This window comes from Antedon mediterranea, chromosome 4 (assembly GCF_964355755.1).
Source record: "Antedon mediterranea chromosome 4, ecAntMedi1.1, whole genome shotgun sequence".
Classification (NCBI taxonomy): Eukaryota; Metazoa; Echinodermata; class Crinoidea; order Comatulida; family Antedonidae; genus Antedon; species Antedon mediterranea.
Window position 1 is genome coordinate 20000787 of NC_092673.1, and position 72089 is coordinate 20072875.

Consider the following 72089-nt stretch of genomic DNA (forward strand, 5'->3'; position numbering starts at 1 on the left):
GATCTTTTTTTTTTTTTTTTTTGGTTATCCGCACTTGGCGGATAACCCCTTGTTATTGTCAGGATCTTTTTTATTTTTTTTATTTTTTTTCTCTTTTTTTTTCTATTTTCTTCTTTCTTTCCACGATTTTTGTTCGCAGCGTATCTCTAATTCTAGTCAACATAAGATTCTATAACTTTGTCATAAGATTGCCCTGTAGCTGTAGATGTGCAAGAAACTTTTTTTTATGAATTTGGAGTCGCGCAGCGTAAGTTACGCGCGATTTTATGATATTCAATGATTGATCATAGATTGAAAACCAAAAGTCATTTTCTCATGAAACTTCGTGAAAATTTAAGTTATATCATGCGCAAACATTCTATGGATTAAAAATGGCATGTTTGAAATAAAGTTACGCGCGCACGCGCGTTTAAAATTTCAAATTGCGAAATATCCATTTCTAATCAACTTTCTACGCGTTTCAGGGCATTTTGAGCATTTCAAAAATTCCCAGGCGTGCGCATTTTTTTTACGCGCGCGTGCGCACGTAGCGCAAAAACATCTTTTTTTTGCTTGATTTTTGTTTTTTCATCCTTTTCTAGTAAATTTACCAACTTTCAATCAATTTCGACTTAAAATCACGTCATACAAGCACGTAGAATTGAACAATTTGCGCGCGTTTTTAAAGAAAAAGTTCAAAAATTTGTCAAAATTATGCCTTTTTTAAAACAGTCATAGATTGTAAACTACGAGGTGAACTTTTTTTAAATTACACATTCTGGAAGTTGATGAGTTGTAGATATCGAATCATGCATCGATATGGCTAACAGGACATAGTGACGTCATCGTATGGCCACTCGAATATAAAATATAGGATTTTTGTCTCTTTTGTCATAGCTCATCACATTTAATAGAGCGCATCTCCACTTATCCAAATTCCATTTCTCCCCATTTTTTTATATTGTCTATGCCAATCAATTATCTTTTGCATGATATACCGTTTTTAAAATTGTGATGACGTCATCATGTCCAAAAGCGTCAATAACTTGGGCCACTTATTTTCACATATTCTTCACTGTATGTAGTACGTATACAATATATAGTGTATACTGTGTATACTTAGGCGTGACGTAAAATAGAGAGCGCACTAACATTTTTTCAATGGCATAATGGTTTTCTCTGCACAATATTCTAACGTATGACGTGCACGTGGCGTTTGCTCTGCGGATAACCTAACTCGTCCGTAGTGACGAGTTCAAATCTAGTTTTTTTTTTTCTTTATTCTTCTTTCTTTCCACGATTTTTGTTCGCAGCGTATCTCTAATTCTAGCTAACATCAGATTCTATAACTTTGTCATAAGATTGCCCTGTTGCTGTAGATGTGCAAGAAACTTTTTTTTATGAATTTCGAGTCGCGCAGCGTAAGTTACGCGCGATTTTATGAATTTCAATGATTGATCATAAATTAAAAACCAAAAGTCATTTTATATTGAAACTTGGTGAAAATTTAAATTATATCATGCGCAAACTTTCTATGGATTAAAAATGGCATGTTTCTAATAAAGTAACGCGCGCACGCGCGTTTAAAATTTCAAAATGCGCAAAATTCATTTCTAATCAACTTTCTACGCGTTTCATGTCATTTTGAGCATTTCAAAAATTCCCACGCGTGCGCAATATTTTTACGCGCGCGTGCGCACGTAGCGCAAAAACATCTTTTTTTTGCTAGATTTTTGTTTTTTCAGCCTTCTTTAGTAATTTTACCAACTTTCAATCAATTTCGACTTAAAATCACGTCACACGAGCACGTAGAATTGGATAATTTGCGCGTGTTTTTGATGAAAAACTTCAAAAAATCGTCAAAATTAGACCTTTTTTTAAACAGTCATAAATTCTAAACTACGTGGTGAACTTTTTTAAAATTACATATTCTGGAAGTAGATGAGTTGTTTTTCTCGAATCATGCATTGATATGGCTAACTGGACATTGTGACGTCATCGTATGGCCACCCGAATAAAAAATATAGGATTTTTTTCTCTTTCGTCATAGCTCGTCAATTTATTAGAGCGCATCTCTACTTATCCTTATTCCATTTCACTCAATTTTTTTATATTGTCTAGATCAATCAATTATCTTTCGCATGATTCACCATTTTTAAAGTTGTGATGACGTCATCATGTTCAAATGCGTCAATAACTTTGGTCACTTATTTTCACCTATTCTGCACTGTATGTAGTACGTATACAGTATATAGTGTATACCGTACACACTTAGACGCGACACAAAATAGAGGGCTCACTAACATTTTTTCAATGGCATAATCGTTTTCTCTGCACAATATTCTAACGTATGACGTGCACGTGGCGTTTGCTCTGCGGATAACCTAACTCGTCCGTAGTGACGAGTTCAAATCTAGTTTTTTTTTTTCTTTATTCTTCTTTCTTTCCACGATTTTTGTTCGCAGCGTATCTCTAATTCTAGCTAACATCAGATTCTATAACTTTGTCATAAGATTGCCCTGTTGCTGTAGATGTGCAAGAAACTTTTTTTTATGAATTTCGAGTCGCGCAGCGTAAGTTACGCGCGATTTTATGAATTTCAATGATTGATCATAAATTAAAAACCAAAAGTCATTTTATATTGAAACTTGGTGAAAATTTAAATTATATCATGCGCAAACTTTCTATGGATTAAAAATGGCATGTTTCTAATAAAGTAACGCGCGCACGCGCGTTTAAAATTTCAAAATGCGCAAAATTCATTTCTAATCAACTTTCTACGCGTTTCATGTCATTTTGAGCATTTCAAAAATTCCCACGCGTGCGCAATATTTTTACGCGCGCGTGCGCACGTAGCGCAAAAACATCTTTTTTTTGCTAGATTTTTGTTTTTTCAGCCTTCTTTAGTAATTTTACCAACTTTCAATCAATTTCGACTTAAAATCACGTCACACGAGCACGTAGAATTGGATAATTTGCGCGTGTTTTTGATGAAAAACTTCAAAAAATCGTCAAAATTAGACCTTTTTTTAAACAGTCATAAATTCTAAACTACGTGGTGAACTTTTTTAAAATTACATATTCTGGAAGTAGATGAGTTGTTTTTCTCGAATCATGCATTGATATGGCTAACTGGACATTGTGACGTCATCGTATGGCCACCCGAATAAAAAATATAGGATTTTTTTCTCTTTCGTCATAGCTCGTCAATTTATTAGAGCGCATCTCTACTTATCCTTATTCCATTTCACTCAATTTTTTTATATTGTCTAGATCAATCAATTATCTTTCGCATGATTCACCATTTTTAAAGTTGTGATGACGTCATCATGTTCAAATGCGTCAATAACTTTGGTCACTTATTTTCACCTATTCTGCACTGTATGTAGTACGTATACAGTATATAGTGTATACCGTACACACTTAGACGCGACACAAAATAGAGGGCTCACTAACATTTTTTCAATGGCATAATCGTTTTTCTGCGCGCAATATTCTAACTTAGGTGTCATGCGCATGGGTTTTGCGATGCGGATAACCTAACTCGTCCGTAGTGACGAGTTCAAATCTAGTTGGTTATCCGCAACTAGTAAGTTGCGGATAACCCTTGTGATTGTAAATATCTTTTTTTAGTTGCGGATAACCCTTGTGATTGTAAATATCTTTTTTTTCATCTTCTTTGTTATTCTTCTTTCTTTCCCGGATTTTTGTGCGTCGCATATCTCTCATCCTTGTCAACATAAGATTGTATAACTTTGTCAAAAGATTGACCTGCAGCTGTAGATGTGCAAGAAACTTTGTTATATGACGTTAGAGTTGCGTTGCGTAAGTTACGCGCGATTTTATGAATTTCAATGATTCGTCATAGATTATAAACCAAAAGTCGTTTTGTATTGACACTTGATGAAAATTTAAGTCATATCAAGGGCAAACTTTCTATTGATTAAAAATGACATGTTTCACAAGAAGTTACGCGCGCACGCGCATTTAAAATTTCAAAATGCGCAAAATTAATTTCTAATCAACTTTCTACGCTGATCATGACATTTTTAGCATGTCAAAAATTCCCACGCGCGCGAAAAAAATTACGCGTAAGGTGCGCACGGAGCATGAAAATCATGTGTTTTTTTCTTGAATTATGATTTTACAGCCTTTCTTAGTCATTTTAAAAAAGATTTACAACATTTCAAATTAAAATGACGTCATACGAACACGTTGATTTAGACAATTTGCGTGCCTTTTAGTTGCAAAAGTGACAAAATATTGTCAAAATTATGCCTACTTTGAATCTATTATAGCTCCTCAGGATCAACCGTTACCCCCAATTTTTTTAATTTAATATGTAAGCAGATATGTTGTAGATATGAATTCATGCAGAATCTTTACCCCTCGGATGTTATGACGTCATCGTATGGCCACACGAATGTAAAATATTGAATTTTTGACTGTTTCGCTATTGCTCATTACATTAAATAGAGCGCATATCGCTTATACGTATTCCATTTCCTAAGATATTTTAATACTGTCTAGGTCAACAACTATCTTTCGCATGAGTTAAAAATATTTTAATTTTTATGACGTCATCATGTCTAAAAATGTAAATAACGTGGGTCACCTATTTTCATCTTTACAGTAAATTTCAATCTGTTATAGCTCGTCAGAATAAAAAGTGATCATCATGATTAAAACGTTTTCTGGAAGCTATTGGATTGTAGATACGAAATCATGTAAACATTTTGCCAATCAGATGTTGTGATGTCATCATATGGCCAGTTAAATTCAAAAAGTCATATTTTCATCTCTTGCGTAAAAGTTCATTGCGTTTAAACGAGAGCGCATCTCTCTTTTACGTGCCCAAAATTCTTCAAATTTGTATTAATGTAATTAATTAGATAATTATCTTCTAAAATTGTTATTTTTGTATGTCAATTTCATGATGTCATCGTGTTAATAATTGGATTTAAAAGATGGGTCTCGTAATTCCGTCTATGCTACACTGTATATAACATATACAGTGTATTCTGTAAATACTGTAATATGATGTATGCTACAAAATAGGTACAATTCAGCACTGTAAAAATATTTATTTCATGTCAAAGGATGGCATAATAATTGTCGAGGTTCATATAGTTAAGTATGTGCATGGATGCGTTTGAATTGCGCGGATAACCCGAACTCGTCAAAGTGACGAGTTCAAATCTAGTTGGTTATCCGCACTTGGCGGATAACCCCTTGTTATTGTCAGGATCTTTTTTTTTTTTTTTTTTTTTTTTTTTTTCTATGTTCTTCTTTCTTTCCACGAATTTTGTCCGCAGCATATCTCTATCTTCTGGCTAACATAATATTGTGTAACTTTGTCATAAGATTGACCTACAGCTGCAGATGTGCAGCCAAGCTTTTGGACGATGTCGGAGATGCGCAGCGTAAGTTACGCGCGATTTTATGAATTTCAATGATTGATCATAGATTAAAAACTAAAAGTAATTTTGTATTGAAACTTGGTGAAAATGTAAGTCATATCATGCGCAAACTTTCTATGGATTAAAAATGGCATGTTTCACATAAAGTTACGAGCGCACGCGCGTTTAAAATTTCAAAATGCGTAAAATCAATTTCTAATCAACTTTCTACGCGTTTCAGGTCATTTTGAGCATTTCAAAAATTCCCATGCGTGCGCAATTTTTTTACGCGCGCGTGCGCACTTAGCGCAAAAACATCTTTTTTTTGCTTGATTTTTGTTTTTTCAGCTTTTTCTAGTAAATTTACCAATTTTCAATCAATTTCGACTTAAAATCACGTCATACGAGCACGTAGAATTGAACAATTTGCGCGCGTTTTTGATGAAAAATTTCAAAAATTCGTCAAAATTATGCCTTTTTTAAAACAGTCATAGATTCTAAACTCTGTGGTGAACTTTTTTAAAATTTCAGATTCTGGAAGTAGATGAGTTGTAGATAACAAATCATGCATCGATATGGCTAACCGGACATTGTGACGTCATCGTATGGCCACTCGAATATAAAATATAGGATTTTTGTCTCTTTCGCATAGCTCATCACATTTAATAGAGCGCATCTCCACTTATCCGTATTCCATTTCCCCCCATTTTGTTATATTGACTAGGCCAATCAATTATCTTTCGCATAATCTAGGATTTTTTAAATTGTGATGACGTCATCATGTCCAAAAGCGTCAATAACTTTGGTCCCTTATTTTCACCTATTCTGCACTGTATGTAGTACGTATACAGAATATAGTGTATACCGTATACACTTTGATGTGACGCAAAATTGAGAGCGCACTAACATTATTTCAATGGCGTAATCGTATTTCTGCGCACAATATTCTAACGTATGACGTGCACGTGGCTTTTGCGCTGCGGATAACCTAACTCGTCCGTAGTGACGAGTTCAAGTCTAGTTGGTTATCCGCACTTGGCGGATAACCTCTTGTTATTGTCAGGATCTTTTTTTTTTTTCTTTTTTTTTTTTTTCTATCTTATTCTTCTTTCTTTCCCGGAATTTTGTTCGCAGCGTATCTCTAATTCTGGCGAATATAAGATTGTGTAACTTTGTCATAAGATTGACCTCTAGCTGTAGATGTGCAGGACGTTTCGTTTTTTAACTTTAGAGTCGCGCAGCGTAAGTTACGCGCGATTTTATGAATTTCAATGATTGATCATAGATTAAAAACCAAAAGTCATTTTGTATTGAAACTTGGTGAAAATTTAAGTCATATCATGCGGAAACTTTCTATGGATTAAAAATGGCATGTTTAACATAAAGTTACGCGCGCACGCGCGTTCAAAATTTCAAAATGCGCAAAATTCATTTCTAATCAACTTTCTACGCGTTTCATGTCATTTTGAGCATTTCAAAAATTCCCACGCGTGCGCACTTTTTTTACGCGCGCGTGCGCACGTAGCGCAAAAACATCTTTTTTTTGCTTGATTTTTGCTTTTCCAGCCTTTTCTAGTAAAATTACCAATTTTCAATCAATTTCGACTTAAAATCACGTCATACGAGCACGTAAAATTGAACAATTTGCGCGCGTTTTTGAAGAAAAAGTGCAAAAATTCGTCAAAATTATGCCTTTTTTAAAACAGTCATAGATTGTAAACTACGAGGTGAACTTTTTTTAAATTACACATTCTGGAAGTTGATGAGTTGTAGATATCGAATCATGCATCGCTATGGCTAACCGGACATTGTGACGTCATCGTTTGGCCACTCGAATATGAAATATAGGATTTTTGTCTCTTTCGTCTTAGCTCGTCACATTTAATAGAGCGCATCTCAACTTATCCGTATTCCAATTTCCCCCATTTTTTTATATTGTTTAATTCAATCAATTATCTTTCGCATGATTCACCATTTTTAAAATTGTGATGACGTCATCATTTTCAAAAGCGTCAATAACTTTGGTCACTTATTTTCACCTATTCTGCACTGTATGTAGAACGTATACAATATATAGTGTTATACCGTATATACTTAGACGTGACGCAAAATAGAGAGCGCACTAACATTTTTTCAATTCTAACGTATGACGTGCACGTGGCTTTTGCGCTGCGGATAACCTAACTCGTCCGTAGTGACGAGTTCAAATCTAGTATTTATTTGTTTCCTTCCACCCTTCTCCCCCATTTTTTGTGCGCAGCGTATCTCTAATTCTGGCCAACATATGATTGTATAACTTTGTCAAAAGATTGCCCTGTAGCTGTAGATGTGCAAGAAACTTTTTTTTTCAAATTTCGAGTCGCGCAGCGTAAGTTACGCGCGATTTTGTGAATTTCAATGATTGATCATAGAATAAAAACTAAAGGTCGTTTTGTATTGAAACTTGGTGAACATTTAAGTCATATAATGCGCAAACTTTCTATAGATTAAAAATGGCATGTTTCCTAAAAAGTTACGCGCGCACGCGTATTTAAAATTTCAAAATGCGAAAAATCAATATCTAATCAACTTTCTACGCGTTTCATGTCATTTTGAGCATTTCAAAAATTCCCACGCGTGCGCAATATTTTTACGCGCACGTGCGCACGTAGCGCAAAAACATCATTTTTTTGATTGATTTTTGTTTTTCCTGTCTTTTTTAGAAAATTTACCAACTTTCAAACAATTTCGACTTAAAATCACGTCATACGAGCAGGTAGAATTAAACAATTTACGCGCATTTTTGATGAAAAAGTTCAAAAATTTGTCAAATTTATGTCTTTTTTTAAACAGTCATAGATTCTAAACTACGTGGTGAACTTTTTTATAATTACATATTCTGGTAGTAGATGAGTTGCAGATATCAAATAATGCATCAATATGGCTAACCGGACATTCTGACGTCATCGTATGGCCACTCGAATATAAAATATAGGATTTTTGTCTCTTTCCTCGTAGCTCGTCACATTTAATATAGCGCATCTCCACTTATTTGTATTCCATTTCCCCCCATTTTCTTATGTTGTCTAGGTCTATCAATTACCTTTCGCACGATTGACCATTTTCAAAATTGTAATGACGTCATCATGTTCAAAAGCGTCAATAACTTTGGTCACTTATTTTCACCTTTTCTGCACTGTATGTAGTACGTATACAGTATATAGTGTATACCGTATATACTCAGACGTGACGAAAAATAGAGAGCACATTGAAATTGTTTCAATGACTTAATCGTTTTTCTGCGCGCAATATTTTAATGTATGACGTGCAAGTGGCCTTTGCGCTGCGGATAACCTAACTCGTCCGTAGTGACGAGTTCAAATCTAGTTGGTTATCCGCACTTGGCGGATAACCTCTTGTTATTGTCAGGATCTTTTTTTTTTTTTTTTTTTTTTTCTATGTTATTCTTCTTTCTTTCCCTGAATTTTGTTGGCAGCGTATCTCTAATTCTGGCAAACAGAAGATTGTGTAACTTTTTCATAAGATTGACCTGTAGCTGTAGATGTGCAGGACGTTTCGTTTTTTGACTTTAGAGTCGCGCAGCGTAAGTTACGCGCGATTTTGTGAATTTTGCGTATTTAACATAGATCAAAAACGAAAAAGCAATTTTAATTGAAACTTGGCAAAAGTGTATTTTATATCATGCGCTAACTTTCTATGGATTTAAAATTGCAGTTTTCCAAAAAGTTACGCGCGCACGCGCGTTTAAAATTTCAAATTGCGAAAATTCAATTTCTAATCAACTTTCTACGCGTTTCAGGTCATTTTGAGCATTTCAAAAATTCCCACGCGTGCGCAATTTTTTTACGCGCGCGTGCGCACGTAGCGCAAAAACATCTTTTTTTTGCTTGATTTCTGTTTTTCCTGTCTTTTTGTAGTAAATTTACCAACTTTTAAACAATTTCGACTTAAAATCACGTCATACGAGCATGTAGAATTGAACAATTTGCGCGCGTTTTTGATGAAAAAGTTCAAAAATTCGTGAAAATTATGCCTTTTTTAAAACAGTCATAGATTGTAAACTACGAGGAGAACTTTTTTTAAATTAGATATTCTGGAAGTTAATGAGTTGTAGATATCGAATCATGTATGAATATGGCTATCCGGACATTGTGACGTCATCGTATGGCCACTGAAATATAAAATATAGGATTTTTGTCTCTTTCGCATAGCTCATCACATTTAATAGAGCGCATCTCCACTTATCCGTATTGCATTTCCCCCATTTTGTTATATTGTCTAGGCCAATCAATTATCTTTCGCATAATCTACCATTTTTTAAATTGTGATGACGTCATCATGTCCAAAAGCGTCAATAACTTTGGTCACTTATTTTCACCTATTCTGAACTGTATATAGTACGTATACAGTATATAGTGCATACTGTATATACTCAGACGTGACACAAAATAGAGAGCGCACTAACATTTTTTCAATGGCTTAATCGTTTTTCTCTGAGCAATATTCTAACGCATGATGTGCACGTGGCGTTTGCGCTACGGATAAGCAAACTCGTTCGTAGTGACGTGTTCAAATTTATTTATTTATTTATTTTTTTTTTTTTTATATTCTTCTTTCTTTCCACGAATTTGTTCGCAGTGTATCTGCATTGTATAACTTTGTCAAAAGATTGACCTGTAGCTGTAGATGTGCAATAAACTTCGTTATATGATGTTAGAGTCACGCAGAGCAAGTTACGCGCGATTATATAGAATTTTATGGTTGCTCATAAATTTTCAACACAAATTTATTTTTCAATAAAACTTTACGAGAGTGTATTTTATAATATTTATCAAATTTTGACATGATAAAAATTTCTAATTAATTCGCGTACATTTCAGGTCATTTTGCGCATTTTAAAATTTTCTAAATTATTTGCGTTTTGCGAACGCATTTGTGCGTACAGCTCGTACAAAGCGTAGAAAAATGTGTTTTGTAATTGATTTTTGTTGGTCATAGTCGTTTAATAGTAGATTTCACTCATTTTCATGAACTTTTATTGTAAATTAACGATGCACATGCACGTTGAACTTTAGAAATCCTGTGCTAAAGAATGACTAATATAATGCAAATTTGTGAAAAAATATACCTATTTTTATTCAGTTATAGCTCCTCAGTATGGCAGGTTACCCTATTTTTTGTTAATGTATTATAGAAGCTAATGAGTTGTAGATATCAATTCATGTACAATTTGTACCTAAAGGATGTTCTGACGTCACCATATGGCCACTCGAATTTTTAAAATAGATTTTTTTCTCTTTTGTATTATTTGATCCCATTTAATAAAGCGGATCGCGCTAGATTTTAATATGTTCTTGACAAATCAATTATCTTTCACATGAGTTAACAAAGTGACCACGTGATTAAAACTTATGGAAATTGTTGAATTGTAGATATGAATTCATATACAAATTTTGTTTATATGATGTTGTGACGTCCTCATATGGCAGTTGTTCAACAAAAAGTCAGATGTTTATCTCTTTCGTAAAAAATCATCGCGTTTAAAATAGAGCGCATCTCAGTTTCACGTTCCGAAATTTTTAAAATTTGTATGTGTATATTATAATGTAATTATTTAGATAATTAAATTATATAACATATATAGTGTATTCTGTAATATGCTGTCAACACTGTAAACATATTTATGTCTTACTCATAGGATGGCATAAAAATTGCCGGCGTGCTCAAAATTCTTCAACTTCTAAGAATGTATTTACTTAGATAATTATTCTCTAAAATTGTTACCTTCATGTATAATAAAAATAAAATATAGGTCTCGTAATTTTTTCTGTGCTTTACTGTATATAAGTATATACTAGACGTATGACACAAAATAGGCACAATTCAATAAATAAACCGCGCCTTTCACTTTTATCTGCCTTAATTTCCTCAAAATGCCAACATTTTGTTGCTCATAAAAATGTTCCTATCGGATGCTGTGAGGTCATGCTATGGGGTCATGCTATAAGGTGCTATGGCCAGTAATTGGAAAGGTAGGATTTTTATTTGTTTTTTGTCATAGTTCATCACTTCAACATATTACGCATCTCAGTTGTACGTGCCAAATTTCCTTTTAAAATAAAACGTATTATGTTATCGTTGAGATGAATTATTTTCCGAAAATGGACATACTTTTATGTTTCATTTTGATGACATCAAACAATATTGTTCCCGTAATTTCATTTCTATACACCATAATATACTACAGTACAACCAGTTACATGTGTGAATAATAATAATTACAATTTCTTGTCTCCTCTGCTCTGTGATTTGATCTAATGGATTAATGATATTTATCTCAGTTACCGGTGAAAATTGCTCCAATAGATATAATATTTCTGATGAAACTAATATTATCACACCATAACTGTTAAAAATAATCTTTTATTTTAAACAAATTGAAGAAATCACACAAATCTGTATAAAATGTGTACCGGTATTTATAAAAGCTTTCATTGGTTATTGCAAATGGTACAAAATTGTCAACATATAGTAGGCTGTTCATACTATACAGTAGTTCATCAACATTTTGGTGATCAGTAATTTTACTTAGTACATTATTTAAATGATAATTTGTTAGTTGAGGATTCATTAAACGCATATTTATTGATCTATTTATAGAAGATTCTTATTTTTTAACAGTCATTAACATGATTAATAATTTAATCATTTGCCGCGTTTAGACAATTGTTATGAAAGAATGACTGCATTAGTGGATGCCTAAAACTCCGGATCCCATTATAATTGAAGAGATGAAACCATTCCATTGAACACCTAAAAACCAAAACAAAATAAATTAATTATTCTTGCAAATGAGTAGATTACTGTATTAGTAAATTCATGTGGACCTGTATTGATAGAAAAAAAAATGAAATTATGTATAGAATGAAGTATTGGTAATCGTATAAAATAAAACGTATTTTCTTCTTCTGTAAACTTTTTATTTTTAACATTACTTGAATACCGGTAGATATTGAAAGATTTTTATCTGCACAGATTGCAACATTGCATATTCAAATCCAGAACAATATTTATAATAATATAACTCACATAAAAACAAGATTAAAATGTGTTTACTCACCAGATATTGTTTCTCCTATACAGGAGAATGACATGGGTTGAAATTACAGATTATTCGCTGCCCCTCTTGCATCGATAATAAATTGATTATTTTTCCAATTGAGTAAATTACTGTATTAGTAATTTCATGTGGACCTGGATAGAAAAAAAAAAGAATTATACAACTGAAATTATGTATAGACCTAATGAAGTATTGGTAATCGTATAAAACAAAACGTATTTTCTTCTTCTGTGAAACTTTTTATTTTCAACATTACTTGAATACTGGTAGATATTGAACGATTATTATGTACAGAGATTGCAACATTGCATATTCAAATTCAGAACAATATCTATAATAATATAACTCACATAAAAACAAGATTGAAATGTGTTTAGACACCAGATATTGTTTCTCCTATATAGGAGAATGACATGGGTTGAAGTTACAGATTACTCGCTGCCTCTTGTGCTTAGAGGGTCATAATGATTTTCAGCTTGTTTTTACCAAATTGTTTTTTTTTTATTTGTATCCAGTTCTATTTTCATTTCCTAAAAAGTTTTTACAGAAATATAATTCAAATACTTAAAAACCATTGATGCAATTAAAATTTAATTTGAATGGCTTCATGATAGCTATAATAAATTGGAATTACTTCAGCCTGTACTGAATCAAGACCTTTGCTATAAACATGATCAATCAATGTATTGTTTTCAGTTGTAGAACATGTAACATGTTGTTTGTACTCATTCTCTGCCATTAAATTATTCACTCTGGAAGATTGTTTGAAAAGATTTTCATTAAAATCACCCATTACAATACATTTTGTGCTCATTTTATGTAACTCTTCCAAATGTTTTCTCAAATTTTGACAGAATTGATTAATATCATAACTTGGGGGTCGATAAATTACTGACACGGCAACAGAAATCGGACTTGTTATTAAAAATGAAACTGCTTCTATATCATTATTACATATGTTTAATCTGCTTGAAGACGTATTCTTTGCATACACTGCAACGCCACCATGAGCCTGATGTTTTATTTTGGAACTGAGATCATTTGTATTAGAATACGAATCATACCTTGCTTGGTGATACAATTTATACGGCTCAATGCGTACGTCAAAAAAATCATCATCCTTGTTTAACCATGTTTCAGTTAGACATATGACATTAGAATTCATAAACAAATCATTACACTGAAGATCAACAAAATGTTGTTTAAGCCCTTGGATGTTATGTAACATTATTGAAAATCTAGAAGCCGAATCATGACCTTGTTTATCACATTGTACGTATGAATCCATATTATTTAAGCACTTCTTTATGTTTGGATCACAATAAATCAGACTAGGTTTAAAATTTTCAATAGTAAGTCCAGTTATTGAAGAAACACGACTGAGGCCTACATATGCTTGACCATGCGTAAAAGTATCTTTAAGGCAAACCACTGCTTTATCCATTGTCATTCCTTGCACTTTATGAACTGTGCATGCATATGCTAATTTGAGAGGAAATTGTTTTCGACTGTATTTTTTCCCCATAGATTCTTTAAACATTTCAATTGCCTGAATACCAATGTCATTATTGTCAAATTTTACTTTAATAGATACTGGTTCGGTGTTATGATCAGGTTTGACTATTTCATCAACATGTCCCATACATCCATTCGTTAAGCCTTTTTTAACATCTACATTTTTAATCAACATCACTCTGGCATTAATTGCAATCCACAAATAATTTAGTAAACTAGTTTGACGTGAATTCCGAGGTTTGTCACAATTTTTGCTCTTTTTCTTGCTATTTACTACACTATCTTCTGCTTTAATGCATACAATGTCTGTACAGGTTTTGTGCAACATTTTTTTATTCCATTCATCAACTTGTTTGTTGCGTGGGTAAATATGAACAGCATCTTCACATTCTTCACCTGTTTCACGTGATTTTAGAACTAATAAATCGTTATCAGACAAACAATCATGTTTTTCTTTTGTACGCAATTTGTTTAACAATAAAGCAAATTGTTTATCTTCTTTTTGCCTCATGATTTGATCTAAGTGTACTTGCTTAAAGTTATCTATCCACAGTGAGCTTTCCAATGTGTCTTTATATAACGAACTGCCCATCACCGGGGGTAACTGATAAAAATCACCAACAGCAATTACTGAAATGTTACCAAATGGACTATCGTTGCGTACTTGTTTTATTTGCCTTAATCTTCCGTGGATATACCAAAGTAACCTTTGATTTACCATTGATATTTCATCTATAATAACAATTTGCAACTGGCCCAATTTATTACGAAGTGCACTTATTTTTTCTTCTCCAAGTGGTTGATACGGAAGTAAAATATTAATCGGGATAGACAAAGCGCTATGAATTGTTTGGCCTTTAATATTATATGCTGCGATTCCTGTAGGAGCTAATTTCAATATTGACAAATCATCGGGATTTTCCATAATCTTTCCAAGAATACGTGTCGCTTCATTATAAATACAATTTACCAAATGACTTTTTCCTGTACCAGCGCCTCCAGTTATGAAAGTGTAAAATGCTTCAGGTTTTTTACCATTAACTTTGTCTAAACACCATTGTCTTGTCTTATAATATATATGTTGTTGTTTTACATTTAAAGATCGAATCATTTTGTTCAATTCTGGTCTTGGAATATTAGATGAATTAGACTCTACTTTAGATGTAGGATTTTTTTGAATTCCAAAATCTGGAATGAAAAATTCATCTTCTTCATCATCAACCTCTACATTTGGCTTTGGGTTGTCTAACCTTTCTTTTTCGCTTTCTGGACATAATAGGCTCCATGCATCTTCTTGTGGTCCAAATTTTGATAAACATTCCTGTGCTTCTTCAACATCATCAGCACTTTTTTCATATTGTTCCCTGTTTCCATGAACTATTGACTTTACCGTTTTTAATTGACAGCCACATAATTTCACACATCCTTCCTCATGAAAATGTTCGTACGTTTCAAAATTTGGAGGTTTTAACTGTTCATCTTTTCGAAATGGTAAAAATAACTGAAGTATACTCAAAAAATATTTCTCAGGTGCTGTATCCATTGGAAATCGAGGGTATCTTACTATAGCATTACAAGTTCGTGTTCTTTTTTGGATGAATCCCAACTGTTTTTTTAACTGAAATACATTCTTTTTTTGTTTGTTTCCTTTCATTTCTGATGAACTCAATATTCTATATTCTGAACAAAATTTTGCAAGGCACATTTTATTAAATTCAGAACTATTAGGTCGAGCTTTATATTTGTCGATCTTATTTGGCAACCATGCACTTACATCATCATCTGCTTTGTTTTTAATTACACTTAGTGGTAAACTCATTCTGACAGGATTAGGTCCTACTGGGATAAATTCAACTTTCCTTGAACATTCTTTTAATCTTAAACTACAAACACGATAAATACTTTCTTGTGCAGACACTTCTCGGTTATTCATATAAACATTACCAAGTTTTCGCAAACTTTGCCTAGCATCTTCATTGCCTTCTTTTACTTCTGATGCTGCATGAGATAACAGTAAGCCCATTTCTCGTTCAGATTTAGACATATATCCTATAACGTAAATAATACATGCATATACATTTGTAATATACTGAATATCCATATTAGCATTCCATGCTCTCAATAAGGAAGGATTATATTGATTTACCCACACATCTTGAGGGTTTCTTTTTATAACAATTTTTTCCTCAGTAGCTACACAATTATTTGCTTTCTCAAATGCACTCTGTGTAATACCTAAACTTTGGAAAAGTTCTATTGCATTTTGATATGTTTCTTCATTAGTCACAGCATTTTTTACCGAGGTTAATAGCTCCGTTGCTTGTTTATTGTCATCATTATCATCACTATCTTTATCCACAATTGTAGGTCTCATAACAAATGTATTTCCAGAAGGTTGTCTGGGGAAGTGAAATCTGCAGTTTGTTCCCTTTTTTTTACATGATTTAGAATGTCTTTTACTGTGAATTTGCACACTTTTAACAATTTCATTCAGCTCAGGATCTACAGTTTCACATGGTACAGCACAAGAAATATATTTATCGACAAAATTAATAACGTCGTTATCTTTATCTGTACCAAAAATAGGAGCATTTTCAACCCATACTAACATATGAACATGTGGACTTCCTCTCATTTGAAATTCAATTCGGTAAAAATAATCTATGACTTTACCAATCGGCTGTGCTTCAGACAAAATTACATTTTTCAAAAAAGTATGAAAGCGCTTGTCAAACATTCTGGCAACAGTCACTGGATTTGATTTTAACAAATTACATTTATCTGCCCATTCCAATTCTTCAATGTTTCTTTGGTCTCCTGTCTGACTTAACAATGTCGTCATTATTTCTTTCCAACGGAAGTCTGCACTAGAGAATGAAAGAAAGAATGTTGGCTTTCCAATCTGTCTAACCATTGCTATTACATCTTTCTGTGTAGCTTGCCAGTACGGTGGAGTTCCACGAATTTGTTTTAAAAATTTATAACCCCTATCAGATTTTAAAATTTCCTCAATTTTGGTAACATTTTTTAAATCGGACACAGTAACTTTACTAAAGTCATCCTTTTTACTTGACCCTTTTCGCAATGCAATGGAAATACTTGATAAAATTTGTTGAAGTTCATATAAAGATTGAGCATAAAAAATGAATTCTGTATTTTGTGCAAACCTGTTATCTATATGCATTAATCTATTATGAAAATAACGTCCGAGTGTTATTTTAACATCTCTTGTATCATGAAATGTTGGTTGGCCTGTTGGAAATAACACTGGAAATGATTTTGCTTCATTACTTTTATTACTTAATAATGCAATAGGGCTATTATTTTCACACGGTGCACAACAAATTATGTCATTAAAATATTCATCAACCAGATTTTGTCGCCTGTCAACAGGTTGGAGACTTGTATCAAAGATAGCACCACACAATCGGTCTTCTACTTCTTCCTCTTCTTCTTCATTGTTTTCTACACATGTGTGATTTTCATGTACATTATTATTTGCATTTTCGATGTTTTCTTCAGATAAATAATTATGCCATTCTTCATTAATAGCTATATCAAAATAGCACTTGTTATGGTCTTGTAAATATCTAAGAGCTTGAATAACATTAGCAGTGTTAACAAATTTATATTTGTAATAACCTTTGTAAGACAACTTTCGCTTCAATTTTACGGATATTAATTGATCATCAACCTCTGGTCTAGGGAGCATTTTTACAGTTTCTATAGTATTTGATGGTACACATACGACTGGTCCATGTATTCCATGCTGTCCACCTTTCGGTAAATTCATTAATTTCATAAAAGGAATGTTTAATCCAATCAAATGCTGCTCTAAATTATTTAAACACCTGAGCTCAGGAGGAATATCGTGTAGTTGTAAATTGTTTGAATTGGCTTCTGCAGGAACATTCCCGTTTAACAATTTCCTGTGGCATGTGAAACAAATCCATAAATGACACCTTGGTGACTCGACAAATTGACAAGGTTTATTACATTCATTATTGCAAATATGCAAATACTTTTCATTTATACAAGCCTTATTTTTGTATTTAGCTTTGATGCACTTCATAACTTGATCTTTGAATAACAATTTAAAGCATACACAACAAACATATTCAGGACCATGAGAAACTGTTTTCCTGAAGTTTTCTAAAACAAACGCAAAATTAGTGTTTTTTCTTTGGATTTTTTCCCGATTCTTCATGTTTTTGTTCATAATTTTTTTTCGGAACCCTTCATCGCCATGATACTTTTCTGTAAATTTTTCCTTACACCTTTGACGGAATTTTAAATTACCTTGATATTTCTCAGCCAATTTTAGTTTACAATTTTGTCTAAATTTCAAATTACTCCGATACTTTTCTGCCAATTTTTCTTTGCATTTTTGTCTAAATTTCAAATTACTCCGATACTTTTCTGCCAATTTGTTTTTGCATTTGTGTCTAAATTTCAAATTACTCCGATACTTCTCAGCCAATTTTTCTTTACAGTTTTGTCTAAATTTCAAATTACTCCGATACTTCTCAGCCAATTTTTCTTTACAGTTTTGTCTAAATTTCAAATTACTCCGATACTTCTCTGCCAATTTTTGGGTAACGTTTTCTCTGAATTTTGAATTATTACAATACTTCTCTGCTAATTTTTGCTTCAAGTTTTGTCGAAATGTTGGATCATTGTGATACTTTTCTTTATTTCTTTGATTATTTTTTTGCATAGTTTTACGCCTAAAGATTGTGTCATTGTTGTATTTATTCTTCTTTATTTCTTTCAAATTTTGCGCAAATTTTTCATTAAATTTATAATTTAACAAATTGTTGAATTTTTTGGTTGTTCGGTAATCAAAATCAATGTTGTAGTTATGTTTAGCTTTATTTCGTACATTAACATTATATTCAGGTTCACATCTATACTTTTTGTGTTGTCTTTCTCTGTTTTCTTTCCTTTTTTGGAATTTATAATTATCATCACCATATCTTATTTTGTGTGCCTCTTTTGCTTTACGTTTCTTTTTCTCTCTGTATACAGAATCACTTTGATATTTGTTTCCGATTTCATTTGTTTCTTCTGATTTATTTTTTTCTTCTTTTTCCCGTTTAATTCTCTGTCGATTCTTTTCTCTTTCTTTTTTAATTCTATAAGATTGTTTTCGTTTTCCGCTCAATATTTTTACTTTGCTTTCTGAACAAGGTCTTTCACCAGTTTTACTCTGTTTGTGTTTTGGTTCTATATCTTCAAATGTGTCACAAGTTTCATTTCCCGTTTGCTTTCGTTTCTTTGTTGTAGAATTCTTTACAGAAAAATTCGCCTCTGTATTTGACAGTTTATTGTGCGATGTCACATTCATATCAACTTGTCCTGTTGTTTCCTGAACATTATTTTGACTGACATTAACAGATTCCACTACATTAAAATGCACATTCATGGTGTACAAAATATATATACCATTGTCAGTTGTAACATCATCTATTCCTCCCGGCTTTTTAGCAGAAAACAATTGCCACGTCAAAAGTTGATCATTAAATGAATAAATATCTGTATTAAGCAAGTTTGCCATTGCACTTATTTCAGTATTGGATGCCCACGTTCCATTATCCATTACTCTTTTTTTTAACACATATTCCTTAACTGATCTATATTCGTGACTAAATGTATTAATAAACAAGTCACCAGTCTCCAATAAATGATTAGTAATTGCTCTTCTTAAAAGAAAATGATTATCTTCAGTACCAGAAATAATGTATGAAATTGCACGATAAAAACAATTACCATCACCTGTAATATTCGTAATTTGAAGAGGATGTCCAATCTGACTAGCTCTGTTAATACCACAATTCATATCGGTATGTTCACAATGAATGCCTACTTCATTACACATGTTTTTCTTTTGTGCTTCTGAGATAGGAATAAATTTAAAATTCTTGTCAGGTCTTTCTCCATACTGAACATTAACAATTTCAATATCACTATCACTTTGCCATCCATTACTTGATGAAACATGACCTTCTTTATTATGTTTTTTGCCTTTAACGTTAGAATCAATATTCTTGTCTGGTAATCTTGTACTACATTTATACTGATAAGACGTACTAGGTTCATCAACATCGACGTTTCCCAAGTTTCTTTGTTCACAATTATCATCGAGCACAGAAGCGGAACATAACATCATAGACTTATTTTCAATATTTACACCAGTCAGTTCAAACTCGGTTTCATGTAAATTACAGTTCATTGACCTTGCTAATCTTATACAATAATCGTACACACCTTGCCAAGATGGACTGTAAATTAAAATACTCTTTCCATGTTCACTAACACAACCAAATCGATCTCTTGCATGTGGATCAAATATAAGAAATCCATTTACACGTTTGATAATAGAAAATGTGCTTCTGTTGAAATTCATAAAAAATGCATCATGTTGATGTAATTCTTGTTCAAGAGCTTGGTTTAATGACAAGGCTCCATATTCAGCCATAAATTCGAGATTCCCATCTATTATGCCAAAAACTGATTCTTTTGGAGATATTACAAATGTGTTATCCAAGATATCCAATTCTTTCGGCAGTTCAGAAATCATCAAAAGGTCCTCATGCATAGTGGAATCTTTCTGAATGTAACGGTACAACTCGTTTCCAAGAGTCAATATTGTATCAAGGTCTTTGGTGTAAAATTCATTTCCATTTATCTTTGTAGAATAAAGAATAGCTACAAGACTATTTGCAACACACTGTTTACCACCTGCAAAGCCAAATCTATAATTCCCTTGATTGAAACTACCCTGTGCTATAGTTATATTATTATCATTACTATTATATAGTTGCAATTCATTTATTGATTGTGTATTCTGCCTTATTGGTGCATTCTTTTGTTTTGATCTCTCATCGATTATCAATTCTTCCGAAAAATTATTTTTTGTTAAAACTTCAATATCCACATCGATAGCATGTTGGTCACATTTAGGTTTAGTATGGGACCTAATTTTTTCAGTCACTGCTTTTTTAGATCCGTCATCAATTATCGATACTTCGTTTTCGTCAAATTCACAACTTTTATGATCTGTACCATTACTATCAATTATTCTACTTCTGTCATTCATTTTGCTATTATTTTGTGCTTTCGCATCGTCAGTCGCTGTGTTGTCGTTTTCTACAGTACATTTCATTTTAAAATCCTCGTCAGTTTTCGTTTCAGAATTGTCATTATTACCCATGTTCTTTATATCTTTCATAGTATCGCAATCATTCTTTAAATTCACATTACCTTGTGCTTTTTTGTTATCAATCTTCTTAGTTTTGACAAAACGACCTTTGTTATTTCGTAAACGTTTCGAACCACCACCTGATTGTTGTTGTATTCCGTTTGTTACTTTGGTATTTTTCAAAACATCACACATAGGCCTACCACTGTCATCAATTATTGTTTGTGAATTTCCCAATACATTCGTTTTAGCATTTTCTTTGTTGTATTCTCTGTAAGTATTTGTATTCATATTCCATTCCATTTTGTTATTATTTCGTCTTTCATAGAAATCTTTTACACCTTTGCCAATATATTTTACACCTGGTTCTATACTTATACCATTTATAACGCGCTTTCTCCTTTTCTTATTTCCTCTATTTTTACATCTTTTTTTTCTGTTGTCGGTTGTTTTCTTTGATTTTACCCTTATCCAATCACTACCAAGTAAATCTTCACTTCCTGTTTGTTGACATTTTTTTAATTTGGCATTATTACGTTTTTCCTTATTTTTCGTTAAGTCTGCAGTGACAGATTCATCAGGTTCTAGAATCGTATATCTATTGAAATGACAGGGAATACCTATTTCACCCAACATGTTATCAACAAAATTACTATTCCCACACATTGAACAAATCCAAATTACCCTGGAATTACATAGTTTGTCTTCAAAAACATCTCTTACACATTTCACATGAAAATATTGACTACAACAGTCACATGTTATGCAATTGTCGTCTGCTTTCACTTCAATACTACACAAATCGCATGTATCATCAAACTCTGAAGTGACCTGTGTACCATAAGATAATATGTTTATGATATCATCAATTATTTCTTTAAATTCCGTTGTATCTTTGATAACTTCACAATCGACATTACCTGTATCATCATTTTCCAGTTTTATAGTGCTCATGTCTTTGACATTCTTAGATAAGCAACATTGGTCAAGTAGGTCCAAGATTTCATCAATGACTGTTTCAAATTCTGTTGTATCTATAATACCACTATCAACATTACCAGCTGTATTGACATTATTGTACTCTTTATTTGTATTTTCTTTATTATTCTTAAAAAAGCACCATAACATTAAGAAGAACATTAAAAACAACATACCAATAATAAAGATTATTAATAGTGTATCCATTATGTATGGTTAATCAAATCCAGAAATTGTTTTCAAATTCTATACAATTGATGTATTCTACTTCGTAATTACTTTATACAAATATGTTTTTTTTCCTGCTAAACTTATATTTATCTTTCCAAATTGTGTTTCGAGACAACTAATGTTTATATTCACTACGCCTAACTTTTTTGGTTCTGCAAAAGCCTTGATAAAGTTTCTATAGATAATAGAAAGATAGATAGATTTAGATAGATAGATAGATAATAGACTGCTGTCTATAAAAAGATTTGAGATTTCGTTTTATTCATCCAGTGGAGATAATGCTTAAAATAATTCATCCAGTGGAGATTTTGCTTTAAATTTGCTTTCGTTGTTGCTGTTTTGTAATACTTATAATCGGTTAATCCTCGTTGGTACTCTCTTTCGGAGAGCAGGATCTCTTTCGGAGATCCGGGTCTCTTCTGAGACCCAGCGGATTAATTCTTCAAAACTCTGCAATAAAAGAGAAAGAAAAATTATTAATAATGTTATATATATTTTTTCTCTACCCCATGACTTATAAGAGAAAATTCTTGCATAGTATTAGTAGGCATGCTCAAGCAGCATAATTGTAATACGCATGATATAATCATTCACTTCACAATCTTTGTGCGATTTAATCGCTTAATTAAACTCATTAGTCGTTAAAGATGATAGATCAAAGAAACATACTATGTTGTGAGTCATAACTTGAAAATAATGTAGTCCAAACTATATGATTCTAGTTGGTATCTTTTACATAACCCAATTTTTTTTATAGGTTAAAATAAACTACAAAAACTAATGTATTTTTTTAATAAGGCCCTGTCATAGGTATCATGTAAAATGAATAATAATGATTAATCGGCAGCACACGTGACTCATAATACACAAAATACTGTATAACACATTTCATGGTACCTGTAGTAGATTTTACCGATTTTAAATGATGTAAACTTTATTTTGCATTTTTAACAATTTTTAATGTATTTGTTTTATCACATCTTGATATTAACTGTATCAAGGGGTGTAATTGCTTCTTAATCAATGTCTGAAAAATTAATAAATTTCCTCAAAATGACTTTGGGTATGAGACGGCTGATTAGGGCCTACATGTAGTCTCAATGCTAATTTCATTTAATATTCACAAACAATAAAATCTGAATTATGTAAATGTTTCATAATAGAAAATGCCTACAAAATAACAGGCAACAGTTCACAAAGTAAGGAAAATATGTTTTCTCCGTTTAACAGATAATCTACTAATACTCACAGCTGTAGCTGACACTGTAGGCCTATATTTTCTACAATCTAAAAAATACAAGTAAAAACATTAATAATGGCAATAAACAACATAAAAACTTTTTCCAAATCAACATGCTTCTTAATCAATGTCTGAAAAATTAAGAAATTTCCTCAAAATGACTTTGGGTATGGGCCGGCTGATTACATGTGGTCTCAATGCTAATTTCATTTAATATTTTAATCACAAAAAATAAAATCTGAATTATGTAAATGTTTCATAATAGAAAATAATGCCTAAAAAATAAAAGGCAACAGTTCACTCCCAATCATGAGGCCATTAATCATCTCTACAAATTATTTATTTTAATTCATGTACACTACTTACGATATTCTAGAGATTATGAAGTAAAAACAATGTTATTACACTATTGTTTATCTCTTCCAACAGCTACAAGACAAAAATATATTCTATAAAATATATTATAAAAATCAATACAAATTGTGATCAAAACAGCCACAACATTTGGGCGCTAGTTCTGTTTCGCACCTGTCATTTATTTCGATTCAAAATTTGTTTAGTAACTTTATCGTGAGTACCACACCTTAGAATTAGGCCTCAAATACTTTTATGAAGGAGATCACACAAAAAGTAAAAAATAAATCCTTTAAATTGATGAATTTACAGACGTGTTTCTCGCACATCGGTTCGTGAATTTCGCATAGGCCTACGCCATGTTCAATGTTGTTGTGTCTATGGAGCGCCAATTGACATTGGCAAAATATATTAAAATTGAACGTAATTTTCACTAATAAATGCATTAAATATACGCATTATAATAATTGAGTTTTCAGCTCTCTATTATGATTGCTCTTTTGGCGCTCCATAGAAACAACAACATTGAATGCAAAATTCACTAACCGATGTGCGATAAGCACGTCTGTAAATTCATCAATTAAAAAAATTTATTTGTTACTTTTTGTGTGATCTTCTTCGTAAAAGTATTTTTGCGGCCTAATTCTAAGTTGTGGTACTCACGATAAAGTTACTAGGCCTAAACAAATTTTGAGTCGAAATAAATGACAGGTGCGAAACGGAACTAGCGCCAACATTTGTAACAATGAGATAAGACAGGTGCGAAAGGGAACTACGCTGACCTACACTAGTACTACTAGGACTACTAGACTGACCTACAACATGCTATAATTGTAAGCTCATTCAACGAGTCGTTGTTTCTTCTCTTTAATTAAGAACTTATAAACTAAAAACTAAAGTTAATATATATATCCAAGGTGCAAAAGGAAACTAGCACCGTTAGTCCTACTAAAAACAGGCTAGGCCTAGGTACACTGTGTAGTAGACCTATTTGTTCATATTTAACATACACATCAGGCCATACACGATTGTCGTGCTGCTCCGGAAGCCATCGGGCAGAAAAACTTCACGACGTTTGTCATCTCTCAAACTACAGCCTTCCCGTATGGTGTATAGCACACTAAACACATGCCTCTATATCATTAGGCCTAGCTAGCCTAGAGGGTAAGTAGAAATTACAAAACAACTACAAATTAAACAATCCACATAATTTCTTACCTATTTCTAAACAAACTTGAGTTTGTTATCAAGTTTGTTATTTCTTAATATTCGTTATATATAAAATAGTATTTGTAATACAGTATTATCAAAGTTATTAATAAAGTTATCTTGTATCAGAACGACTCTGTACAAACCAACATGGAGTTATCAACATATGAAGTATGGCATGCAATCCTCGCCAAAATTACCAATATGTAACGAATAAAGGAAATTAGTTGTGCATCGCGTATCTCTAAAACGTGTAAACATAACATTTCATAACTTTGACAGCATATGGGCATTTACGTGTAGTTGTGCACCTCCTATTTTTAAATGACTTCAGAGTTGCGCAACATGACTTACGCGCGTTTTTACGAAATTCGCGTATTTAACATAGATCGAAAACCATTATAACAATTTAAAGTTTAATTTATATCTTGCGCTAACTGACTATGGAAAAATGGCATGTTTCACGCGAAGTTACGCGTGCACGTGCGTTTAAAATCTAAAAACGCAAAAAATCTATTTCTAATCAATTTTCTACGCATTTCATGTCATTTTAAACTTATAAAAATTCCCACGCACGCATTTTTACGCGCGCGTGCGCATGTAGCGTTATTTTTTGTTTTTCCAGCCTTTTCTAGTAATTTTACCAATTTTAAAACAATTTCAACTTAATATCACGTCATACGAGCACGTAGAATTTGACAATTTGCGCGCGTTTTTGATGAAAAAGTTAAAAAATTCGTCAAAATTATTCTTTTTTTAAACAGTCATAAATTCTAAACTACACGGTCAACTTTTTGTGGATGACATATTCTGGAAGTTGATGAGTTGTAAATATCGGATCATGCATCAATATGGCTAACCGGACATTTTAACGTCATCGTATGGCCACTCGAATATAAAATATAGGATTTTTGTCTCTTTCGTCATAGCTCGTCACATTTAATAGAGCGCATCTCCACTTATCCGTATTCCATTGCCTTCCATTTTTTCGTATTGTCTAGGTCAATCAATTATCTTTCGCATGATTTACCATTTTTTGAAATGTTTATGACGTCATCATGTGCAAAAGCGTCAGTAACTTTGGTCACTTATTTTCACCTATTCTGCACTGTATGTAGTACCTATACAGTATATAGCGTATACCGTATATACTTATACGTGACGCAAAATAGAGAGCGCGCTAAATTTTTTTTCAATGGCATAATCGTTTTTCTGCGCGCAAAATTCAGACGTGTGGCGTGCACGTGGATTTTTCGATGCGGATAACCTAACTCGTCCGTAGTGACGAGTTCAAATCTAGTATTTATTTCTTTCTTTCCACACTTCTCTCCCATTTTTTGTGGGCAGCGTATCTCTAATTCTAGCCAACAGAAGATTGTATAACTTTGTCAAAAGATTGCCCTATATCTGTAGATGTGCATGAAACTTTTTTTTTCAAATTTCGAGTTGCGCAGCGTAAGTTACGCGCGATTTTATGAATTTCAATTATTGATCATAGATTAAAAACCAAAAGTCATTTTGTATTGAAACTTGGTGAAAATTTAAGTCATATAAAGCGTAAACTTTCTGTAGATTAAATATGGCAGGTTGCGAAAAAAGTTACGCGCGCACGCGCGTTTAAAATTTCAAAATGCGAAAAATCAATTTCTAATCAAATTTCTACGCGTTTCATGTCATTTTGAGCATTTCAAAAATTCCCACGCTTGCACACTTTTCTTACGCGCACGTGCGCACGTAGCGCAAAAACATCTTTTTTTTGCTTGATTTTTGTTTTTTCTGTCTTTTATAATAAATTTATCAACTTTCAATCAATTTTGCCTTAAAATCTCGTCATACGAGCACGTAGAATTAAACAATTTGCGCGCAATTTTGATGAAAAAGTCTAAAAATTTGTCAAAATTATGCCTTTTTTTAAACAGTCATAGATTCTAAACTACGTGGTGAACTTTTTTGTAATTATATATTCTGGTAGTAGATGAGTTGTAGATATCGAATCATGTATCAATATGGCTAACAGGACATTGTGACGTCATCGTATGGCTACTCGAATATAAAATATAGGATTTTTTTCTCTTTCGTATAGCTCATCACATTTAATAGAGCGCATCTCCGGTTATCCGTATTCCATTGCCCTCCATTTCTTTATATTGTCTAGGTCAATCAATTATCTTTCGCATGATTAATCATTTTAGAAATTGTGATGACGTCATCATGTCCAAAAGCGTCAATAACTTTGGTCACTTATTTTCACCTATTCTGCACTGTATGTAGTACGTATACAGTATATAGCGTATACCGTATATATTCAGACGTGACGAAAAATAGAGAGCACACTGAAATTGTTTCAATGACTTAATGGTTTTTCTGCGCGCAATATTTTAACGTATGACGTGCACGTGGCCTTTGCGCTGCGGATAACCTAACTCGTCCGTAGTGACGAGTTCAAATCTAGTCTTTTTTTTGGTTATCCGCACTTGGCGGATAACCCCTTGTTATTGTCAGGATCTTTTTTTTTTTTTTTTTTTTCTTTTTTTTCTTTTTTCTTCTTTCTTTCCCAGAATTTTGTTGCGCGTGTATCTCAAAATCTTCTTAACATAACATTGTATAACTTTATCAGAAGATTGACCTCTATCTGAAGATGTCGTAATAAGGTTTTCAGTCCAGTCTGAGTTGCGCAGCGTAAGTTACGCGCAATTTTATGAATTTCAATGATTGATCGTAGATTAAAAACCAAAAGTAATTTTGTATTGAAACTTGGTGAAAATTTAAGTCATATTATGCGCAAACTTTCTATGGATTAAAAATGGCATGTTGCGCAGAAAGTTACGCGCGCACGCGCGTTTAAAATTTCAAAATGCGAAAAATTAACTTCTAATCAACTTTCTACGCGTTTCATGTCATTTTGAGCATTTCAAAAATTACCACACGTGCGCAATTTTTTTACGCGCGCGTGCGCACGTAGCGCAAAAACATCATTTTTTGGCTTGATTTTTATTTTTCCTGTCTTTTTTTAGTAGATTTACCAACTTTCAAACAATTTCGACTTAAAATCACGTCATACGAGCACGTAGAATTGAAAAATTTGCGCGCGTTTTTGATGAAAAAGTTCAAAAATTCGTGAAAATTAAGCCTTTTTTTAAAATGTCATAGATTCTAAACTACGTGGTGAACTTTTTTAAAATTACAGATTCTGGAAGTAGATGAGTTGTAGATATCGAATCATGCATCAATATAGCTAACGGGACATTGTGACGTCATCGTATGGCCACTCAAATATAAAATATAGGATTTTTTTCACTTTCGTCTTAGCTCATCACATTTAATAGAGCGCATCTCCATTTATCCGTATTCCATTGCCCTCCATTTCTTTATATTGTCTAGGTCAGTCAATTATCTTTCGCATGATTCACCATTTTAGAAATTGTGATGACGTCATCATGTCCAAAAGCGTCAAGAACTAGGGTCCCTTATTTTCACCTATTCTGCACTGTATGTAGTACGTATACAGAATATAGTGTATACCGTATACACTTTGACGTGACGCAAAATAGAGAGCGCACTAACATTTTCTCGATGGCATAATCGTTTTTCTGCGCGCAATATTCTAACGTATGACGTGCACGTGGCGTTTGCGAGGCGGATAACCTAACTCGTCCGTATAGACGAGTTCAAATCTAGTTTCTTTTTTGGTTATCCGCAACGAAGTTGCAGGATAACCTCTTGTGATTGTACGAAATCATCATCAACATCAACTTTTTATTTCTCTTCTTTCTTTCTGTATGATTTTTGTGGAACGCTTTTCTCGAAAACTTGCAAACATAACATTTTGTAACTTTCTCAACATATCGTCATGCACATGAAGATGTGCAGCGAAGCTTTTCATGATATTTACAATTGCGCAACGTGACCTACGCGCGATTTAACGATTTTGTCGTATTTAACATAGCTCGACAACCAAATAACATTTCAACTTGAAACTTTGCAAAAGTTTAATTTATATCATGCGCTAACTTTCTGTTGAAAAAAAATTGCGTGTTTTACACAAAGTTACGCGCGCACGCGCATATAAAATTTCAAAATGCGCAAAATTAATTTATAATCAACTTTCTACGCGTTTCATGTCGTTTTAAGCATGTCAAAAATTCCCACGCGTGCGCACATTTTTACGTGTGCGGTGCGCACGTAGCATTGAAAACGTATTTTTTTCGCGTGATTTATGTTGTTCCAGCTTTTTCAAGTAATTTTACCAAATTTTAAACAATTTCGACTTAAACATACGTCATACGAGCACGTCGAATTGGACAATTGGCGCGCGTTTTTTATGAAAAGGTTAAAAAATTCGTTTAAAATATGCCTTTTTTTAAACAGTCGTAATTTCTAAACTAGACGGTCAACTTTTTGTGGATGGCATATTCTGGAAGTAGATGAGTTTTAGATATCGAATCAGGTAGTAATATGGCTAACTGGACATTGTGACGTCATCGTATGGCCACACGAATATAAAATTTAGGATTTGTGTATCTTTCGTCATAGCTCATCACATTGAATAGAGCGCATCTCCACTTATCCGTTTTCCATTTTCACCCCGATTTTGATATTGTCTAGGTCAATCAAGTATCTTTCGCATGAGTTAAAAATATTTTAATTTTTTTGACGTCATCATGCCTAAAAATTTAAATCACGTGTGGCATTAATTTCATCTTTACAGTAAATTTTAATCTGTTATAGCTCGTAAGAATAAAATGTGATAATCACGATTAAAACTTTTTCTGGAAGCTATTGGATTGTAGATACGAAATTATGTAAAAATGTTGCCAATCGGATGTTGTGACGTCATCATATGGCTAGTTAAACAAAAAAGGTCGTATTTTCATCTTTTGCGTCATAATTCATTACATTTAAAAGAGTGCGCATCAATATTTCACGTATTCAAATTTCTTCTACACGCTAATACGTTGTTGCTGAGATAATTTCCTTTCGGAATTGCTACCTTCGCGTTTCATTTTAAAACCGTCAACATGTTAAAAATTGCAATAAATAGCGGGTCCCTTAATTTCACCTATTCTACACTGTATGTGATATGGATACAGATACTGTGTATACTATATATGAATTTAAATAATAAAATTCAGCAATAACAACATATCATATTCTTCAGTTCAGGTCATAATGCCAACGTGAACACTTCCTTTTGTCCTCAACCTATCCTCTTAATGTTTATGTTGCACCACTTGCGCGGCGGATAACCAAACTCGTCAAAGTGACGAGTTACATGTCTAGTCTTTTTCTTTGTTCTTCTTTCTTTCCACGAATTTTGTTGGTCGCATATCTCTAATTCTGGCAAATATAACATTGTATAACTTTGTCATAAGATTGACCTGTAGCTGTAGATGTGCAGCCAAGCTTTTGGACGATTTCGGAGTTGCGCAGCGTAAGTTACGCGCGATTTTGTGAATTTCAATGATTGATCATAGAATAAAAACTAAAAGTCGTTTTGTATTGAAACTTGGTGAACATTTAAGTCATATAATGCGCAAACTTTCTATGGATTAAAAATGGCATGTTTCACAAAAAGTTACGCGCGCACGCGCGTTTAAAATTTCAAATTGCGAAAAATCAATATCTAATCAACTTTCTACGCGTTTCATGTCATTTTGAGCATTTTAAACATTCCCACGCGTGCGCAATTTTTTTACGCGCACGTGCGCACGTAGCGCAAAAACATCATTTTTTTGCTTGATTTTTGTTTTTCCTGTCTTTTTTAGAAAATTTACCAACTTTCAAACAATTTCGACTTAAAATCACGTCATACGAGCACGTAGAATTGGATAATTTGCACGCGTTTTTGATGAAAAAGTTAAAAAATTCGTGAAAATTATGCCTTTTTTTAAAAAGTCATAAATTCTAAACTACGTGGTGAACTTTTTTTAAATTACATATTCTGGAAGTAGATGAGTTGTAGATATCGAATCATGCATCAATATAGCTAACCGGACATTGTGACGTCATCGTATGGCCACGCAAATATAAAATATAGGATTTTTTTCTCTTTCGTCATAGCTCGTCACATTTAATAGAGCGCATCTCCACTTATTTGTATTCCATTTCCCCCCATTTTTTTTATGTTGTCTAGCTCTATCAATTATCTTTCGGACGATTCACCATTTTCAAAATTGTGATGACGTCATCATGTTCAAAAGCGTCAATAACTTTGGTCACTTATTTTCACCGATTCTGCACTGTATGTACTACGTATACAGTATATAGCGTATACCGTATATACTCAGACGTGACGAAAAATAGAGAGCACACTGAAATTGTTTCAATGACTTAATCGTTTTTCTGCGCGCAATATTTTAACGTAGGACGTGCACGTGGCCTTTGCGCTGCGGATAACCTAACTCGTCCGTAGTGACGAGTTCAAATCTAGTTCTATTTTCTTCTTTCTTTCCACGAATTTTGTTGCTAGTGTATCTCTAAATCTTCTTAACATAACATTGTATAACTTTATCAGAAGATTGATCTCTATCTGAAGATGTTGTAATAAGGTTTTCGGTCACGTCCGAGTTGCGCAGCGTAAGTTACGCACGATTTTATGAATTTCAATTATTGATCATAGAATAAAAACTAAAAGTTGTTTTGTATTGAAACTTGGTGAACATTTAAGTCATATAATGCGCAAACTTTCTATGGATTAAAAATGGCAAGTTTCACAAAAACTTACGCGCGCACGCGCGTTTAAAATTTCAAAATGCGAAAAATCAATATCTAATCAACTTTCTACGCGTTTCATGTCATTTTGAGCATTTCAAAAATTCCCACGCGTGCGCAATTTTTTTACGCGCACGTGCGCACGTAGCGCAAAAACATCATTTTTTTGCTTGATTTTTGTTTTTCCTGTCTTTTTTAGAAAATTTACCAACTTTCAAACAATTTCGACTTAAAATCACGTCATACGAGCACGTAGAATTAAACAATTTACGCGCATTTTTGATGAAAAAAGTTCAAAAATTTGTCAAAATTATGCCTTTTTTTAAACAGTCATAGATTCTAAACTACGTGGTGAACTTTTTTATAATTACATATTCTGGTAATAGATGAGTTGCAGATATCAAATCATGCATCAATATGGCTAACCGGACATTGTGACGTCATCGTATGGCCACTCGAATATAAAATATAGGATTTTTGTCTCTTTCCTTGTAGCTTGTCACATTTAATATAGCGCATCTCCACTTATTTGTATTCCATTTCCCCCCATTTTTTTATGTTGTCTAGGTCTATCAATTATCTTTCGCACGATTCACCATTTCAAAATTGTGATGACGTCATCATGTTCAAAAGCGTCAATAACTTTGGTCACTTATTTTCACCTATTCTGCACTGTATGTAGTACGTATACAGTATATAGTGTATACCGTATATACTCAGACGTGACGAAAAATAGAGAGCACACTGAAATTGTTTTCAATGACTTAATCGTTTTTCTGCGCGCAATATGTATGACGTGCACGTGGCCTTTGCGCTGCGGATAACCTAACTCGTCCGTAGTGACGAGTTCAAATCTAGTACTTCTTTCTTTCTGTCATTTTTGTGCGTCGCGTTTCTCTAAAACGTGTAGACAGAACATATCGTAACTTTGTCAACATATCGACATTTACGTGAACTTGTGCACCTCCTATTTTTGAATGACGTCAGAGTTGCGCAACGTGACTTACGTGCGATTTTGTGAATTTCAATGATTGATCATAGACTAAAAACCAAACATAATTTTGTTTTGAAACTTTGTGAAAATTCAAGTCATATCAAGCGCAAACTTTCTATGGATTAAAAATAGCATGTTTCACAAAAAGTTACGCGCGCACGCGCGTTTAAAATTTTAACGTAGGAAATATAAACTTCTAATCAACTTTCTATGCGTTTCATGTCATTTTGAGCATGTCAAAAATTCCCACGCGCGCAAACATTTTTACGCACGCGATGCACACGTAGCGTTAAAAACATATTTTTTTCGCGTGATTTATGTTTTTTCAGCCTTTTCTAGTAATGTTACCAAATTTTAAACAATTTCGACTTAAAATTACGTCATACGAGCACGTCGAATTAGATAATTTGCACGCGTATTTGGTGAAAAAGTTCAAAAATTCGTCAAAATTATGCCTATTTTTAAACAGTCATAGATTCTAAACTACATGGAGAACTTTTTTTTAATTACATATTCTGGAAGTTGATGAGTTGTAGATATCGGATCATGCATTAATATGGCTAACCGGACATTGTGACGTCATCGTATGGCCACGCGAATATAAAATATAGGATTTTTGTCTCTTTCGTCATAGCTCATCACATTTAATAGAGCGCATCTCCACTTATTCGTTGTCCATTTTCATTCCGATTTTAATTTATTCTAGATCTATCAACTATCTTTTGCATGAATTAAAAATTTTTAAATTTTTTTAACGTCATCATGCCTAAAAATTTAAATTACATTGGTCATTAATTTCATCTTTACAGTAAATTTTAATCTGTTATAGCTCGTAAGAATAAAATGTGATAATCACGATTAAAACGTTTTTAGGAAGCTATTGTATAGTAGATACAAAATCATGTAAAATTTTGCCAATCGAATGTTGTGACGTTATCATATGGCCAGTTAAATACAAAAAGTCGTATTTTCATCTTTTGCGTTATATTTCATTACATTTAAAAGAGCGCGCATCAATATTTCACGTATTCCAATTTCTTCTACACGTTAATATGTTGTTGCTGAGATAATTTCATTCTGAAAGTTCTACTTTTGCATTTCATTTTGAAACCGTCAAGATGTTAAAAATTACAATAAAATACGGGTCCCGTAATTTCACCTATTTTACACTGTGATATGTTTACAGATTGTACTGTGTATACTATGTATATGACACAAAATAACAGAATTCAGAAATAACAACATATCATATTCTTCAGTTCAGGTCATAATGCCTTAATATTTTTCTGTGTGCAATATTCTAACGTATGACGTGCACGTGGCGTTTGTCGAGCGGATAACTAACTCGTCAAAGTGACTAGTTTCATGTCTAGTTAGTTATCCGCTTAGTAGCGGATAACTCCTTGTAATCGTCCTGTTACTTTTTGGTTATCCGCCTCAAGCGGATAAGCCTTTGGAATTGTAATTATGTGTACTTAATGCTCGATCCACGCAACGCAAAGCCTCAAGAAAAGGAGTGGAGCAAGTATCTGGAAATGGTGAGACGAGTACTAAATCCACAGAAAAGCATAGGTCTATAGAAAAAGCACATCTTAATTTTGGCGTTCTAAATGCACGTTCTCTGCGTAACAAGTGTGATGAATTTGTGGACTTAGTTGTTAGCTATAATCTAGATGTAGTGGCGGTGTCTGAAACCTGGTTAAGACCAGATGATGATCTTGTGATTGGAGATTTAACTCCACTAGGATATCGCTTTGTGCATGTCCCTAGGGTGGACAAAACTGGGGGTGGTGTTGGAATTCTGTCTAAGTCAAGCTTAGTTGTTAACTTGAAAACGGATGTACATACATATGCATCATTTGAGGCTATACATGTGCATATTACGTCTAACTCGAAATCTCTTCGTTTAGTTAACATATATCGACCACCAACCTTGTCTGTTACAGAGTTCCTAAATGATTTTGAAAAAATGCTGTTTGACTTTATTCTCTTTTCGTCTGAAATTGTTTTCTGCGGAGACTTTAATATCCATATGGATAATAAAAAAAAAAATGTGGCAGCGGATAGATTTAAAACACTGCTTAGATCGTTTGGTCTCCAGCAGCATATAAATGAACCCACACACTGTAGTGGGCACTGCCTCGACCTTATCATCACTAGAGATGATCTACTTCTCTCGGATGTAAAGATACACCCTGGCCTGTCAGATCATTTTGCCATATTTTGCAAGTTTGATCTTAAATGGCCCACAACACACAAAACTGTAAGAAAAAGTCGCAACCTAAAACAAATTGATATTGATAAATTCACAAATGACATTAAAGCCTGTGTGTCTAATAAAACTGATGTAAGTGTAATTCTTGAAGACAGTGTAGAAAGCTATTCTGATCTCAGAGCTGTACTTGATTTACATGCGCCAGTTCAGAACAAAACAATTAGGCAAAAGGAAGCTAAACCGTGGTATACCGATGAAATTCGATCTGAAAGGAAAGTACGTCGTCAACTTGAACGTAAATGGATGAAATCAAAGCTTCCTAAGGATAGACAGGAATACTGTGTTCAAAGATGCGTTGTAAATGGACTGATTGAAAAGGCCAAGACGCGGTATTACTCTAGTCTGGTTAGTGACTGCACAGGTGATCAAAAGAAACTTTTCAATATAGTAAATAAACTTTTACATCACTCCAAGTCATCGGTCCTTCCTTCGTCTGTCTCCGATGAAGCTCTTGCTGAAAGATTTTCTGTGTTTTTTGTAAATAAAATTAAATCAATTCGTGATTCACTAGAAAATGAAAATACTGGCGAAGTTATAACTGCTTCTGATAAATGTAATATATCTTATGGTTTAACTAGGTCTATACGGTTTTCTCAGTTCGAACCTGCAAGTGATGAGGAAATTTTAAAAATTGTCAAAAATTCTCCCTCTAAATCATGTGCACTTGACCCGGTACCAACTTCACTGATTAAGAAATGTACTTCTGCATTTATTCCATTAATCACACATATTGTTAATAAGTCTCTTGAAAGTGGTTCTTTCCCAGAGTCTCTAAAAGTCACCCATGTTCGACCCACATTGAAAAAAACAGGTCTAGATCCCGAGATTCTGAAAAACTACAGACCTATCTCGAATCTTAGTTTTTTAGGAAAAATAATTGAGAAGGTTGTTTCTAAACGGATTTTGTCGCATGTACAAAAACATGGCCTACTTGATCCGTATCAATCTGCCTACAAAGCGCATCACAGTACTGAAACGGCATTACTTCGTGTAAATAATGACATCCTACGTGGGATGGATGATGGAAAGCTAACTGCTCTAGTATTATTAGATTTAAGTGCAGCATTTGATACGGTTGATCATTCTGTGTTGCTAAATAGACTCAGTACTTATATTGGTATTGAAGGAAATGCACTTGATTGGTGTCGGTCATATTTGGAAAAACGACCTCAACACGTATGTATTGGTGATGCTATTTCAAAAGCTTCTTTTCTAAACTTTTCGGTACCACAAGGATCTGTTCTTGGGCCGCAATGGTTTACTATTTATTTACATCCGATACGGGATATCATAAGTAAATATGATCTGTGCTATCATGTTTATGCTGATGATACTCAGATTTATATTTCTTTTAAACCTACTATGAAACACAGTGACATTTCTTTGGAATTGCTCCAACATTGTATCTATGAATTGCGTGTCTGGTTGAAAAACAACTTTCTTAAATTAAATGATGAAAAAACAGAATTTGTTCTCTTTGGATCAAAACAGCAGTTGGAAAAACTGCCACCAAGCTTTATTCACATTGGTGAAACCCAAATTGACCCGGCTAGGCAGGTTAGAAATCTTGGGGTTGAAATGGATGTGGGTATGACTATGATTTCTCATATCTCAAAAACTATTTCTGCGTCGTCTTTTCACTTGCGAAACATTCGAAAGATTCGTAAGTTTATAAATGAGACAGCAGCTAAACAACTTGTTCATGCTTTTGTCACTTCACGACTAGATATGGGAAACTCTTTGCTATACGGGCTACCACAAAAACAACTCCACAGGCTCCAACTGATTCAAAATACAGCGGCACGAGTTGTTAAAAAATTACCAAGATATGGACACATATCAAATACTTTGGAAATATTGCATTGGCTCCCTGTTAGGTACCGCATTGTTTTTAAAATATTACTCTTTGTTTTTAAGTCTATAAATGGCATGGCTCCTGAATATATTTCTGACATGCTTAGGCTGTATGTTCCCGGACGTAATCTGCGCTCTAGTGACTCGCTGCTTCTACATCAGCCTAAGTCTCACCACTCATGGGGTGACAGAGCATTCTCCGTTACTGCTCCTCGTCTGTGGAATGCTCTACCGAGCTCTATAAGATTTTGCAAAACTGTTGATACTTTTAAAAAATTATTAAAAACACATTTATTCATTAAGGCATATGGAAATCATGAGGTTTCTTAAAGTTGTTTAGACTTAGAATTGTTTTGTATACCTTTTCCTGGCCAGCATTCTCTTTGGGGTGCCTCTGTCTTGGTTGTTGTCTCTGAGCACCCGGTCGTCTGTGGCAAGGCAAATGTGTATCCTGCTCCTTTGTTTGGTCACCTAGGTAGGGGTCCGGGACCACGACAGAATGACAACGGATGGGGACCCTCCAAAGAAATTGCATTTTATTTGCCAGGAATTTGTATGATTTATTTCTTTTTTATTTTTAAATGCGCCTTGAGCACTCTGGAGTGGTATGTGCGCTATAAAAATCTTATTATTATTATTATTATTAGTGTTACTTTTTGGTTATCCGCCTCAAGGCGGATAAGCTCTTAGAATTGTAGTGTTTCTTTTTTTTATTATTCTTCCATATTTCCGCCACTTTTTGTGTTCAACTTTTCTCTGCAACGTGTTAACATAACATGTTGTAACTTTGTAAACATTTCGACATTTAACTGAAGTTGTGCAGCGAAGCTTTTGGACGCTGTCAGATCCGCGTAGCGTAAGTTACGCGCGAATTTCTGAAAATCTTAAGTTGATCATAACTTCGAAACAAATATATATTTTTTAACGTAATTTCCAGCCACGTTTGCTTCACATCAATTTCTAACTTTTTCATCGTTACCGACATTTGTAACATTGGAAAGTGCGCGCGTAAACGGCTTTTGAAATTTTAAAATGCTCCAAATCAATTTCTGATTAAATTAGAGCACGATTCAGGTCATTTTAAGGGTTTGAAAAATTGCCACCAGGTGCGCACATTTGAGCATTTCTTTTGCACGAGTTGTGTTTTTCAATCTTCGGTTAACAATTTTACGTTATTTTAATCACTATTCAACTTGAAATGACGTTCTACGAGCACGTTAAACATGACTGGTTGCGCACGTAAAATGTTGAAAAAATTTGAAAATGTTGCAAAATATGTATACTTTTAAAAATGATACAGTTCATCAGAATGCAAGGTTACCCCCATTTTTTATTTTATTTTCTTGCAGTGTACGAATCATAGGTCTGATTTATTATAGTGTCGAATGTTAAAAGGTGTTTGGTGGCTACATTATTTGCATATTAAATATAATTTTTGAAATTTTTATCATCAAACAAACATAAACATTTTCAAAGAGCAAAATAATAAACATAACGTTTATCTTTTTTCTTCACATGGTAATATATAAAACTTAAAAGTATGCACTTTCATAATATGTCACTGTTTAAAATTTGTGAAGATTTCTTCATAGCAAAAATTATGATTTAGTTTGATAAGTAATAATCTATTTGCATCGAGTGGTTCACGACATACCGAATGGACGAGTAAACTTTCGTCGGATTTTCTTCAGCAGGTGCTCATATGGCTCGATGTGTAGTGCCACCGACTTTGGTATCAGAGGTACCGGGATCGAGTCCCGTCACGGGAAAACAATTTAATAAAAGGATTTATTTGGTTGTTACACTGAAAAGGCAGTTTTAATTTCGAATTGGCTACTTTTTGGAAAAGCCATAACTGAAAAGTACTTGAATGCGCAAGATACGTTTTGTGGCGGGCGGATAACCAAACTCGTCCTCAAGTGACGAGTTCAGATCTAGTTTTTTATTATTCTTCTCTATTTCCGCCGATTTTTGTGTTCAGCTTTTCTCTGCAACCTGGTATCATAACATTTTGTAACTTGGTAAACATTTAGACATTTAGCTGAAGATGTGCAGCCAAGCTTTTGGACGCTGTCAGAGCCGCGTAGCGTAAGTTACGCGCGATTTTCAGAAAATCCTAAGTTGATCATAACTTCAAAACAGATGAATATTTTTTAACGTCATTTTCAGCCACGTTTGCTTCACATCAATTGCTAACTTTTTTATCGCTACCGACATTTGTAACATTGAAAAGTGCGCGAGTAAACGGCGTTTGAAATTTTAAAATGCTCCAAATCAATTTCTGATTAAATTAGAGCACGATTCAGTTCATTTTAAGCGTTTGAAAAATTGCCACCAGGTGCGCACATTTTTACGCGCGCACGGTGCAGGAAACACGTATGAGCATTTCTTTTGCACGATTTGTGTTTTTCAATCTTCGGTTAACAATTTCACGTTATTTTATTCACTTTTCAACTTCAAATGGCGTTCTACGAGCACGTTAAACATGACTGGTTGAGCACGTAAAATGTTAAAAAATTGTCAAAATGTTGAAAAATATGTATACTTTTAAAAATGATACAGTTCATCAGAATGCAAGGTTACCCCTATTTTTTATTTTATTTTCTTGCAGTGTATGAATCATAGGTCTGATTTATTATAGTGTTGAATGTTAAAACGTGTTTGATGGCTACATTATTTGCATATTAAATATATATCATCAAACAAACATAAACTTATTCAAAGAGCAAAACAATAAACATAACATTTATCTTTTTTCTTTACATGTTAATATATAAAACTTGAAAGTATGTACTTTCATAAAATATCAGCGTTTAAAATTTTTGAAGATTTCATCATAGTAAAATTTATGATTTAAGTTTGATATGTAATAATCAACTTGCATCGAGGGGGTTCACGACATACCGAATGAACGAGGACTCTTTCTTCGGATTTTCGTCAGCAGGTGGTCATATGGCTCGATGTGTAATGCAACCGACTTTGGTATCAGAGGTACCGGGTTCGAATCCCATCACGGGAAAACAATTAAATAAAAGGATTTGTTTGGTTATTACACTGAAAAGGCAGTTTTAATTTCGAATAGGCTACTTTTTGGAAAAGTCACAACTGAAAAGTACTTGAATACGCAAGATACGTTTTGTTGCGGGCGGATAACCAAACTCGTCCTCAAGTGACGAGTTTAAGATCTAGTTTTTTAGTTATCCGCTTAGTAGCGGATAACTCCTTGTAATCGTCCTGGATCTTTTTTTTTTTTTTCTTTATTAGTTATCCGCTTAGTAGCGGATAACTCCTTGTAACTGTATGAAATCATCTTTTTTTTTTTTTTTTTCTGTATTATTAGTTATCCGCTTAGTAGCGGATAACTCCTTGTAATCGTCCTGGATCTTTTTTTTTTTTTTCTTTATATTATTCTTCTTTCTTTCTCCTCCATTTTTGTGTCTCGCGTATCTCAAAAACTTGTACACATAACATTTCATAACTTTGTCATCATATGGACATTTACGTGAAGTTGTGCACCTCCTATTTTTTAATGACGTCAGAGTTGCGCAACGTGACTTACGCGCGATTTTATGAATTTCATTGATTGATCATAGGATAAAAAATAAAAGTCATTTTGTATTGACACTTGGTGAATATTTAAGTCATATCAAGGGCAAACTTTCTATGGATTAAAAATGGCATGTTTTACAAGAAGTTACGTGCACACGCGCATTTCTCCTCCATTTTTGTGTCTCGCGTATCTCAAAAACGTGTAAATATAACATTTCATAACTTTGTCAACATATGGGCATTCACGTGAAGTTGTGCACCTCCTATTGTGAATGACCTCAGAAATGCGCAACGTGACTTACGCGCGATTTTATGAATTTCGCGTATTTAACATAGATTGAAAACCATATAACAATTTAAATTGAAACTTAGCAAAAGTTTTAATTTATATCTTGCGCTAACTTTTTGTGCACTAAAAATGGCATGTTTTACACGAAGTTACGCGCGCACGCGCATTTAAAATTTAAAATGCGCAAAATTAATTTCTAATCAACTTTCTACGCTGATCATGACATTTTGAGCATGTCAAAAATTCCCACGCGCGCGAACAATCTTACGCGCGTGGTCCGCATGTAGCGCTAAAAACATCTTTTTTGCGTGAATTATGTTTTTTCAGCCTTTTATAGTAATTTTATCAACTTTTAAAACAATTTAGACTTAAAATTACGTCATACGAGCACGTCGAATTGTACAATTTGTGCGTGTTTTTAATGAAAAAATTAAAAAATTCGTCAAAATTATGCCTTTTTTTAAACAATCATAGATTCTAAACTACGAGGTAAACTTTTTTTTACTTACATATTCTGGAAGGTGATGAGTTGTAGATATCGGATCATTAATCAATATGGTTAACCGGACATTGTGACGTCATCGTATGGCCACACGAATGTAAAATATATGATTTTTGTCTCTTTCGTTATTGCTCCTCACATTAAATGGAGCGCATCACCAATATCTGTATTCCTTTTTCTCCGAGATTTTAATATTGTCTAGGTCAATCAACTATCTTAAGCATGTGTTAAAAATATTTAATTTTTATGACATCATCATGCCTAAAAATTTAAATTAGGTGTATACAGATTATACTGTGTACTTTAAAATGTATATACTATGACACAAAATAGACAGAATTTAGTACTAACAACATATCATATTCTTCAGTTCAGGTCATAATGCCATAATCTTTTTCTGTGTGCAACATTCCAACGTATGACGTGCACGTGGCGTTTGTCGAGCGGATAACTAACTCGTCAAAGTGACGAGTTTCATTAGTTATCCGCTTAGTAGCGGATAACTCCTTGTAACTGTATGAAATCATCTTTTTTTTTTTTTTTTTTTTCTGTATTATTCTTTCTTTCTGTCAATTTTGTGTCTCGCGTATCTCAAAAACTTGTAAACAAAACATTTTATAAGTTTGTCAACATGTGGGCATTCACGTGAAATTGTGCACCTCCTATTGTGAATGACGTCAGAATTGCGCAACGTGATTTACGCGCGTTTTAACGAATTTCGCGTATATAACATAGATCGAAAACCATATAGCAATTTAAATTGAAACTTAACAAAAGTTTAAATTATATCTTGCGCTAACTGACTGTGGAAAAAAAATGGCATGTTTCACAAGAAGTTACGCGCGCACGGGCGTATAAAATTTCAAAATGCGAAAAATCAATTTCTAATCAACTTTCTACGCGTTTCATGTCATTTTGAGCATGTCAAAAATTCCCACGCGCGCGCATATTTTTACTCGCACGGTGCGCACGTAGCGTTGAAAATAAATTTTTTTCGCGTGATTCATGTTTTTCCAGCCTTTTCTGGTAATTTTACCAACTTTTGAACAATTTTGACCTAAAATTACGTCATACGGGCACATCCAATTGGATAATTTACGTGCGTTTTTGATGAAAAAGTTCAAAAATTTGTCAAAATTCGTCAAAATTATGCCTTTTTTTAAACATTCATAGATTCTAAACTACGAGGTGAACTTTTTTAAAATTATATATTCTGGAAGTTGATGAGTTGTAGATATGGAATCATGCATTAATATGGCTAATCGGACATTATAACGTCATCGTATGGCCACGCGAATATAAAATATAGGATTTTTATATCTTTCGTCATAGCGCATCACATTTAGTAGAGCGCATCTCCACTTATCCGTTTTTTATTTTCACCCCGATTTTGATATTGTCTAGGTGAATGAACTATCTTTCGCATGAGTTAAAAATATTTTAATTTTTATGACGTCATCATGTCGAAAATTGTAAATAACGTGGGTAACTTATTTTCATCTTTACAGTAAATTTCAATCTGTTATAGCTCATCAGAATAAAAAGTGATAATCATGATTAAAACGTTTTCTGGAAGCTATGGGATTTTAGATACGAATTCATGTAAACATTTTGCCAATCGGATGTTGTGACGTCATCATATGGCCAGTTGAATAAAAAAAGTTGTATTTTCATATTTTGCGTAATAGTTCATCACATTTAAAAGGGTGCGCATCTATATTTTACGTATTCAAATTTCTTCTACACGATAATATGTTGTTCCTAAGATAATTTCCTTCTGAAATTGCTATCTTAAGTGTTTCATTTTGATACCGTCGCCATGTTAAAAATTGGAATAAATGGCGGGTCCCGTAATTTCACCTATTCTACACTGTATGTAATATGTATACAGATTATACTGTAGTGTTTGCATGTATACTATATGACACAAAATTGACAGAATTCAGCACTAACAGCATATCATATTCTTCAGTTCTTGTCATAATGCCATAATCTTTATCTGTGTGCAATATTCCAACGTATGACGTGCACGTGGCGTTTGTCGTGGTGCGGATAACTAACTCGTCAAAGTGACGAGTTTCATGTCTAGTGTCTAGTTCTTTCTTTCTGTCAATTTTGTGTCTCGCGTATCTCAAAAACTTGTAAACAAAACATTTTATAACTTTGTCAACATGTGGGCATTCACGTGAAATTGTGCACCTCCTATTGTGAATGACGTCAGAATTGCGCAACGTGATTTACGCGCGTTTTAACGAATTTCGCGTATTTAACATAGATCGAAAACCATATAGCAATTTAAATTGAAACTTAACAAAAGTTTAATTTATATCTTGCGCTAACTGACTGTGGAAAAAAAATGGCATGTTTCACAAGAAGTTACGCGCGCACGGGCGTTTAAAATTTCAAAATGCGAAAAATCAATTTCTAATCAACTTTCTACGCGTTTCATGTCATTTTGAGCATGTCAAAAATTCCCACGCGCGCGCATATTTTTACTCGCACGGTGCGCACGTAGCGTTGAAAATCAATTTTTTTCGCGTGATTCATGTTTTTCCAGCCTTTTCTGGTAATTTTACCAACTTTTGAACAATTTTGACATAAAATTACATCATACGGGCACATCCAATTGGATAATTTACGTGCGTTTTTGATGAAAAAGTTCAAAAATTTGTCAAAATTCGTCAAAATTATGCCTTTTTTTAAACATTCATAGATTCTAAACTACGAGGTGAACTTTTTTTAAATTATATATTCTGGAAGTTGATGAGTTGTAGATATGGAATCATGCATTAATATGGCTAATCGGACATTATAACGTCATCGTATGGCCACGCGAATATAAAATATAGGATTTTTATATCTTTCGTCATAGCGCATCACATTTAATAGAGCGCATCTCCACTTATCCGTTTTTTATTTTCACCCCGATTTTGATATTGTCTAGGTGAATGAACTATCTTTCGCATGAGTTAAAAATATTTTAATTTTTATGACGTCATCATGTCGAAAATTGTAAATAACGTGGGTCACTTATTTTCATCTTTACAGTAAATTTCAATCTGTTATAGCTCATCAGAATAAAAAGTGATAATCATGATTAAAACGTTTTCTGGAAGCTATGGGATTGTAGATACGAATTCATGTAAACATTTTGCCAATCGGATGTTGTAACGTCATCATATGGCCAGTTGAATAAAAAAAGTTGTATTTTCATATTTTGCGTAATAGTTCATCACATTTAAAAGGGTGCGCATCTATATTTTACGTATTCAAATTTCTTCTACACGTTAATATGTTGTTCCTAAGATAATTTCCTTCTGAAATTGCTATCTAAGTGTTTCATTTTGATACCGTCGCCATGTTAAAAATTGGAATAAATGGCGGGTCCCGTAATTTCACCTTTTCTACACTTTATGTAATATGTATGCAGATTATACTGTAGTGTTTGCATGTATACTATATGACACAAAATTGACAGAATTCAGCACTAACAGCATATCATATTCTTCAGTTCTTGTCATAATGCCATAATCTTTATCTGTGTGCAATATTCCAACGTATGACGTGCACGTGGCGTTTGTCGTGGTGCGGATAACTAACTCGTCAAAGTGACGAGTTTCATGTCTAGTATTATTCTTCTTTCTTTCTCCTCCATTTTTGTGTCTCGCAAATCTCAAAAACTTGTACACATAACATTTCATAACTTTGTCATCATATGGACATTTACGTGAAGTTGTGCACCTCCTATTTTTTAATGACGTCAGAGTTGCGCAACGTGACTTACGCACGATTTTATGAATTTCATTGACTAATCATAGGATAAAAAATAAAAGTCATTTTGTATAGACACTTGGTGAATATTTAAGTCATATCAAGGGCAAACTTTCTATGGATTAAAAATGGCATGTTTTACAAGAAGTTACGTGCACACGCGCATTTCTCCTCCATTTTTGTGTCTCGCGTATCTCAAAAACGTGTAAATATAACATTTCATAACTTTGTCAACATATGGGCATTCACGTGAAGTTGTGCACCTCCTATTGTGAATGACCTCAGAAATGCGCAACGTGACTTACGCGCGATTTTATGAATTTCGTGTATTTAACATAGATTGAAAACCATATAACAATTTAAATTGAAACTTAGCAAAAGTTTAATTTATATCTTGCGCTAACTTTTTGTGCACTAAAAATGGCATGTTTTACACGAAGTTACGCGCGCACGCGCATTTAAAATTTAAAATGCGCAAAATTAATTTCTAATCAACTTTTTACGCTGATCATGACATTTTGAGCATGTCAAAAATTCCCACGCGCGCGAACAATCTTACGCTCGTGGTCCGCACGTAGCGCTAAAAACATCTTTTTTGCGTGAATTATGTTTTTTCAGCCTTTTATAGTAATTTTATCAACTTTTAAAACAATTTATACTTAAAATTACGTCATACGAGCATGTCGAATTGTACAATTTGTGCGTGTTTTTAATGAAAAAATTCAAAAATTCGTCAAAATTATGCCTTTTTTAAAACAATCATAGATTCTAAACTACGAGGTAAACTTTTTTTTACTTACATATTCTGGAAGGTGATGAGTTGTAGAAATCGGATCATTAATCAATATGGTTAACCGGACATTGTGACGTCATCGTATGGCCACACGAATGTAAAATATATGATTTTTGTCTCTTTCGTTATTGCTCCTCACATTAAATGGAGCGCATCACCGTTATCTGTATTCCTTTTTCTCCGAGATTTTAATAATGTCTAGGTCAATCAACTATCTTATGCATGTGTTAAAAATATTTAATTTTTATGACATCATCAGGCCTAAAAATTTAAATTAGGTGTATACAGATTATACTGTGTACTTTAAAATGTATATACTATATGACACAAAATAGACAGAATTTAGCACTAACAACATATCATATTCTTCAGTTCAGGTCATAATGCCATAATCTTTATCTGTGTGCAACATTCCAACGTATAACGTGCACGTGGCGTTTGTCGAGCGGATAACTAACTCGTCAAAGTGACGAGTTTCATGTCTAGTACTTCTTTCTTTCTGTCATTTTTGTGCGTCGCGTTTCTCTAAAACGTGTAAACAGAACATATCGTAACTTTGTCAACATATCGACATTTACGTGAACTTGTGCACCTCCTATTTTTGAATGACGTCAGAGTTGCGCAACGTGACTTACGTGCGATTTTATGAATTTCAATGATTGATCATAGACTAAAAACCAAACATAATTTTGTTTTGAAAGTTTGTGAACATTTAAGTCATATCAAGCGCAAACTTTCTATGGATTAAAAATAGCATGTTTCACAAAAAGTTACGCACGCACGCGCGTTTAAAATTTTAACGTGCGAATTATCAACTTCTAATCAACTTTCTATGCGTTTCATGTCATTTTGAGCATGTCAAAAATTCCCACGCGCGCGAACATTTTTACGCACGCGGTGCACACGTAGCGTTCAAAACATATTTTTTTCGCGTGATTTATGTTTTTTCAGCCTTTTCTAGTAATGTTACCAAATTTTAAACAATTTCGACTTAAAATTACGTCATACGAGCACGTCGAATTAGATAATTTGCACGCGTATTTGGTGAAAAAGTTCAAAAATTCGTCAAAATTATGCCTATTTTTAAACAGTCATAGATTCTAAACTACATGGAGAACTTTTTTTTAATTACATATTCTGGAAGTTGATGAGTTGTAGATATCGGATCATGCATTAATATGGCTAACCGGACTTTGTGACGTCATCGTATGGCCACGCGAATATAAAATATTGGATTTTTGTCTATTTCGTCATAGCTCATCACATTTAATAGAGCGCATCTCCACTTATTCGTTGTCCATTTTCATTCCGATTTTAATATATTCTAGATCTATCAACTATCTTTTGCATGAATTAAAAATTTTTTAATTTTTTTAACGTCATCATGCCTAAAAATTTAAATTACGTTGGTCATTAATTTCATCTTTACAGTAAATTTTAATCTGTTATGCCTCGTAAGAATAAAATGTGATAATCACAATTAAAACGTTTTCAGGAAGCTATTGTATTGTAGATACAAAATCATGTGTAAATTGTGCCAATCGAATGTTGTGACGTCATCATATGGCCAGTTAAATAAAAAAAGTCGTATTTTTATCTTTTGCATTATATTTCATTACATTTAAAAGAGCGCGCATCAATATTTCACGTATTCAAATTTCTTCTACACGTTAATACGTTGTTGCTGAGATAATTTCATTCAGAAATTTCTACTTTTACATTTCATTTTGAAACCGTCAAGATGTTAAAAATTACAATAAAATACGGGTCCCGTAATTTCACCTATTTTACACTGTTTGTGATATGTATACAGATTGTACTGTGTATACTATATGACACAAAATAACAGAATTCAGAAATAACAACATATCATATTCTTCAGTTCAGGTCATAATGCCTTAATATTTTTCTGTGTGCAATATTCTAACGTATGACGTGCACGTGGCGTTTGTCGAGCGGATAACTAACTCGTCAAAGTGACGAGTTTCATGTCTAGTTCTTATTTCTTTCTCCCCCATTTTTGTGTCTCACGTATCTCAAAAACTTGTAAACATAACATTTCATAACTTTGTCAACATATGGGCATATACGTGAAGTTGTGCACCTCCTATTTTTGAATGACGTCAGAGTTGCGCAACGTGACTTACGCGCGATTTTATGATTTGTTATGATTGACCATAGATTAAAAACCAAGCGTAATTTTGTTTTGACACTTTGTGAAAATTTAAGTCATATCAAATGCAAATATTCTATGGATTAAAAATGGCATTTTTTACAAGAAGTTACGCGCGCACGCGCATTTAAAATTTCAAAATGCGCAAAATTAATTTCTAATCAACTTTCTACGCTGATCATGACATTTTGAGCATGTCAAAAATTCCCACGCGCGCGAAAAAATTTACGCGTAAGGGGCGCATGGAGTATGAAAACCATGTTTTTTTTCTTGAATTTTGAGTGTCCAGCCTTTCGTAGTCATTTTAAACAAGATTGACATCATTTCAAGTTAAAATGACGTCATACGTACACGTTGATTTAGACCATTTGCATGCGTTTTAGTTGCAAAAGTGACAAAATATTGTCAAAATTATGCCTATTTTGAATCTATTATAGCTCGTCAGGATCAAAGGTGACCCCAATTTGTTTTAACTTATTATGCAAGAAGATAAATTGTAGATATAAATTCATGCAGATTTTTTTCCTCTCCGAAGTTATGACGTCATCGTATGGCCACACGAATGTAAAATATAGGATTTTTGTCTCTTTCGTTATTGCTCATCACTTTCAATAGAGCGCATCTCGGTTATCCGTATTCCATTTCCTCCGATATTTAATATTATCTAGGTCAATCAATTATCTTTCCATGAGTAAAAAATATTTTAATTTTTATGACGTCATTATGTCTAAAAATGTAAAGCATATTATCACGTATTTTCATCTTTACAGTAAGTTTCAATCTGTTATAGCTCGTCAGAATAATAAGTGATAATCATGATAAAAACGTTTTCTGGAAGCTATTGGACTGTATATACGAATTCATATAAACAGTTTGCCAATCAGGTGTTGTGACGTCATCATATGGCCAGTTGAATAAAAAAAGACGTATTTTCATATTTTGCGTAATAGTTCATCACATTTAAAAGGGTGCGCATCTATATTTTACGTATTCAAATTTCTTCTACACGTTAATATGTTGTTCCTGAGATTATTTCCTTCTGAAATTGTTATCTAAGTGTTTCATTTTGATACCGTCGCCATGTTAAAAATTGGAATAAATGGCGGGTCCCGTAATTTCACCTATTCTACACTGTATGTAATATGTATACAGATTATACTGTTTGCATGTACCGTATATACTATATGACACAAAATTGACAGAATTCAGCACTAACAGCATATCATATTCTTCAGTTCTTGTCATAATTCCATAATCTTTATCTGTGTGCAATATTCCAACTTATGACGTGCACGTGGCGTTTGTCGTGGTGCGGATAACTAACTCGTCAATGTGACGAGTTTCATGTCTAGTTCTTCTTTCTTTCCCGGATTTTCGTGACCAGCATATCTCTATTGCAAAATGCGCAAAATTCATTTCTAATCAATTTTCTACGCGTTTCATGTCATTTTGAGCATTTCAAAAATTCCCACGGGTGCGCAATATTTTTACGCGCGCGTGCGCACGTAGCGCAAAAACATGTTTTTTTGGCTTGATTTTTGTTTTTTCAGCCTTCTCTAGTAACTTTACCAACTTTCAAACAATTTCGACTTAAAATCACGTCATACGAGCACGTAGAATTAAACAATTGACGCGCATTTTTGATGAAAAAGTTCAAAAATTTGTCAAAATTATGCCTTTTTTTAAACAGTCATAGATTCTAAACTACGTGGTGAACTTTTTTAAAATTACAAATTCTGGAAGTTGATGAGTTGTAGATATCGAATCATGCATCAATATAGCTAACTGGACATTGTGACGTCATCGTATGGCCACTCAAATATAAAATATAGGATTTTTGTCTCTTTCGCATAGCTCATCACATTTAATAGAGCGCATCTCCACTTATCCGTATTCCATTGCCCTCCATTTCTTTATATTGTCTAGGTCAATCAATTATCTTTCGCATGATTTACCATTTTTTAAATTGTGATGACGTCATCATGTCCAAAAGCGTCAATAACTTGGGTCCCTTATTTTTACCTATTCTGCACTGTATGTAGTACGTATACAGAATATAGTGTATACCGTATATACTCAGACGTGACACAAAATAGAGAGCGCACTAACATTTTTTCAATGGCATAATCGTTTTTCTGCGCGCAATATTCTAACGTATGACGTGCTGCGGATAACCTAACTCGTCCGTAGTGACGAGTTCAAATCTAGTTTTTCTATGTTCTTCTTTCTTTCTACGATTTTTGTTCGCAGCGTATCTCTAATTCTGGCCAACATGTGATTGTATAACTTTGTCAAAAGATTGCTCTGTAGCTGTAGATGTGCAAGAAACTTTTTTTTTTTAATTTTGAGTCGCGCAGCGTAAGTTACGCGCGATTTTATGAATTTCAATGATTGATCATAGATTAAAAACCAAAAGTCATTTTCTATTGAAACTTGGTGAAAATTTAAATTATATCATGCGCAAACTTTGTATGGATTAAAAATGGCATGTTTCACAAAAAGTTACGCGCGCACGCGCGTTTAAAATTTCAAAATGTGAAAAATCAATTTCTAATCAACTTTCTACGCGTTTCATGTCATTTTGAGCATTTCAAAAATTCCCACGCTTGCGCAATTTTTTTACGCGCGCGTGCGCACATAGCGCAAAAACATCATTTTTTTGTTTGATTTTTGTTTTTCCTGTCTTTTTTAGTAAATTTACCAATTTTCAATCAATTTCGACTTAAAATCACGTCATACGAGCATGTAGAATTAAACAATTTGCGCGCATTTTTGATGAAAAAGTTAAAAAATTTGTCAAAATTATGCCTTTTTTTAAACAGTCATAGATTCTAAACTACGTGGTGAACTTTTTTATAATTACATATTCTTGTAGTAGATGAGTTGCAGATATCAAATCCTGCATCAATATGGCTAACCGGACATTGTGACGTCATCGTATGGCCACTCGAATATAAAATATAGGATTTTTGTCTCTTTCCTCGTAGCTCGTCACATTTAATAGAGCGCATCTCCACTTATCCGTATTCCATTTCCTCCCATTTTGTTATATTGTCTAGGCCAATCAATTATCTTTTGCATGATCTACCATTTTTTAAATTGTGATGACGTCATCATGTCCAAAAGCGTCAATAACTTGGGTCCCTTATTTTCACCTATTCTGCACTGTATGTAGTACGTATACAGAATATAGCGTATACCGTATATACTTTGACACGACGCAAAATTGAGAGCGCACTAACATTATTTCAATGGCGTAATCGTATTTCTGCGCGCAATATTCTAACGTATGACGTGCACGTGGCATTTGCGCTGCGGATAACCTAACTCGTCCGTAGTGACGAGTTCAAATCTAGTCTGTATTATTCTTCTTTCCTTCCGTCATTTTTGTGCTTCGCGTTTCTCTAAAACGTGTAAACAGAACATATCGTAACTTTGTCAACATATCGACATTTACGTGAACTTGTGCACCTCCTATTTTTGAATGACGTCAGAGTTGCGCAACGTGACGTACGCGCGATTTTATGAATTTCAATGATTGATCATAGACTAAAAACCAAACATAATTTTGTTTTGACACTTTGTGAAAATTTAAGTCATATCAAGCGCAAACTTTCTATGGATTAAAAATAGCATGTTTCACAAAAAGTTACGCGCGTACGTGCGTTTAAAATTTTAGGATGCGAAAAATCAACTTCTAATCAACTTTCTATGCGTTTCATGTCATTTTGAGCATGTCAAAAATTCCCACGCGCGCGAAAATTTTTACGCACGCGGTGCACACGTAGCGTTAAAAACATATTTTTTTCGCGTGATTTATGTTTTTTCAGCCTTTTCTAGTAATGTTACCAACTTTTAAACAATTTCGACTTAAAATTACGTCATACGAGCACGTCGAATTACATAATTTGCACGCGTTTTTGGTGAAAAAGTTCAAAAATTTGTCAAAATTATGCCTATTTTTAAACAGTCATAGATTCTAAACTACATGGAGAACTTTTTTTAAATTACATGTTCTGGAAGTTGATGAGTTGTAGATATCGGATCATGCATTAATATGGGTAACCGGACATTGTGACGTCATCGTATGGCCACGCGAATATAAAATATAGGATTTTTGTCTCTTTCGTCATAGCTCATCACATTTAATAGAGCGCATCTCCACTTATTCGTTGTCTATTTTCACCCCGATTTTAATATATTCTAGGTCAATCAACTATCTTTTGCATGAATTAAAATTTTTTTAATTTTTTTAACGTCATCATGCCTAAAAATTTAAATTACGTTGGTCATTAATTTCATCTTTACAGTAAATTTTAATCTGTTATACCTCGTAAGAATAAAATGTGATAATCACGATTAAAACGTTTTCAGGAAGCTATTGTATTGTAGATACAAAATCATGTGTAAATTGTGCCAATTGAATGTTGTGACGTCATCATATGGCCAGTTAAATAAAAAAAGTCGTATTTTCATCTTTTGCATTATATTTCATTACATTTAAAAGAGCGCGCATCAATATTTCACGTATTCAAATTTCTTCTACACGTTAATATGTTGTTGCTGAGATAATTTCATTCTGAAATTTCTACTTTTGCATTTCATTTTGAAACCGTCAAGATGTTAAAAATTACAATAAAATACGGGTCCCGTAATTTCACCTATTTTACACTGTTTGTGATATGTATACAGATTGTACTGTGTATACTATATGACACAAAATAACAGAATTCAGAAATAACAACATATCATATTCTTCAGTTCAGGTCATAATGCCTTAATATTTTTCTGTGCGCAATATTGTAACGTATGACGTGCACGTGGCGTTTGTCGAGCGGATAACTAACTCGTCAAAGTGACGAGTTTCATGTCTAGTTCTTTTTGGTTATCCGCACTTGGCGGATAACCTCTTGTTATTGTCAGGATCTTTTTGGTTATCCGCAACTTTAAGTTGCGGATAACCCTTGTGATTGTAAATATCTTTTTTTTCATCTTCTTCTTTGTTATTCTTCTTTCTTTCCCGGATTTTTGTGCGTCGCATATCTCTCATCCTTGTCAACATAAGATTGTATAACTTTGTCAAAAGATTGACCTGTAGCTGTAGATGTGCAAGAAACTTCGTTGTATGACGTTAGAGTTGCGCAGCGTAAGTTACGCGTGATTTTATGAATTTAAATGATTGGTCATAGATTATAAACCAAAAGTTGTTTTGTATTGACACTTGGTGAAAATTTAAGTCATATCAAGGGCAAACTTTCTATGGATTAAAAATGACATGTTTCACAAGAAGTTACGCGCGCACGCGCATTTAAAATTTAAAAATGCGCAAAATTAATTTCTAATCAACTTTCTACGCTGATCATGACATTTTTAGCATGTCAAAAATTCCCACGCGCGCGAAAAAAATTACGCGTAAGGTGCGCACGGAGCATGAAAATCATGTGTTTTTTTCTTGAATTATGATTTTACAGCCTTTCTTTGTCATTTTAAAAAAGATTTACATCATTTCAAATTAAAATGACGTCATACGAACACGTTGATTTAGACAATTTGCGTGCGTTTTAGTTGCAATAGTGACAAAATATTGTCAAAATTATGCCTACTTTGAATCTATTATAGCTCCTCAGGATCAACCGTTACCCCCAATTTTTTAAATTTAATATGTAAGCAGATATGTTGCAGATATGAATTCATGCAGAATCTTTACCCCTCAGATGTTATGACGTCATCGTATGGCCACACGAATGTAAAATATTGGATTTTTGACTGTTTCGCTATTGCTCATTACATTAAATAGAGCGCATATCGCTTATACGTATTCCATTTCCTCAGATATTTTAATACTGTCTAGTTCAATCAACTATCTTTCTAATGAGTTAAAAATATTTTAATTTTTATGACGTCATCATGTCTAAAAATGTAAATAACGTGGGTCACCTATTTTCATCTTTACAGTAAATTTCAATCTGTTATAGCTCGTCAGAATAAAAAGTGATCATCATGATTAAAACGTTTTCTGGAAGCTATTGGATTGTAGATACAGATTCATGTGAATATTTTGCCATTTAGATGTTGTGACGTCATTATATGGCCAGTTGAATACAAAAAGTCGTATTTTCATATTTTGCGTCATAGTTCATCACATTTAAAAGAGCGCGCATCTATATTTTACGGATTTAAATTTCTTAAAATTTGTATTAATGTAATTATTTAGATACTTATCTTCTAAAATTGTTATCTTTATACGTCGATTTGATGACGTCATCGTGTTAATAATTGGATTTCAAAGATTGGTCTCGTAATATCGTCTATGCTACACTGTATATAACATATACAGCGTATTCTGTAAATACTGTAATATGATGTATGCTACAAAATAGGTACAATTCAGCACTGTAAACATATTTATTTCATGTCATAGGATGGAATAATAATTGTCGAGGTTCATATGGTTAAGTTTGTGCATGTTGCGTTTGCGCGGATAACCCGAACTCGTCAAAGTGACGAGTTCAAATCTAGTTGGTTATCCGCACTTGGCGGATAACCTCTTGTTATTGTCAGGATCTTTTTTTATTGGTTATCCGCACTTGGCGGATAACCCCTTGTTATTGTCAGGATCTTTTTTTTTTTTTTTTTTTTTTTTTTTTTCTATGTTCTTCTTTCTTTCCACGAATTTTGTCCGCAGCATATCTCTATCTTCTGGCTAACATAATATTGTGTAACTTTGTCATAAGATTGACCTACAGCTGCAGATGTGCAGCCAAGCTTTTGGACGATGTCGGAGATGCGCAGCGTAAGTTACGCGCGATTTTATGAATTTCAATGATTGATCATAGATTAAAAACTAAAAGTAATTTTGTATTGAAACTTGGTGAAAATGTAAGTCATATCATGCGCAAACTTTCTATGGATTAAAAATGGCATGTTTCACATAAAGTTACGAGCGCACGCGCGTTTAAAATTTCAAAATGCGTAAAATCAATTTCTAATCAACTTTCTACGCGTTTCAGGTCATTTTGAGCATTTCAAAAATTCCCATGCGTGCGCAATTTTTTTACGCGCGCGTGCGCACTTAGCGCAAAAACATCTTTTTTTTGCTTGATTTTTGTTTTTTCAGCTTTTTCTAGTAAATTTACCAATTTTCAATCAATTTCGACTTAAAATCACGTCATACGAGCACGTAGAATTGAACAATTTGCGCGCGTTTTTGATGAAAAATTTCAAAAATTCGTCAAAATTATGCCTTTTTTAAAACAGTCATAGATTCTAAACTCTGTGGTGAACTTTTTTAAAATTTCAGATTCTGGAAGTAGATGAGTTGTAGATAACAAATCATGCATCGATATGGCTAACCGGACATTGTGACGTCATCGTATGGCCACTCGAATATAAAATATAGGATTTTTGTCTCTTTCGCATAGCTCATCACATTTAATAGAGCGCATCTCCACTTATCCGTATTCCATTTCCCCCCATTTTGTTATATTGACTAGGCCAATCAATTATCTTTCGCATAATCTAGGATTTTTTAAATTGTGATGACGTCATCATGTCCAAAAGCGTCAATAACTTTGGTCCCTTATTTTCACCTATTCTGCACTGTATGTAGTACGTATACAGAATATAGTGTATACCGTATACACTTTGATGTGACGCAAAATTGAGAGCGCACTAACATTATTTCAATGGCGTAATCGTATTTCTGCGCACAATATTCTAACGTATGACGTGCACGTGGCTTTTGCGCTGCGGATAACCTAACTCGTCCGTAGTGACGAGTTCAAGTCTAGTTTTTTTTTTTTCTATGTTCTTCTTTCTTTCCACGAATTTTGTTCGCAGCGTATCTTTAATTCTGGCCAACATTAAATTGTATAACTTTGTCATAAGATTGACCTATAGCTGTAGATGTGCAGCCAAGCTTTTGGACGAATTCGGTGTTGCGCAGCGTAAGTTACGCGCGATTTTTTGAATTTCAATGATTGATCATAGATTGAAAACCAAAAGTCATTTTCTATTGAAACTTGGTGAAAATTTAAGTTATATCATGCGCAAACTTTCTATGGATTAAAAATGGCATGTTTTATATAAAGTTGCGCGCGCACACGCGTTCAAAATTTCAAAATGCGCAAAATTCATTTCTAATCAATTTTCTACGCGTTTCATGTCATTTTGAGCATTTCAAAAATTCCCACGGGTGCGCAATATTTTTACGCGCGCGTGCGCACGTAGCGCAAAAACATGTTTTTTTGGCTTGATTTTTGTTTTTTCAGCCTTCTCTAGTAACTTTACCAACTTTCAAACAATTTCGACTTAAAATCACGTCATACGAGCACGTAGAATTAAACAATTGACGCGCATTTTTGATGAAAAAGTTCAAAAATTTGTCAAAATTATGCCTTTTTTTAAACAGTCATAGATTCTAAACTACGTGGTGAACTTTTTTAAAATTACAAATTCTGGAAGTTGATGAGTTGTAGATATCGAATCATGCATCAATATAGCTAACTGGACATTGTGACGTCATCGTATGGCCACTCAAATATAAAATATAGGATTTTTGTCTCTTTCGCATAGCTCATCACATTTAATAGAGCGCATCTCCACTTATCCGTATTCCATTGCCCTCCATTTCTTTATATTGTCTAGGTCAATCAATTATCTTTCGCATGATTTACCATTTTTTAAATTGTGATGACGTCATCATGTCCAAAAGCGTCAATAACTTGGGTCCCTTATTTTTACCTATTCTGCACTGTATGTAGTACGTATACAGAATATAGTGTATACCGTATATACTCAGACGTGACACAAAATAGAGAGCGCACTAACATTTTTTCAATGGCATAATCGTTTTTCTGCGCGCAATATTCTAACGTATGACGTGCTGCGGATAACCCAACTCGTCCGTAGTGACGAGTTCAAATCTAGTTTTTCTATGTTCTTCTTTCTTTCCACGATTTTTGTTCGCAGCGTATCTCTAATTCTGGCCAACATGTGATTGTATAACTTTGTCAAAAGATTGCTCTGTAGCTGTAGATGTGCAAGAAACTTTTTTTTTTTAATTTTGAGTCGCGCAGCGTAAGTTACGCGCGATTTTATGAATTTCAATGATTGATCATAGATTAAAAACCAAAAGTCATTTTCTATTGAAACTTGGTGAAAATTTAAATTATATCATGCGCAAACTTTGTATGGATTAAAAATGGCATGTTTCAGAAAAAGTTACGCGCGCACGCGCGTTTAAAATTTCAAAATGTGAAAAATCAATTTCTAATCAACTTTCTACGCGTTTCATGTCATTTTGAGCATTTCAAAAATTCCCACGCTTGCGCAATTTTTTTTCGCGCGCGTGCGCACATAGCGCAAAAACATCATTTTTTTGTTTGATTTTTGTTTTTCCTGTCTTTTTTAGTAAATTTACCAATTTTCAATCAATTTCGACTTAAAATCACGTCATACGAGCATGTAGAATTAAACAATTTGCGCGCATTTTTGATGAAAAAGTTAAAAAATTTGTCAAAATTATGCCTTTTTTTAAACAGTCATAGATTCTAAACTACGTGGTGAACTTTTTTATAATTACATATTCTTGTAGTAGATGAGTTGCAGATATCAAATCATGCTTCAATATGGCTAACCGGACATTGTGACGTCATCGTATGGCCACTCGAATATAAAATATAGGATTTTTGTCTCTTTCCTCGTAGCTCGTCACATTTAATAGAGCGCATCTCCACTTATCCGTATTCCATTTCCTCCCATTTTGTTATATTGTCTAGGCCAATCAATTATCTTTTGCATGATCTACCATTTTTTAAATTGTGATGACGTCATCATGTCCAAAAGCGTCAATAACTTGGGTCCCTTATTTTCACCTATTCTGCACTGTATGTAGTACGTATACAGAATATAGCGTATACCGTATATACTTTGACACGACGCAAAATTGAGAGCGCACTAACATTATTTCAATGGCGTAATCGTATTTCTGCGCGCAATATTCTAACGTATGACGTGCACGTGGCATTTGCGCTGCGGATAACCTAACTCGTCCGTAGTGACGAGTTCAAATCTAGTCTGTATTATTCTTCTTTCCTTCCGTCATTTTTGTGCGTCGCGTTTCTCTAAAACGTGTAAACAGAACATATCGTAACTTTGTCAACATATCGACATTTACGTGAACTTGTGCACCTCCTATTTTTGAATGACGTCAGAGTTGCGCAACGTGACTTACGCGCGATTTTATGAATTTCAATGATTGATCATAGACTAAAAACCAAACATAATTTTGTTTTGACACTTTGTAAAAATTTAAGTCATATCAAGCGCAAACTTTCTATGGATTAAAATTAGCATGTTTCACAAAAAGTTACGCGCGCACGCGCGTTTAAAATTTTATAAAGCGAAAAATCAACTTCTAATCAACTTTCTATGCGTTTCATGTCATTTTGAGCATGTCAAAAATTCCCACGCGCGCGAACATTTTTACGCACGCGGTGCACACGTAGCGTTAAAAACATATTTTTTTCGCGTGATTTATGTTTTTTCAGCCTTTTCTAGTAATGTTACCAACTTTTAAACAATTTCGACTTAAAATTACGTCATACGAGCACGTCGAATTACATAATTTGCACGCGTTTTTGGTGAAAAAGTTCAAAAATTCGTCAAAATTATGTCTATTTTTAAACAGTCATAGATTCTAAACTACATGGACAAATTTTTTTTAATTACATATTCTGGAAGTTGATGAGTTGTAGATATCGGATCATGCATTAATATGGCTAACCGGACATTGTGATGTCATCGTATGGCCACGCGAATATAAAATATAGGATTTTTGTCTCTTTCGTCATAGCTCATCACATTTAATAGAGCGCATCTCCACTTATTCGTTGTCCATTTTCACCCCGATTTTAATATATTCTAGGTCAATCAACTATCTTTTGCATGAATTAAAATTTTTTTAATTTTTTTAACGTCATCATGTCTAAAAATTTAAATTACGTTGGTCATTAATTTCATCTTTACAGTAAATTTTAATCTGTTATACCTCGTAAGAATAAAATTTGATAATCACGATTAAAACGTTTTCATGAAGCTATTGTATTGTAGATACAAAATCATGTGTATATTGTGCCAATTGAATGTTGTGACGTCATCATATGGCCAGTTAAATAAAAAAAGTCGTATTTTCATCTTTTGCATTATATTTCATTACATTTAAAAGAGCGCGCATCAATATTTCACGTATTCAAATTTCTTCTACACGTTAATATGTTGTTGCTGAGATAATTTCATTCTGAAATTTCTACTTTTGCATTTCATTTTGAAACCGTCAAGATGTTAAAAATTACAATAAAATACGGGTCCCGTAATTTCACCTATTTTACACTGTTTGTGATATGTATACAGATTGTACTGTGTATACTATATGACACAAAATAACAGAATTCAGAAATAACAACATATCATATTCTTCAGTTAAGGTCATAATGCCTTAATATTTTTCTGTGTGCAATATTCTAACGTATGACGTGCACGTGGCGTTTGTCGAGCGGATAACTAACTCGTCAAAGTGACGAGTTTCATGTCTAGTTCTTCTTTCTTTCCACGAATTTTGTTCGCAGCGTATCTCTAATTCTGGACAATATCAAATTTTATAACTTTGTCAAAAGATTGCCCTGTAGCTGTAGATGTGCAAGAAACTTTTTTTTTTCGAATTTCGAGTCGCGCAGCGTAAGTTACGGGCGATTTTATGAATTCCAATGATTGATCATAGAATAAAAACTAAAAGTCATTTTGTATTGAAACTTTGTGAAAATTTAAGTCATATCATGCGCAAACTTTCTATGGATTAAAAATGGCATGTTTCACAAAAATCTACGCGCGAACGCGCGTTTAAAATTAAAAAATGCGAAAAATCAATTTCTAATCAACTTTCTACGCGATTCAAGTCATTTTAAGCGTTTAAAAAATTGCCACTGGTGCTTACATTTTTACGCGCGCACGGCGCAAGCAACACGTATGAGTATTTCTTTTACACGATTTGTGTTTTTAAATCTTTGGTTAACAATTTTACTTTATTTTATTCACTATTCAACTTGAAATGGCGTTCTACGAGCATTTTAAACATGACAGGTTGCGCACAAAAACGTCAACAAATTGTGAAAATGTTGCAAAATATGTCTACTTTTAAAAACGATACAGTTCATCAGAATACAAGGTTACCCCTATTTTTTATTTTATTTTCTTGCAGTGTATGAATCATAGGTCTGATTTATTATAGTCTTGAATGTTAAAAAGTGTTTGATGGCTACATTATTTGCATATTAAATGCAATTTTTGAAATAATTATCATCAAACAAACATAAACATATTCAATGAGCAAAACAATAAACGTAACGTTTATCTTTTTTCTTTACATGTTAATATATAAAACTTGAAAGTATGCACTTTCATAATATGTAACTGTTTAAAATTTGTGAAGATTTCATCATAGTAAAAATTATGATTTAAGTTCGATATGTAATAATCAACTTGCATCGAGGGGGGTTCACGACATATCGAATGAACAAGACTCTTTATTCGGATTTTCTTCAGCAGGTGCACATATGGGTCGATGTTTAGTGCAACCGACTTTGGTATCAGAGGTACCGGTTCAAATCCCATCACGGGAAAACAATTAAATAAAAGGAATTGTTTGGTTATTACACTGAAAGTGCAGTTTTGATTTTGAATAAGCTACTTTTGGAAAAGTCACAACTGAAAAGTACTTGAATGCGCAAGATACGTTTTGTTGCGGGCGGATAACCAAACTCGTCCTCCAGTGACAAGTTTAAGTTCTAGTTTTTAAATTTAATTTATTTTTATTTATTTTTACTTAAGTGATACATAAAATATAACCTATATTCTTTGAAAGTAATACAATGCAGTAACTTATGTAGGCTTATATATTCATACTTATATCGCTTAAATATATTACACTAAGTTTAGAGAGTGAGCTATAGCTCCATTAATTTACATTTTTCAGTATATGTACTTTGTATTATACACAGAAGCACCCCAAAGAAAACAAGTCCATTACAACATATTGTTTTGTATTGTATCGTACCTTATGGAATATTTGAGATAACAGCTCACTGAAGGAATATAATACACACTGTTTTTTTTTCTACATTTTTTATTGTACTCATGCATAAATGACTCAAATTACCTATAAGTTGTGAAGGTCTCACGTGTTAGGGTTCAAATACCAGGAATGTTCAATGATGATTACGATGTAGCAGATGAAAAGCCCTAGGATGGTCACATCGTAAGTGATTTCAAAATGTACAGTTTTTAAAATTGAAATGAGATCATTTGGAAGCTTGTTTAATTTTATAATAATAATTCAAACCATTTCCGAATAAAAATTATCATAAGAATCAGACGGGCATAGACCTACAAACCTTTTCCCTAATTTACAAAAATAGAGAGAACGGTGCACAGTGTGTCATTCAATCGTAGAGTTGCGTTGCGGCTCAAGTCGGGAGTTATAGTGTAATATTTGAAGTGCTGATGTTATTGATAAATTTGACAAACTATGTGTCTAACCATGTAAAGTCAAGACATTTTGCGACAATGTTAAATATAGACAGACAATCGAGCACGACAACGAGTGTCTACCGCTTGTGAATTGATTTGATAAAAAGTTTAGTGAAGTTGAAAACTGGTTCAGCAATGAGGGTTGCGGGCATAGACGGCTGCCTTGACATTAACACTGAATCCTGAAATCACAAGAAGTTAGAATAAAAAAAATGCTAAAAGCATTTGAGATGTGGATCAGGGAAAGAATATTAAAGGTTAGAAAGAAGAATAACAAATGAGGAGGCTTGGACAAGGTAGGAGTTTAACGACGTAGAGGATTGATTAAAACAATAGGGAAGAGAACAGAAAGCTGGATACGACACATTAACTCTGTTGCTGGTGTTGTTACCAATTTTGTCTTCATTTGTTCTTGAAATATTGTTGGAACCGCATTCCACACCAAAGTGTTCGAATATTTGAATGTGTGCGACTCTTTGAAGTGTAGCGAACACAAATGGTAATTCCTATGCAAATAAGTCATAGATTTGTTTTGTACTTTTTCAAGTCTGCAATTTTTAGCCCATTCAGCACACCTCAAAAATGATTCATAATATAATATATATAATATAATGTAATAATAATAAATATAATAATAATAATCATGACTTGCTAATGCTAACATATAGATTTAAAAAAAAATGATAACGCCCTCTAAATCTTAAAAAAAAGTTTGGAGAAACTTCTCAAACTAGTACTAAAAAAGAATCGGAACGACGAGGAACTGGCAACAGGCCGTTTTGCTTGTTTTCATTGACATTATCATTATTGGTATGGAATATTTATATTTATCATTTTAAGTGTTTAAAGAGGAATTTGCATATAGGCCTAGTAGTATATACAGTACGGTCGGTCTAGGCCATTAGTGGTAAGATTATAGGCCTAGTCCGGATAGTTTTTAACATTCATTTATGATGGGTCACGTTCCTTGTGAGTGTGTGGATGTTCTTCAGTCGGATCGTGTATGTGTATACAAAACAGTACTGATACTAATTACTGAGTTGAAACAATGAATCAATGTGCTGTACTACAACTAATAATTTGTTGATTAATGCCGTATTTTGGCATAATATTAGAAAAAAAATGAAATCATTAAAATAATAACGTATGCCATATATACGCACGATCGGAAGTATTAATGTGCGCGCTGTGTATTTATATGCGCGCATCAATCAATTAAATTATTCTAAATAGAATAATTACGATGTTACGATGATTGAAATGCAAGTTTGAATTTTTTATTTCTCGTTATTTTTATTCCAAAATTGTTACGGTTTTTAATATAAATTTATCATAATCACATAAATAAATAAATAATTGAATAAATACCTAATAATTTTAATACTAACCTATGCCTAGACCTACCAATTGTCAATACTATATTTAGGCCTAAATCATAATTTTATTTAAAAAAATGTAGGCCTAGGCCTATGTTGTTGTTTGAGTAATTAAATATTCAATAATTAAATTCACTAGCCTAGGTCTATATAAACCTACCTCCGACTACACCAAATATTAAAAAATACTACTGTGGTACCAATTTATTTAATTAAATAAGGTAATACCTAGGAATAGCCTAGTGTAGGAGAGAAGGCCTAGGGCCTAGTAGTCCATGGGATTTAGCTAAAAAATTACCCTTTTCTCACACAAATTGCAAGAAAAGGTTTTTTTGATGAAATGTGTTCTTTAGACCCTACTGAACATATTTATCAACGTTAGGACATTTTTCGAAAACGGGAAGTAGCCTAATTTGCATAATTAAAAATGGCCGCCATTTTTGATAACGTACTCTGTATCTTGAAAACCGCTAGTCACAGATACTTAATTATGGTGTCAAAATCGTTAGAATATATGTTTTTATATTCACTTTATTGAAAAAGTTTGTCCAAAAATGAATGGAAGTGCTATTTCTAACATTATTGACCTTTGAACTTTGCACTACATAAAATCGCATAACTTTGAAAATATTGTACATATGAAATTATTTTTAATGTCAAATTATTCAGAACATACATGTTTCTATAGAGTCCAATGACACATTATGTCCAATAATGGCCTATTGTATGGTTATTAACATTTGAACTATATTTGAAAAGCCTTTAAACCCAGAATCTTCTTCATGTGGACATCCATTAGAACATGTGATTTGGCACTCTAAAATGTAAGAGTTGCAATGTTGACTTATTATGTTTAGTTTAAAGTAGGCCATGGTACACTAAATTTATAAGCATAAACTATTGCATTCATCCATAAACTGCCTACAAGTTTACACGTTTGTTTATTTTATTTCTTATCGTTTTCGCAGCTGAAGCTGAATTACAATATATTTATATTAAAAGCATTAAAATTGATGGTTAAAAAATGGTAAAAATTAAATCACATAGAAACATGGTACATACACAATACATTCACGTAAAAAAGTACAAAAACAAGTAATAAAAGGTTAAAAACTATACACGACTAGTAGTCGTACTGTATATGGTTATTGAAATAAATAAATAAATTCCATAAGAAACTGAGGTTTATACTGTATACGGCGAAAATATTGCAAGTGGTGGTCAGCCTAATTATGAGTCTCGATAGCCAATTAATTAAACTAAACTAAATATGTTGCATTAATATCGATCTTTTAAAATTCCAGTTGTCAACAATGCGTCTATTAGTAGAAAATGCCTTCTTAATAAGACTATGTTTCAACCTAAAAGAATGCCCTCAAGAGTGATGCTATCCTTAGCAAAATATAAACTAAATAATCTTTAGAAATTTGTTTTTGAATATGCCATTTAATGGCAATTTAATTTGATCAAAATATAAATTACTAACTTGAAAAAAACGTTAATAAACCTGCAAAATGGCATGGCCTATTTAAAGTATGTACAATGTAACAATATATCATAAAAAAAACTACATTTTTGTTGGCTCTGTTAATAGTGTCAACACCAACTTTCTCCTGAGTAAGATGTAAGACCTAATTAAAAATTTATTAATAATCCAAACCTATAATGTATGTATACATAGTCTAATATTTTTTTTTTTAAGTGAATATTTCAGTTTTTAAATTTAATTTAAATCAACTGGTTACATGCACTTTAAATTACCACCATATTCTAAACAAGTAGGGCCAAATCACATGTTCTAATGAATGCCTACATGAAGAAGATTCCGGGTTTAAAAATCCTTTTCAAATATAGTTCAAATGTTAATAACCATACAATAGGTCATTATTGGACATAATGTGTCATTGGACTCTATAGAAACATGTATGTTCTGAATAATTTGACACTAAAAATAATTTCATATGTACAATATTTCAAAGTTATGCGATTTTATGTAGTGCAAAGTTCAAAGGTCAATAATGTTAGAATCGGCAATTTTTTGCAAAAACATGCCATTAGACTAAATATAAATATGTAGTTTTTAAACAGTTTGAGCCATATTGTGTGTCTCTCAGATTAGTGGTTGCTAAGATATGATAAATCAAGGTCAAAGGTCAATAATGTTAGAATCCGCCATTTTTTGCAAAAACATGCCATTAGACTGGATATAAATGTGTAGTTTCTGAACAATTTAAGCCCTAATTTGTATATCTCCGATTAGTGGTTGCTGAGATATGATAAATCAAGGTCAAAGGTCAATAATGTTAGAAATAGCACTTCCATTCATTTTTGGACAAACTTTGTCATTAAAGTGAATATAAAAACATATGTTCTAATGATTTTGACATCATAATTAAGTATCTGTGACTAGCGGTTTCCAAGATACAGAGTACGTTATTAAAAATGGCGTCCATTTTTAATTATGCAAATTAGGCTACTTCCTGTTGTCGAAAAATGTCCTAACGTTGATAAATGTGTTCAGTATGGTCTAAAGAACACATTTCATCAAAAAAACCTTTTCTTGCAATTTGTGTGAGTTAAAAGTCTAAATCCCATGGACTATAGTACTATAATAATATTAATAAATAGGATCAACTAAAATAAAAACTCCTTCTAACTTTAACTAAGCATAAAAAACTAAATTAACCTAATTTTACATTTATCACATTTCAATATAAGAAATATATATATAGTTTACCTTTCATGGTCTTTTGGAAATCTGTGAAACGTTAAATCATTGTTTTCGATTGAATTTGTGTAGCAATTACTTGCCACACAACTACGTTTCCCCGTTTGACATTGTTGTGTTAGCGTGTCCGTAGAAATGAGAAGGTGACGTTTGTGGAGGTTTAATATCGCATTCCACTTTGGCATCGCAACTAGTTAACAGAACGATAAATGTAATTATATTAACAATTTTTGAGGCAGCGCGCATCATGTCTGTTGAGAAGGAACGTTAAAAGTTCTTGTGTGTTTCGTGTCAAAATGGTGTATAAAGCCGATTTTCCACTAGGCGAATTTGTTCGCGCGAATCGAAAGCGTCATGCTATGCACATGCGTGTTCGCGTTTCTGTCTGTCATACCGCCTTCTTCGACGAATTCTAGTTCCTTTGATTTTTCGCTTCAGCGAAATTTACTAGTTCGAATTGTTTCTACTTTTTGCGAAGCGAAATATTGCGCAACAAATCAGAGCTCAGGAAATGAGCTATGACGCTTTCATGAGCACTCATGCGAATCGGAATGCTCAGCAACCACGCGAGGAACATGAACGTCGCAGCTATTCGCTCTGTAGTGGAAAGAGAGTAGGCGATTTTTTTCTCTTCGAAACGTTGGATTCGCGCGAACAAATTCGCCTAGTGGAAAATCAGCTTTACGTTTCCTACAATTCGTGACTTAGAGCTCATCGATGGTTCCCCCACTAGCGTTGGTAGTTCACTGTCTTTCGCAATGCGCTTCCAAACTATTTAATATATTTCAGTATACTTTATTCTATGAACAAAAACCATTACAAACGTGCTTGGTAATATCATTATCTACCACCTATATACTTTACATATAAATAATTAAACCTAAGCATGGTTAAATATGCGTTTTAAAAACATTAATATTCAATAATATTCTTCATGACCATAACTATTTTTTTTAAAATGCTGTAAACATGACAACGGAATCAACATAAACAACAAAATACCGTTGGTAGTTGACTGTCTTTCGCAATGTGTACTTCTAAGTTATTGTGATGCATTTATAATTGTGGCCTAAAGCCTGTTTTCCTGTCGACGTTAGACAATAATCGGCGATAATCTACGTAAACATTGAAATGTTAACGATTTACAGGAAAAGGTACTCGCCATTGTCATCATTTCAAGTTGATCGTTTCCAAACGATCGTCGTTGATCAACGACGATAGCGTCGAATAACGTCGACAGGAAAACAGGCTTTAGTGACCACTACGTGACATGTGAAAGAACACAAAAGGCCCGTATTCATGCCACATAGTGATGATGTATTAAATCTGTAGCAAAATTACATTATCATGTAGCAATCACACCATTCTCTTGTGTATACACTGGCATCGTCTCAACTAACCACACCAGCTAGTGAGGAGATTCCAAACGTGCGCATGCGCCACATGGCATTTTGTTAGTAGCAATCACACCATTATCTTGTGTATACGCTGGCATCGTCTCAACTAACCACACCAGCTAGTAAGTAAATTCCAAACATGCACATGCGCCACATTTTTATGCAAATTATTCCAGGTAAGCACGCCATCAACAGCAATTAAATAATCACTAAACTCAGTTACAGCATTATTTAAATATATACTTTATTATATGACTAAAAACAAACGTGCTTGGTAATAATTATCTAACACCTATGTTTATACTTTAATTAAATAAATTATTAGGCCTAACCATTGTTATATATGCATTTTACAAATATTAATAGTCAATATTTTTCATAAACATGACCATACATATTAACAACTAAAACATGCGGTAACCATGACAACAGAAGTTCAACATAAACAATACCATACTGTAAGAATTATATATAAAAATACCGCTCGTGTATTGGGTATAGAGGACGTACTTCATCCATGGTATAATAACGTTACGTTTATAATCACGTTACGTTATACATCTAAGTAGTTGACAATATGTAGAGCGACAGGGATATAGTCATACTATTCTAGTTCTATTTTGTCTATTTTCTGACCACTTTTTACCTTGATAAGACTTCTATAGATTTATACATATATAAATATGGCAAGATTGAACAATATCGGTTAAAGGCAGAAACAAACCTTTTATTTATTACACATATTAACACATATTCCACTATAACTATCAATATACGCGGATTCTGCAAAAGGTACATTAGGTTACAGTCAAAATGAAATTATTTTAAAAATCCTGTAATTAAACCGCAACTGATTTTACTTATAACAATAATCAAACTAACACGATAAATTGTGTGCATTTATTTGGGGTTTTGTGTGAGATATGTTTATATACAGGGAAAAAACAATCCTCCTCAATATATTAATTCTACGTGTAGCGTTTAACTTATTTTTATCATCTTGTAATTCGTTTTTGTACGACGAGACATGCGACGCATCTATTGAATCTATCCACTAGGCGAATTTGTTCGCGAGAATCCAACGTTTCGAGGAGAAAAAATCGTCTATAAAGCGTCATAGCTCATTTCCTGAGCTCTGATTGGTTGAGAAGTTTTCGCTTCGCAAAAAGTAGAAACAATTCGAACTAGTAAATTTCGCTGAAGCAAAAAATCAAAGGAACTTGAATTCGTCGCAGAAGTGAGTATGACAATGACATACAGAAATTCAAATACGCATGCGCATAGCATGACGCTTTCGATTCGCGCGAACAAATTCGACTAGTGGAAAATAGGCTTAACGGTCCTTCTGCACACGCTCATTTCCTTCTGGTTGACGCGTACGCGATACTCTCTCTCTATCCCGCTTCCACAAAAGGTTAAATCAGAGTCATAGGGCGCATGAGTTTATACTACAGTGTTTTAACAAAAACAAAAGACTTGTTTAACTTTTCGAATTAGTTACAGTTTTTAGTTTATTCATATAATAAGTTTATGTGCATGTTTTAGTTTAATAAGGCACAAGGCAGGAGAGCGGGACCTACAAATACACACCCATTGGTATATGTTGAAGTTTGGATTAGTTATGCCACTAAAAACTTTTATTACAAACGTTTATTCGACTGGAAACATAAATTAATTTAAATTTAAAATGTCACCTTAAACTGGTTTTGAACTGAATCGGTTGATGTCTTATCGGTACGATGGTAGAAAAATAAAAAAGTAGTTTAGGATGTAGAAATAGGAAAAGTTTGTTAGTGCAAAAGTGTAGATTTTGAATGCGAGAAATGACTTGGATGGTACATTCCAACTAGAGTCCTATGTCAGCACCTAGGCCTATACAACGTCATGAGGTAATTTCCCGATTGATCGTAATCAAAACGGTACTGGGTATGGTCTACTAGCTAATAGATGAAGGAGGAAAATATAAAAGGTACGATGGTAGAAAAATAAAAAAGTAGTTTAGGATGTAGAAATAGGAAAAGTTTGTTAGTGCAAAAGTGTAGATTTTGAATGCGAGATCAAGGAGAATGTTAAGAAACTTGTTTTTCTGCAGTTTCTAAATTGTTCGCATAGTATAATGTCATTTAAGCATTTATAACATAATATATGACGTCACAACTACCATATGACGTCATAGGTACGTCATATGGTAATTTAAATAAGTTAATTAGAATGTTTAATATCACATTTATTTCTACTCGTAATGCACTTAGGTGGTCGAAATCCAACCGTTAAGGAGATATGGGGCTTTAAAATAGCAAATGGCGGCCGTTTTGAATTTATGCTAATTAACCCATTTCCCGATGTCCGATTTTGGTAAACTTTGGAAATGATGTTCATGTTCACCATATCAACCATATAAAAAAAAATTCTGTTGCAATTTGTTCTAGGTTCAACCATATTTTTACTTTACACTAATACTTATACTTGCTTCCTAAACCAGGGGCCTCAGGGCTCTGTGTTACGCCGCAAGACAATTATCAACAATCAACAATAATTTATCTGTTTTCTATTAATGATGCACTAATACTTATACTTGCTATACTTACTTATTATCCATATATACATGAAATAACGTATACGCATACAATTCAGAAACATGAAATCTAATACAATATTGTTTAAGCATTGTGTTGGAATCGACTATGGTCATATTGCTTTATGTTACACATTACGTCAGTTTGTTTTCCAATCGTAATCGTAAGCTCGTGCGCGCGATACTAAAACTAAATACTAAAAATAAGTTGTTTTAATGTCATAGTTCCCGACGGAGATTCTTGTATTATAAGTTCTTTGGTGCAAGCTATAATTACTTCGCTCTGGGCATGCGCAATAGCGTGTCGGATTCCCAAACGCTGGGCAGTTGAGTTCCGGTGCCGGAATCCTAACCACGGCGTAAAACGAATGTGTATATACCCAATAATTGCCGGCTAAATTGATATTGATAAAGCGCCACCAACTTAAATATTTCTTCTGAACTTCAGCTTTTTCTCTAAACATAATAAATACAGTAGGCCCCTACTGTAATACCTCGAAAGAAATTCCCTTGGGCTTCTTTTCGAAAAGAAGCCCACCCCCTCCCGATCTTTGGTCTCTGTAAAAGAAGCCTCTTTCGAATCAAGACGGCCCACAGGGCTTCTTTTTTTTAGATAGACTATTTGAATGTAAAAGGAACATGGTGATTGATGCCTTAAATAACTATGATGCAGATATAATAAAATGTATGATCGAGATAACTATCGTAGGCCAACATTAATTTTACAGGTTAAAATTGTATTTTATCAAAAATAATAATATATATGTATGAATGACTTAATAAATCGAATCTGAATCTCAATATTGGCTTAAAATATGCAGTAACCGTCGCGAGAAAATTGAATAAAGCTTTGTTTTTCCTTTTTGGATGCAATGCGTACGACTAGCATGACAACGCAGCAAGCGAGTTGACCAATGGCAAGCGGCACACAGTTGGAATAGTCATCGAGTGTGATTGGTCAATTAAGAATGATTTGCGTTGCACTACGTCGTCCTTGCGTTGGACAAGCCTAAACAACGCAATATGAACGAAGAAAACAAAAACTAAATAGTGGCACATACATAATACTCTGTTACAACTTTCTTCTAAAATGCCCACGAACTAATAACAAGACCCAGTGGCGTAACGGCTATGAGCGCCCGCTGGACCCTGAGCAGTGCCCGGAGGAAAAAACAGCAGGCATTAAAATATGTCGAAAAAGGCTCAAAACGCTCGAGGTCTCACATCGTTGGAGGCCGCTAAGGCTTCCTAAACCAGGGGCCTCAGGGCTCTGTGTTACGCCGCAAGACAATTATCAACAATCAACAATAATTTATCTGTTTTCTATTAATGATGCACTAATACTTATACTTGCTATACTTACTTATTATCCATATATACATGAAATAACGTATACGCATACAATTCAGAAACATGAAATCTAATACAATATTGTTTAAGCATTGTGTTGGAATCGACTATGGTCATATTGCTTTATGTTACACATTACGTCAGTTTGTTTTCCAATCGTAATCGTAAGCTCGTGCGCGCGATACTAAAACTAAATACTAAAAATAAGTTGTTTTAATGTCATAGTTCCCGACGGAGATTCTTGTATTATAAGTTCTTTGGTGCAAGCTATAATTACTTCGCTCTGGGCATGCGCAATAGCGTGTCGGATTCCCAAACGCTGGGCAGTTGAGTTCCGGTGCCGGAATCCTAACCACGGCGTAAAACGAATGTGTATATACCCAATAATTGCCGGCTAAATTGATATTGATAAAGCGCCACCAACTTAAATATTTCTTCTGAACTTCAGCTTTTTCTCTAAACATAATAAATACAGTAGGCCCTACTGTAATACCTCGAAAGAAATTCCCTTGGGCTTCTTTTCGAAAAGAAGCCCACCCCCTCCCGATCTTTGGTCTCTGTAAAAGAAGCCTCTTTCGAATCAAGACGGCCCACAGGGCTTCTTTTTTTTAGATAGACTAATTGAATGTAAAAGGAACATGGTGATTGATGCCTTAAATAACTATGGTGCAGATATAATAAAATGTATGATCGAGATAACTATCGTAGGCCAACATTAATTTTACAGGTTAAAATTGTATTTTATCAAAAATAATAATATATATGTATGAATGACTTAATAAATCGAATCTGAATCTCAATATTGGCTTAAAATATGCAGTAACCGTCGCGAGAAAATTGAATAAAGCTTTGTTTTTCCTTTTTGGATGCAATGCGTACGACTAGCATGACAACGCAGCAAGCGAGTTGACCAATGGCAAGCGGCACACAGTTGGAATAGTC

The 72089-nt window shown here is 33.4% G+C and overlaps 1 long non-coding RNA gene across 1 annotated transcript; it reads right to left on the reverse strand.

The window, feature by feature from the left end:
• Positions 1-22689: 22689 nt before the first annotated feature.
• On the reverse strand, positions 22690-25376 carry LOC140046827 (uncharacterized). Its single transcript, XR_011844861.1, has 4 exons — positions 25236-25376; positions 24030-24092; positions 23673-23710; positions 22690-22873 (listed from the first exon to the last, which is right to left on the reverse strand). It is a non-coding gene; the product is annotated as an uncharacterized lncRNA (long non-coding RNA).
• Positions 25377-72089: the final 46713 nt, after the last annotated feature.